The following is a 60948-nucleotide window of genomic DNA, read 5'->3' on the forward strand; positions in this document are numbered from 1 at the left end:
GGTCATAGGTCCGATTATGATGACATGGCGTGCATGCCTTCTTTGTTACATGGGTAACGATTAAATGAAATGATTGCACTAGGTACCAAGGCCAAGGTTGTGGCCGATTTTACGATGAGCGATAACATTTAAATTGCGCTTAAGGATTATAGAGGCAGCAGTTAGACTCAGACGCGGTGCGGCTCATGTAGTGGGTCTGTATATGGCCCTTAAAATTTATTTCTGGAGTTCCATACAGAGGGACAGATGGGTAATCAATGAGGCGCTTTTGGTTGGTGTAGTCGAAAAATATTTTTTTTCTAGGAATATGAGTGTTGTAATAGTAAAGGCAAATTAATGTAGATCTACAAATTAGTGACACCAGAACTAGTTGGTAATTTTATTCGGAAGATACACGTTATCCAATGTTCAGGAGTTCAACTCGGCGACCAGTATGCCTGCTATTGAGCAACTGGATTTAACTTCCAATGTAGCTAGTAACAGTTTACTACATACTCCTATACACTTGTTGGAGATTAGAGGCTCAAATCTAATATAGGTTACAAGATAGATTGGATTCAAGTCAGACATGATCAGGATGAAATGTAGCCATATGATCAAATGAAGAATGATGATATAACAATTAGGATTCAAATTATTCATGAATATGCATTTACATTTTCAATTACATAAACCTTGAAAAAATGATCTGAGAAATGGAATACAATAATCTAACAACTTCTGTTGCATCTTATTCCTTCTCCATTATCTCCATTTCATTTTTCTCTCCTCCCACCCAAGGTCACCGATCTTCTCATGGTACCAGAGCCACTTTTCATCCATGTCTAAAGAGGCGTACACCTGGAAAACTATAGCAACAAGATTATATGCAAATTAATCAGCAATGATAACATATGGGCATGTCAAAAGGGTAGTTCTTAAAGGTTGCAGGATGTTTGTGAGGCTGAAAACACAACGAACAGACTTGGAAGCGCTGTATTTTACCAGTTGTGAATGGGAACGATCTAGTTCATTTAATTGAAAAAGTATCGCCGCACCATATCTTAATTTTTAACAATGGGATTTTCAATGAAAACTGAAACTACAAGATGTGGCAGAGAATAAATCGACAGGGTTCTTGGGTTCCTTCATTCCACTATTTCTGAATCTATCACCTTCGACATTAGTAAGGCCAATCTTTAAGGGAGCCACTGGAGGAACTGTAAAATATATATTCTAATAGAAATATATAAATAATTTATGGAATTGCATGGCCACTTTGGTAAGGTTGACTAGTTCGAGTATCATAATATAGAAAATTCCTAGTTTGTTCTTTTAGAATCTTCTAGATGCTTCTAGCACCTTCAAGATTCTTCTAGATCCCTCTAGATGCTTCTAGAATCTTCTGACTCTACATTATTTTAGAAGCTAATGAACCATTCTAGAAGCCTGTGGGTCTTTCCAGATGTGCTAGAAAGTTGTGGAAATCTTCCAGAGAATGAGGTCTTTAGAAGCTTGCACGGAGCGCTGTAAAAGGAGGTGTCTGCCTCATCTCGAGTCTAAATTTTGTGGGAATTCTGAGAGCACTCTACAAAGAATTCTTGAGAGAATCCTATGATGAACCTTGGAGGGTTAGATTTACCTAATTGGAGAGTTGGATAAGTGTTGGGGACAACATAAACTCTTACAAAGAGGCTCTTTATGAGAAGTTGGCACCAAATGTGTTTGTTCTTATTGGTTAGTTTCTTTTGTAAAATTTTTCTCATTTATCATTTTTTTATTTTTTTTTACGACCTCTATTGTGAACATTTATTATCACATTCAAGAAGGTTGTTTTTCTCCTATCAGTTTGTGTGTTATGTTTATTCTGACCCCTATACTCCTAGTGGATTATTGAGCTTGGTTGAAAACATACCACTGTTGGGTTCTTGATGCGCATATCTGGATGAAAAATTCATAAAGAACCGCAACAGAAGACTTTAACAAATAATAAAGACATCACCAAAATCATTAAAATGAAGCACTTGTGCACTGATCTCATCCGTGATTTACTGGATCTTAGAGTGAGATGTGTTAGACTACTCAAGTGTGTAGTCTCTAGACGTATCGATGTGATCATCGGTGCGTCAAATCTCCTCGTTCACCCTTGAGAACTCCATTCACCGTCCATCTTCATCGTTACGTTGTCCTGACTACATCGAGAGTGGAGAGGTGTGGGGAGAAGGGATAAGAAGGGAAAGCCCTTAAAAACTTCTGGCCTTGGTGAACTTTGTTCTGGGCCATCTACGATTGGTATTAAGCGGGTGTTTTTTATAAAAACCTTCAACATCCAAAGAGCATTTGTGTGGGACCTCTAGGCCCATGTATTAGTCTAGTTATAGACTCCAATGGACCATTAACTTTTATTGGCATTACAAACTAATTAACTATATCATCATGTAGATTAATGAATGTTGGGTTGATTTAACCCAATTGATAGATTGACTTTCCAACCTGTAGGGTAACAAGCTACACCTCGTGTTCTAGAATATACAAAGGAGTTTGTATCAACCCACTCATTGCAACTGTTCATCATTGGTTATAGTGTACATTTAGCCTATCATACACTTGACGCTTCTAGGATAACTTAGGGTATGGTCAGCTGCCAAACCCTAATGGGTCGTCCAAGTTAATACTGATGCGTTCAACAATCATCAGATAATTATTCTATGATATTCCACTATTCTAGCCAAAGACTTCATCACATTGTGTTCCTTGAGTTCTCACCTATTATACTAAGGTTGGACAATCTCATCTTGATCACTTCATTTTCTTCGTGAACTTCTTGATGCACCCAAACTAAGAATATTTAGAACCCTATGATTATAAACTCATATGTCACAATTAAAGTACAACTGTCCACCCGCAAGACATCTTCGGTGTCTCAGGTCTAACGACGACTTACACAATCATGAAATGTGAATGAACCTGATTGACAGCCTGGTATAATATCATTCAGGGATTAGTACAGATCAATTAAGTGAACTCTTTCCTCTAAATTGCACCAAATATGTGTCGTTAGTTTCTCTACACTAATGGCTACAGGAATGGCCATACTCATCATTTGAGTGAGGCTAGATAGTGCTTTTCTATAATCATATTTCGATGCCATTCTCGAGTATATTTTGAATATAAATATGTAGAATACATGCTTAAAGGCTAGTGATCTTCGTATAATGAGTTCATCATAATCATTAAGTATGATAATGTATGTGTGGACTTCATTATAAGCATCACACGTGCACTATAATGAATATGTTATATTAATGATATCGAGCGAGATATGGAATGTGGGATTGGTTTGATATCCACATATACGTTTATCATATTCTAGACTTTAGTAAGTTAAGATCACTAACACACTTCCATAACATGACTAGAGGAAGCTCTTCTATTGATGAATACATATTAGATTTTGAATCAATGCTTGAGTCCTTAAAATTGTCTCACCAGAAAATAACTACAAACATAATTCCCTAAATTAAATTTTACCATCAAAACCCACCTGAATCATTTAAAGTTTGATTATATTATGTTGAATTTGAAAGTAAATAAAACCTTTCCATCCTTTTCAAGAAACATAAGCTACACAGTTTTCATACTCAATGCAGTATACAGTGTACCAAAGAAGTGGAAGTCATAATCAACATTATCAACAACTTAATGGAAAAGCAAGAAGCAGGTTCAGCAAGAATTAGAAAGCTTCATATCATGTTTGCCTTGAATTTGATGAATTCAATATTGTTTATTGCCTTATGAAGGATGAGAAAACCAAAGAGACCCTTCAACAAGGATTACTTGCAGATGGGCTTTACTACCTCAAGCCTCAAAATCAGAAACCTACTATATTTTGGAGGACATGCTTTTCTTAAGTGTCACAAACACATATTTCAGATACAAATTATTTTGGCTGTAATAAAAAAAATTTGATTTTCCTTTACTCATATCAATGAAAAATCAACGTTTTAATCATGTAGTACCAAAAAACCAAACATATTATATTTTTATCCCATTCCACACTTCTCAGACACGTTATAAAAAATTAATCCTTCAGCTTTGTTGCTAAACCTATTTATTCTTTAAAATTCAATTTTTATGTATTCATTATTTTTCTTCATGATTTTACAAAATATACCCAGATATGTCATCTTAATTAAAAAAGGGAGATCTTCTATCCATGTTTATAATTTTCCAATGCGTGGGGAAACTAGTGTGTAATAAGATAAAATATTTCTAATATGATCGAGGTGGAGAGTATTCAACGACGCACTCATTATTTAAAACACTAGAAATCATACATTGGTTTTCTTGTCCCCATACACAGAACAAATGGCATGGCAAAAACAATGCAATATATATGTACAATAGGTTTCACCCGGTTATATCAATATATCTAGCCAAATAAATATTTGGTTTAGGCTGAAGGTTTATGGCTTTATTATAAATAAATTTATAACACATGTTCTTAAAAACAAATAGCAGTATCAAATAGCTTTTAATATGCCATCTCACTACATTTATAATAATGCATTTGGTTTTTTATGTCATCCCTAATTGAGGAAATATGGCCATATTACGTTTGATACAAGATCTGAATGGTGTTTCACTCAGAAATTATGTTTTGTGCATCTTTTTAAAATTTGTCTAACTCTACACACTTGTAAATGTTTTGCCTCACATTATCCACTCTTTCGTGAGCGCAATTAATTTTTTCCTGATATTTCAAAAATAAATTAAGTATCGAGACTGCTCACTAATCATCATACCTCAAACATCATCCTACTAGTAACGGCAACAATAAAAATTATGCTCTACATCACACCATCACTCATATATACCCATAAATTAAAACAGTCTGATTCCATTTTTCCAGACTAATCTCCTCATAGGGAGAGAAACCTCAAAATTTTCAAGTGAGACTTGAATACTCATTAGTAGACACTGATTATTTAGCCAAGCACAAGAAAATTCTTCCTAAACAATCTATTCCAACACAAACAATGATGCATGATCTGAAATAATCTCTCACATCTTGGACAGGTCAACTGAAGTAGGTTTTGAGTATAAAATCAAACTATTGAGTGATGTGTATCATCAATGACAGATTGATATTGGAGAACGTTCTAAATAAAATATATGAACACGCATCATATTCTTTTTTGTACATTCAACATCCAATGCTAGTGCCTCTTAGCAACAATCACATGTATTCTTGAACACACATCTTTTACTCTTGCATTCCAGGAAAATAATTAGATGAAGGCCACACATAATGAAGTTGATGCCTTCTATAGAAACATGGTGTTGGGTACCCTAAAACCTGAATTATCGTACCATATATCCCAATTGGCCTAAAAGGCAAAGTATAAAACCACTACATAAATATAAATTAGATTTTTAGCCAAGGGCATCAACCAGCAAGAAGCTTTGACTACACTAGAAGATTTAGTCCCCTTATTAAACATGCAACAAAGTGACTATTTCGGTGAATTGTTATCAGTGAAGAATGAAAGGTTCATTAAGTAGATGTATTTAACGTACTTCTTCATGGGAATCCTATAAAAATATCAAAATAGAGCAACCTACAAGATTTAAAGATATACAGTACCCTGATTCTAATAAGTAAACAAGAATCAGATCCATTTTAGGTTTTGTGACGTAGGACGACAAAGGGAAAGGGCGACTAAGGTGACGGACGGGTTGACGATGGGAATGGGGTTTGTAATGAGGGATAAAACAATCCATAGAATTCCACACCTTTGGTTTCGGACTTTAAAACCGATGAAAAATCTGGTGGTGGAGCTCCGACCCTTATCAAGGGTGGGAGTACTGTCTTCCCCCACCGCGACGATGCCTAAGCACCGAAATCAATACGTCAGATTCGCGTCGCGAGGAAACACTCGAGAAAGAGGTAGAAGAAGCAGAAAATCCAACCCAATTCAGATTCCGATGGCGGTGGAAACTTCCCGAGAAAACACTGGACAGAGAACACGTCGACACCAGAGAGTTCAGGCGTACCTCTGCACTGTAGTGCGTGAAGAGGGAGCGAGAAATTCTGTTCGTGATGCGACTGGATGAATCCGGGCGTTGGAAGCCCACTAGACAAAGGGGTCTGGAAGTATCCAGGCGTTGCGTGGCCCTGGCCAAGAATGAGTGGCCTAGCTCTGTTCTGGGACGGTCCAATGACGGCGGAAGTGGGCAGCCAAGGAGCAGCCAACGGAGGCGGCCAAAGGGCAACCGTGGGCGCTCTTGGACGGCCTGAAGAAGCGGCCCTAGACGGCCAGTGAGGGTGAGTCCAAGGGGCGACCAAGGGGCGCCTTCGGGTGTTCTTGGGCGGCTCTGGCAAGGGTTGCCAAGGGCGGCCTGGGCAGCCCTGTTGGGGCGACCTTTGGCATCTTGGGGCGGCCCTGATAGGGGCTGTTTTGGGCTGGCCTAGGGCTGCCCCGTTGGGCATCCTTGGTAGGGCTGCCTGAGGGCATTCCGGGGAGCTCTTGGGCGGCCCTAGCGGGGCTACCAGGGGCGGCCTGGGGTTGCCCTATAGGGGGCGTCCTGGGGCGGCCTAGGCGGGGCTGCCTAAGGGCGGCCTTGGGGGCGTTCTTGGGCGGCCCTGGCGGGGCTGCCTGAGGGTGTCCTGGGGGAGTGCTTGGGCGGCCCTTGGCGGGGCTGCTTGAGGGCGGCCTTGGGCGGGGCTGCCTGGGGCGACCTGGGGACGTCCTGGGGCAGCCTTGGAGGGGCTGCCTGAGGGCGGCCTGGGGGCGTCCTTGGGCAGCCCTTGGCGGGGCTGCCTGAAGGCGGCCTGGGGCGGCCCTGGGCGGGGCTGCCTGGGCATCTTGGGGCATCCTTTGGCGGCCTAGGCAGGGCTGCCTAAGGGCGGCCTGGGGGTGGGCGTTTTTGGGTGGCCCTGGCGGGGCTGCCTAAGGGCGTCCTGGGGGCGTCCTTGGGCGGCCCTGGGCGGGGCTGCCTGGGGCGACCTGGGGACGTCTTGGGGCAGCTTTGGCGGGGCTGCCTGAGGATGGCCTGGGGGCGTCCTTGAGCGGCCTTGGCGGGGCTGCCTGGGGCGACCTGGGGACGTCCTTGGGCGGCTGGTAGCGGCTGTGGTAGTCAAGCGAGAGAGAGAAGGAAGGTGGGAGAGGGAGAGGGAGGAGAGAAGAAGATAGAGGGGAAGAAGTGGAGGCCGGCGACACGAGGGTGGCGGCGGCGAAGGTGGCGGCGGCAGCGACGACGGCTAGGGTTGGAGAAGGATTGGGGAGGTTGGGCAATCCTCCAAGAAGAGTTAAACGAAAAACTCGATTCTTGGATTATGGTTGCCTAAGAGTTTCTTGAAAACAATGGCCTTTATATAGGCCTTGGAGGAAAGAGAAATTGTCGAGAAAGTAAAGACGAGAAAGTAAAGACGTGCGCCGTGTCACGGCAAAGGGCAGTTGTGGATCTGCCTTTGGCGCCGTGTCATGACGCACGTAGAGACATCCGCGGGTGGAGACGTGCTAGTTGGCGGTTGTGGCGTGTCGGCTTTAGTGTTGACTCCGGTTGACGGTGGTGAGTTGACTTTGGTTGACTCCAGTTGACCATGGTCCAAAGCATGCCTGTTGACTCCGGTTGACCGTGGGGACGCGTTCGTTGAAGATATGTTGGCGTCCTTGCCATCATTTTGACATGAGCTCCTTGAGCCTGGCTTAATAAATGAACAAGATATATCGTGTGTCTTTGCTTCATAAGGTTCATAAAAGACACCTCTTTATTTTATTAGACCTCACTCGGGTAACCCAGTCTTTATATTAATATATATTTGGAGATATACTAATCATTTCTCCAAATTCTCATGACATCGAGCAACTCTTACATTATTTTCCACTTGCATTCACTACTCAAGTTGTTGGTCCACCTAATATTGTTAGACATTCAGTGCTTTCTCAAGAAAAATTATTATAATTGGCTCAATCAAAGAGCATACCATAGCTGTTGAAGTGAGAACAGGTGGAGCATAGTAATGTGATAAAAAAGAGTCTAGTCCATTTAAACCTTCCTATTTGATCAGGTTGAATTCATTTCATGGACCAGACCTTGAATAGTAAGGGTCCTTGATAACATCACAAGGGATTTCACCAGACTATTTAAAACTAGAGAACTGGTTCCTTGTGGTGACGTCATAGTTAGCCACCAAAGGTATACAGTTGGAGTTTTTTCTCACTTCTTGAACTAAATAGCACTAGATGTTGCGTCTTGGTTACCTGTTGATACAATTTTAGTTCATTCTTGAGTGTACTACATAATTTAATACACTTTATTAGATAAAAAATCTCATTGAAAACTCCTTTCTAGAAATAAAATTAAATTTTAAACTTCTTTTAAGACATTATTAAATATTATAATCAATATCTTAACTTTAATTGTCTGATTGAATTGTATTTCTTGATTAGAAAGTAAAATTGGAAGTTAATAATAATGTGAGTTATAAATCTCAATATCGAAAGAACAAACAAACTTTCGGTTATCAATTACAAAACCTTTTCATGTAACTTGTATTCTATATTCTTCCTGACGAGGAAGAAACGGTACATCGATTATTACGGTCAAAATGTTAGGACAAATCCGTGGTGGTAAATAGAGTTGATTGCATAGATCAGACATACCTAGGCCCTACTTATTTAGTCTTCCTGTCACCTGTGGGCAGTCAGTGGGCATGTTGAGTGCAGCTGTCTGAAAATGAAGAGAAACTGGTAAATCCAAATATGCATATAAGCGAGACATGTTGTGGATGTTATATTTAATGAACAATGACATCTTTCAACTGTTTGACTTGACAGGTATTATTAACTATCAAGATAATAAAAAAAAGAGAAAAAACAGAACACCCGCATAATTAGGGTTTGAACGAAATTAGTTGGTGTGTAAGTTTCTGTCATTATTTGACAATTACGTTGGCGCATAAGATATTTTCCTCCGAAACAATTATTAGAAAGGGAGAGAAGAAAAAACAGAACTCGGGATTGAAAGGAAAAGGTAGGACAAGGTCGATAAATAAAATGTGAAACTATGGGAAGTTTCCATACAGATATTAAAAGCGGCGTAGTAAGCAAATTCGACGACCAAATTACGTATAAATGGTACGGCAATCTCAGATAACAAGATAATTTCTTGATTACGACGAGTAAGATGAAAAGCAGTTAATGGGAAATAAGAGATATTAAGAGAAAATGAAACAACACTAAAGTCTGAATTAAAAGACCCTGGTAAATATGTTTTGGTTCATATCCTTGCCTTCATCTCACGAAGGGCTTCGTCGACGTATAGGCACAACCGATCAGGATCGGGAATGATTTCAGAGGCAACAAGAAATTGCAGATATGCTTTTTGATTATACGATATCATGTGTACCTGAAGACCCTGGAGGACGAAAGGAGGAAGAAGACATCAAAAAATTAACCCATTTTTTCCAAGTAAAATGAGACAAAGAGGTACTTACCGTTGACAACTTGCTAATCGTGACGCCGATCTTTGTCACTTGGTTCCCCTTTAGAGAGATGGGGTTTGATGGAGCCATGATGTTTGAAAGCCCCACAGTTGTATGAGCAACCATCCTGTTGTAGAACCGTTCTGGTAGCTGTATCGAGGAAAGACAAGCAAGGCGGAGGTTTTATTCCAAATGAAGGTTCTGAAAAACTTTGGAGAAGCTGCGTTATTCTTTTTAATTAGTTGAAAAAAGAAATGGTGCGAGTACTGTGCAAGCTTCTTAGAATTACCTTTCCTCCGCTTACGGGCAAAAAATGATGCAACTTAAATGAAAATAGAGCTTCGTTCGACTTTTTCTTCCTGTTAAATTTGTCTCTAACATCACGTACATATTGAAGTGGATCCTTTGCCTGGCTCGTTAGCTTCATTTGTATGAAGAGATTTGTGACCATGTTTCCCCACTCAACCCTGTGCCCTTCTTTTATAGAACTCGGTAATTCCTATCGATGGGTCCATTAGAGTATCTTTAGTCAGAAAAATGTTGAAAAGGTACCTTTTATAAAAAGCAAGAAGCAAATACATATCAATGAAAACTTTGATTGTCTTGTAAGTATGACCTTTGCCCCTTGTTTTCGTACACTCGATACGCTTCCAAAAAATATTACTGGATCCTTAAGGAGATCTGCGGTCAACAAAAATGGACAGAGAAAATTGAAGTATCTGCCACATCGAATAATATAATTCTAATTTCATGGAATAAGGACGATCGTACCCTTGGGGGATTTGAAACGCAGATATTTCTCAACTCCGTAGGTCACAATACCAGCGAACACGTCATTAACTTTGATGCGGTCAGTGGCTCGGAGCGTGTAGTCCAACCTCCGAAAGTCGTAGGACTGAAAGCGGGGGATGGAGATAAGACGAGTAGAATGGCGGCGGCGGCGATGGAAATACCTCGCCCTGCCTTCGCGGCGAGCCCGACTCCAACACCGCCGCTAAGCGACCGGTGAGTCTTCACGACGGGAGCCCGTTACCTCTGGCTTCTCACCAACAAGATAAATAAAAGAAACTACTTTCAAAATAGGAGAAAATGTTCGATACCGTCCCACACTATGGGAGCTCCCTATTTATCGACCGTCGGAGGGAATAAAAAAAAAGGAAAACAGAACGCCTAGAAGTAGAAATATTCCGATGGTCGGGCCGTTGGCTTCACAGGGCGCCGCGGACGCTCCGCTCGTCCTTCGGCCTTGGACAGGATGATCCCCTCAGGTCCCGTACGAGCATTGTCGCCCCCCTCGAATTCGTGTTTTGGCCCTGTCAGGTCTGTTGGAATTCAATTTTTGATGTGGGCTACAACCGTTGGTTTTCTTAACGGTTGCAACCTTTGGCACCCTTTGGAATCCCTTGGGATCCTATTTAAGGGGTTTCGGGTCCCCTTGATCCCCCCATCGAGAGAGTCCTCGAGGTGCCATCGTCCTAAGGAAGAAACTCATCGGTGAAGGATCAAGAAGGACCCTCCACCCTCAAGAAGAAAAGAAGAAGGAGATTCATCAATTGAAGGTATGTTTTAAGTTATTGATCTATCAAGTGGTATCAGAGCATGCCGATATAAACTCTAGTGGGCCACTATTATAAGACCATCCCAAAACAATTTTTTTTTTCTTTTCTTTGGAAATATATATGACATTTTTTTTAATGCTCATATTGGCCTTATAATAGTGGCCCACTAGAGTTTATATCGGCATAGAAAAGGTTGAATGCAACATTGAAATATTTCCAAAATAATATTTTGTTTTAATTCTTTTATGTTAAAATGACATCCTTGTTATTTTTAAAAGTCTCTTCTTTTTTTTAATTCATGCAAATATATCCTAACCCAAAGGAGAGGAAATATTTGGCAGAATTTATTGCACACTAGGTCACTAAAATTTGAAATGGATCTAGTATTTTCGCATGCAATGTGTTGGCTATATCAACCTTAGTTATTTCTTAAAATACTAAGATAAAGAAATGATTTTGTTCATGCAAGCACTTATTGGCCCAAAGGAAAATGAGTGCTTGGCCGAATGTAAGCCATGTTCATGATAGAAAATTTAACGATCATTATGTGTAAATGATCAGGATAAGTCATCCCAAAGGAGATCTTACCAATGATTATTTAAGATTGTTTGAATTTAACTATCTTACGAAGTGGATCGCTCGCAAGTTGATTATCATCCAAAGATGAAATTGATGTTTCATTTGATCGCTTGTGCCAAATTTCACTATTTGGTGTTGACGTAAATTTTGATTACGTTCTTATGTGAGTTTATTTATTCTTTGTATTTAGGCTCAAAATCTTCTGATATTTGCACGAATTTGAATTCCATTCCTATGTTAAGTGGTGCAAACTTTAAGAAATGGAAGGAATTCTTATCATTGTACTTGGGTGCTTCGGATCTTGATTATGCCCTCCGGAATGCACAACCACCGGCCATAAAGGAATCTTCTTCTCCTGAAGAAAAGAAGGCCCATGAAACATGGGAAAGGTCCAATAGGATGTGCTTAATGGTAATCAAGTGCACCATTCCTGAATCCCTAAGGGACACCTTAGCGGAAGAGGCAACAGATGCCAAAATTCTCATTCAAGAAATTGAGAAACGGTATCATAAAGAAGATAGAGTTGAGATTAGTACTCTCATGAATCGCCTTACGAATATGAAGTATACAGGAAAAGGCAATACACGAGAGTACATTATGGAAATGTCTCACATACGTTCCAAATTAAAGCGATTAAACTTGGAACTTCCGGAGGAATCCATTGTTTACATGGCTTTAAACTCTCTCCCACATCAATTCAGTCAATTCAAGGTGAGCTATAATTGTCAAAAGGATCCATGGTCCTTGAATGAGCTCATCTCGCATCGTGTGCAAGAGGAAGAGAGACTGAAGTCAGAACAATGTGAAAGTGCTCATCTTACAGTTGCTTCTTCTGACAAATCTAAGGATAAGGGAAAAAGGAAGGGCAAACAAATTGCTGGCGTTCCACCTAAAAAGAAGCTGCATAAGGAGATGCGTTGCTTCTTCTGCAAGAAAGGTGGACACATGAAGAAAGACTGTGCCAAGCGCATAGAATGGTTCAAGAAGAAAGGTATTTTTCTTTCTTATGTTTGTTCGGAAGTTAACTTAGCTTCTGTACCAAGGTACACTTGGTGGGTAGTTTCTGGAGCCACTACTCATGTGAGTGTATCCTTGCAGGGCTGCCTCAGCCATCGCAAACCGAATAACGGTGAAAAGTTCATCTATCAAGGTGACGGGAAAGCGAAGAAGGTTGAAGCCGTTGGAGTCTTTAAAGTCGTTTTTAAAACTGGTTATCATTTGCTTTTAAATCAGACCTTTGTTGTGCCATCTTTTGGATGTAACTTAATATCCGTTTCAGTATTGGACAAATCTGTTTACAATTGTTCATTTGGGGATGGAAAATTTGGTCTTTATAAGGATTCTGTACCTCTAGGTACAGGAAATTTAGGAGCTTATGATAATTTGTATTTGGTTGACACTAAAGTCTCTTCGGAATATTCCTTTCAATTAGGTACAGTTGGTACAAAGCGAAAATTGGGTGATGAGATTTCATCATTTTTGTGGCACAAAAGGTTAGGCCACATTTCTCAAAAGAGAATTGAAAGGCTTGTGTCAGATGGAATTCTTAACTACATAGATTTTAAGGATTTTGGTACCTGTGTCAAATGCATTAAGGGAAAACGGACAAATATTAGAAAATATGGTTCATATCGAGCTTCAGACGTCTTGGAATTGATTCATACTGATATTTGTGGTCCATTTCCTATACCCTCTTGGAATGGCCAACAGTATTTTATCACTTTCATTGATGATTATTCTCGATATGGTTACTTGTATCTTATTCATGAGTAATCTCAAGCCATTGACGTGTTCAAAAACTTTAAGGTTGAAGTTGAAAATCAACTCAACAAAAGGATTAAGGCAATTAGATCTGACCGTGGTGGAGAATATTACGGCAGAAATGATGGATCGGGAGAACAACGTCTAGGACCTTTCGCTAAATATTTGGAAGAGTGTGGGATAGTCCCTCAATACACGATGCCAGGATCTCCTAGCATGAATGGTGTTGCCGAGAGACGAAATCGTACACTCAAGGATATGGTAAGAAGCATGATGAGCCAGACTTCTTTACCTGAACCATTATGGGGTGAAGTGCTAAAGTCAGCAGTTTATTTGACTAATAGAGTACCAACAAATGCAATAGAAAAAACCCCTTATGAGCTTTGGACGGGCAAAAGACCTAGTCTAAGACATTTACGTGTTTGGGGTTGTCTTGCTGAGGCAAGACCTTATAAGCCTAATGAAAGGAAACTTGATTCTAGGACATTAAGCTGCCATTTCGTTGGATACTCCGAACGATCTAGGGGATACAAATTTTATGATCCTACAACTCGAACTATTTTTGAGACGGGGAATGCTATATTCTTTGAGGATGATGAGTTTGTGGGGGGAGATAAGGTTAAAACTATCATCTTTGAAGAGGATTGTTTAACAATGCCTCCTATTGTTCACAACAATGCTCAAGATAAAGAAAAATCACTTGACATTGGTGAAACAATAATTCAAGTACAAGATAATAATCAAGAATCCTCCAACCCTGAAATTCAAACTCAACAACCTCAAGAATCAATACCATTAAGGAGATCCACTAGAGAGAAAAAGAGAGCTATTCCAGATGACTAATTTGTGTATCTTCAAGAGCATGAAGTAGACATGAGCATCGAGGAAGATGACCCAATCAACTTCCGTCAAGCCATGGAAAGCTCAGATTCTCAAAAGTGGATTGATGCCATGAAGGAAGAGATCAAATCCATGCATGATAATGGCGTTTGGGAACTTGTTCCACTACCTGATGGTGCAAAATCCATAGATTGTAAATGGATATTCAAGACCAAGAGGGATTCAAGAGGTAACAAGGAGAGACATAAAGCACGTCTCGTAGCCAAAGGATTTACTCAAATGGAAGGTATTGATTACAAAGAGACTTTTGCTCCAGTTTCTTTAAAAGACTCTTTTAGAATAATAATGGCACTAGTTGCACATTACAATCTTGAGCTTCATCAAATGGATGTAAAGACCGCCTTTCTCAATGGAGACATTGAGGAGACGATATACATGAAGCAAACAGAGTATTTTGAGTCCAAAGATTCAAATAATTTGGTTTGCAAATTAAGGAAATCCATTTATGGACTCAAGCAAGCTTCTCGTCAATGGTATCACAAATTCCATAAGGTTATCATTTCATATGGTTTTGAGATGAATAAAGTTGATAATTGTGTATATCATAAGTTCAGTGGGAGTCGGTACATATTTTTAGTTTTGTATGTGGATGATATTTTGCTTACATGTAACGATATGGGATTATTGAGTGAAACCAAATCATTCCTGTCAAGGAATTTTGAGATGAAAGATCTCGGTGAAGCCTCATTTGTCTTAGGCATAGAGATATACCGAGATCGGACTCAAAATATTATGGGGTTATCACAAAAGACCTATATCGATAAAATCCTTAAGAGGTTTAACATGCAAAATTGCAAACCAGGAAATACCCCTGTATCAAGAGGAGAGAAATTTTGTCTTAGTCAATGCCCTAAAAATAATCATGAGGCAAAAGCAATGCATACTATTCCTTATGCATCAGCTATTGGAAGTATGATGTATGCCCAAGTTTGTACGCGTCCGGATATTGCATATATACTTGGAGTGCTTGGAAGATATTTGAGCAATCCAGGAATGGATCACTGGATAGCGGCCAAGAGAGTCATGCGCTATTTACAGAGAACTAAGGATTTCATGCTCACATATAAAAGGTCAGATCAATTGGAGATCATTGGATATTCTGATTCTGACTTTGCTGGATGCCAAGATTCAAGAAGATCCACGTCAGGTTATATATTTCTGTTGGCTGGAGGAGCCATTTCATGGAGGAGTGCAAAGCAACCACTTGTAGCTTCATCCACTATGGCATGAATATATTGCTATGTATGAGGCATCTAATCATGGAGTATGGTTGAGGAATTTTGTCACGGGGCTTCGAATTCTAGATCGTGTCGAAAGACTGTTGAAGATATATTGTGACAATAAGTCAGCCGTTCTGTTCTCCAACAACAATAGGAGCTTGACAAAGTCTAAGCATATAGACATCAAGTACTTAATTGTCAAGGAAAGGATACAAAATGGAGAATTGTCTACACAGCATATTGGAACAAACTCAATGATTGCGGATCCGCTACGAAGGTGTATTGCCTAAAGTATTTATGGAGCATACTACTCACATGGGCATTCTTCATTGGGAAGAATAGTGAGTTTAAGTGGGAGTTTGTATGAAGGGTTCTTAATGTGGACATGTATACATTTTCTGCAGAATTAAAGTTTTTTTATTGTCCATTTTGTTTATAAGATCTCCATAAAGTGGGACTCGTATAAAATTTAATCTATGTCATTCTACATTATAGCATTAGTGATTGTGATGGCTGAATTGCGCGATAATGTGATGAAAGCTGTTCAGTCCTATGCTAAATATGTTGATGGACGAGATGAACATTTGTACTTTGACAAGTAGTAACCGTTTGAGCTCATTAAAGGTGGAAAGTCATGGTGTGTAGCCCAAGTGGGAGATTGTTGGGATTCAATTTTTGATGTGGGCTACAACTGTTGGTTTTCTTAACGGTTGCAACCTTTGGCATTCAGCAGTTGTAAGCTCTTGATGGAGGGGCTTGCAACTGCCACACTTTGGAATCCCTTGGGATCCTATTTAAGGGGTTTCGGGTCCCCTTGATCCCCCATCGAGAGAGTCCTCGAGGTGCCATCTTCCTAAGGAAGAAACTCGTCGGTGAAGGATCAAGAAGGAGATTCATCAATGGAAGAAGGAGATTCATCAATGGAAGGTATGTTTTAAGTTATTGATCTATCAAGGTCTCCCCTCTCAGCGACCGGCTCTGGATCATAGGCCGTTGCTTCCTTTTCCAGCGCGCGGGATCCGTCAAACATTGTGTGACAAAACAAATCGCAGTGCGAGTCGGTCAACGTCAACGAAGTGTTCAAAATTTTATCTCAAAGTGAGAAAAAATGAAAACCACTCGTGCTAACCCATCAACTACACGATCCATGGTCCATTCTAGAAAGTTCTATTGTAGACTTCACAGGAGTTCCTCGTACCCCTCTTACAATCCAACTCTATCAGAAGAATCGAGGTGTGAATGAAAAACAAGAATCAAAAGAAAATGTCTGGAAGTGACGATACATCGAGCACCTGGATCGCGTCCTTTTATATCAAGTAGTCAACACGAAAAAGGAAAGAAAAGAAACAGTTACGACCGTCCCACGTGCCAATCAAGGTTTGTTGCGGTGACGTGTAAACGTTTGACGTGGAAGCAGGATCGCCGTTATAACTCTCGGCATCGGACGATCACGATCACACCTGGAAAACGGAAATAACGAACTGTGAAAGGAGGTCGAACAACCTTCCTTATTCTAGAATTAAAAACTTGGGCGTCCACAGGAAAGACTGGATCATAGTCTTCAATCTCCCCCATGATTCAGATTCTCATTGTGCACATCTACAATTCCTACACGTCTTCTCATGTCCAAAAACTTCACTCGCTTGAGTCCTTTGGTGAGCATGTCGGCAAGCTAGTCATCAGTCTTCACATACTCCACCAGAATCAGCTTTTCTTCAACACATTCCCTGATAAAATGATATCTGGTATCAATATGTTTTGTTCGACTGTGCTGCACAGGATTTTTACTTAGGACAATAGCTGATTTATTGTCCAGGTAAAGTTTCACTGCTTCTATTTCTTCTCCACATAGCTCTCCAATGATTCTTTTCAACCAGACGCCTTGGCATGCAGCCGAAGTAGCAGCCATGTACTCTGCCTCACAGGACGAAAGTGAGACAGTCTTCTGTTTATGTGAAGACCAGCTGATTAGAGCAGAGTTGTAGAAGAAGACTTCTCCTGATGTGTTCTTTCGATCAGACTCATCCCCAGCAAAGTCACTGTCGCTATATCCCACCAGATTCTCTTTCCTGTCGCCTCTTTTATACATTAGTCCATATCGAAGAGTACCCTTTAGGTATCTCAGAATTCGCTTAAGAGCTGAAAAATGTTCTGAGGTAGGTCTGTCCATGAAACGACTCAAGTATCCAACAGCATAAGCTAAGTCTGGTCTTGTGTGCGTCCCATACCTCAGGCTACCTATGACACTTCGGAAGTAGGTTGAATCCGTGCTAGGAGTACTTGTGTCATCAAACTTGAGTCTTGCTTCTATAGGAGTGTGTGCGCTATTGCAATACAGCATCTTGGCACGTCTGAGGATATTTTCTGAATATGCTTTTTGGGATAGAGATATGTACTCCTTCTCTTGTCTTATTCTGATCCCCAGGTAGCAGCTCAAGTGACCAAGGTCACTCATGTCAAAATGCTCTTTCATTTGACCTTTGAATCTGATAATATCTCCTTCTTCTTTCCCAGTAAGCAAAAGGTCATCGACATAGACTCCAATTATCAGATGAGTTTCTGCGGTAATTTTGAAATAAATAGCCTGTTCATGCTTGCTTCTTTCAAAACCCAAAGATATCAGACAATTATGGAGCTTGAAGTACCATGCTCGTGGAGCCTGTTTGAGTCCATACAGCGCTTTCTTGAGTTTGAGAACATAGCCTTCCTTCCCTTGAACCACAAAACCTTCTGGTTGCTTTACATACAGTTCTTCGTTCACATCTCCATTCAAGAAGGCTGATTTCACATCAAGGTGGTGGAGAGTCCAGCCTTTTCGTGCAGCTATAGCTATCATAACTCTTATGGATTCAAGTCTGACAACTGGTGCAAACACTTCACCATAATCTATTCCGGGTTTTTGAGAATAGCCTTTCACCACTAATCTTGCTTTGTATCTCAGGATACTTCCACTTGCGTCCTTTTTGATCTTGAAGACCCATTTTAGCCCAATTGGTCTGCAACCTTCTGGCAGTGCCATCAAGTTCCACGTAGAGTTTTTTGAAATGGCCTCCATTTCTTCCTCCATGGCCTGTCTCCAGACTTCTTCTTGTGAAGCTTCAAGATATGTCATAGGTTCTTCAGTACAAACGAGGCAGTCTTCTTCCGCACTCTGTGGACTAGTTTCTTCATATAACTGAGAGAGAGATTTGTATCTCTGATTTTCCAACATCTCAGAGCTAGAGCTTTGCTCCGAGATAACTTCAGCCGGTTGCAGGTTGTCTCCTTCATCCTCATTCTCCACACGGTGCTCTTCTTCTTCTGTCTCGTTTCTAAATTCACCAGGACGGAAGGTGAGTGTCGAAAGCTGATCATTTGTATGTTTCCACTCCCACTTGGCGTCCTCTTCAAACACGACATCTCGACTGATGTGTAGGGATCCACTGATTGGATCGTAGCACCTGTAGGCTTTGGAGCCCAGTTCATATCCTACAAGAATCATTGGAGTGCTTCGGTCTTCCAGTTTCTTCTGAGGCATTTTAGTGCTCTTAACATGTGCTATGGACCAAAAAATCCGCAAATGAGTTACTGATGGAACTCTCCCCGTCCATTTTTATAAGGTGTAATGCCCTGCAAGGATGATGTAGATGACCTGTTCAGCAGATAAACCGCAGTATTCACTGCTTCACCCCACAACTCTTGAGGTAGATTTTTCTCCTTGAGCATGCTTCTTACTAAAGCCATTATAGTTCGATTCTTCCTTTCAACAACCCCATTCTGCTGCGGGGAGTATGGGGCTGTCAACTGATGCTTGATGCCATGAGAGCTGCAGAAAGAGAGAAACTTTGTTGAATTGAATTCTCCTCCTCTGTCACTTCTTATGCATTTTATTTTTTCCCCTTTCTCAACCTCTGCTAGATTCTTAAATTTCTTGAAATGATCCAAAACATCCGATTTCTGCTTCAGAAAAGCCACCCACATCAGCCGTGAAAAGTCATCCACAATCAGATAGAAATACCTGCTACCTCCCAACGTGGCTGGACTGATAGGTCCACAGATATCCATGTGCAGCAGCTCCAGTGGCTTTTGAGTCTTGAATTCTGATTTCTTTGGGAAAGAGGTTCGAATTTGTTTCCCTGCCAGACAACTTCGACAGACATGGCTTGGGAGTTTGATTTTTGGAAGTCCCTTTACTGCATCATTATCACCCATAATCTTCAGGGAATGAAAATTAAGATGACCATACCTGGTATGCCAAAGACGACTGGTTCGGTCTTCTTCACTTGAAAACATACAATCTCCAGCCACTTGCAGCTTCAGCTGATACAGTCTCCCACCGGTGCGATTTACTTTGATGAGAAGATTGCCTTCACGGTCGTACATAGTGAGCCATCCATCTTGCATGAGCACCTTATAGCCTTCTTCATCCAGTCGTCCCAAGCTGAGAATATTTGCACGGAGTTTTGGAACATAGAGAACGTTCTTTAGAACCAAGATTTGTCCATCCTTCCAGGAAACAGAAATATTTCCCTTCCCTTCTATGTTGACTCGTGAGTTGTCCCCAAACTTCACGAATCCCTCAGTCGCTTCATCAAGCTTGGTAAACAGTTCACGATTGCCAGTCATATGATTTGTGGCTACAGTATCTAGATACCACAATTCGGAATTTGAATGCTCAAGTTCTGCTCCTTGGAGTAGAAGATCACTCCTTTCCTCTTCAAACGCCATCAACAATGCTGATGTTTCTTCGTCTTCTGTTGTCGCCTGAGTGTGAGAGCTTTCAGCAAGATAGGCTTGATCGCTTCTTTCCCTTCTCTCATTCTGACATTCATAGGAGAAATGCCCGTACCTCTGACAATTGTAACACTGGATTTTTGACTTGTCAAAGAGCCTCCTCTCCCTGCCATCAGCAGACGCATTTCTTCCTCGACCTCTGCTTCGACCTCGGCCTCTTCCTCTGCCGGCCGATGAAAAACCTTCTTCATTATCTATTCTGGCCTTACTCATTGCATTTGCCAGTAAAGCTTGCTCTTCTTCTCGAGATTCCCTGTCCCTGAGCCGCATTTCATGCACCGTGAGCGAACCTATCACCTCATCCAAGCTTACTTTGTCCAACTCCCCAAACTGCTCTAAAGACAAAGTGAGCGCATCAAATTTGGAAGGCATTGCTCTCAAAAAACGCCTTACCACCTCCTTTTCTGCCATCTCCTCCCCAAGATTTCTCAGATCAGAGATAATCCGAGTGAACTTCGCCGCAAATTCATCGACCAAGTCGGTTTTGGACATGTTGAGCAACTCATACTCCCGCTTCAGAGCCTGAATACGAGACTGAATTACTCTTTCCACGCCGAGATTCCTCTGCCTGAGAATCTCCCAATTCTCCTTCGCCGTCTTCTTGGCGTCCAGCAATAGTAGCTGCTCCTCAGAAACAGCACTCATGATCGCCGACAACGCCATACGATCCTTTTTCTTGGTCACATTTTCACCAGCTACAGCCTGCCACAAATCATGAGAATCCAGATATACCTCCATCGTCATAGACCAGATCCGATAGTTCGTGCGCGATAGCTTGAGAGTTGGCAGCGACGATGATGGTTCTCCTCCAGAGATCGCTTCCCCATTCTTCCTCGCCATTGACAGAACTCCTTGATGTCGACCTGCTCTGATACCACTTGTAGACTTCACAGGAGCTCCTCGTACCCCTCTTACAATCCAACTCTATCAGAAGAATCGAGGCGTGAATGAAAAACAAGAATCAAAAGAAAATGTCTGGAAGTGACGATACATCGAGCACCTGGATCGCGTCCTTTTATATCAAGTAGTCAACACGAAAAAGGAAAGAAAAGAAACAGTTACGACCGTCCCACGTGCCAATCAAGGTTTGTTGCAGTGACGTGTAAACGTCTGACGTGGAAGCAGGATCGCCGTTATAACTCTCGGCATCGGACAATCACGATCACACCTGGAAAACGGAAATAACGAACTGTGAAAGGAGGTCGAACAACCTTCCTTATTCTGGAATTAAAAACTTGGGCGTCCACAGGAAAGACTGGATCATAGTCTTCATCTATGCGGTTAACGTTGACGCTTACGATAATGGATGAAGTTTACGAGACAGTTTGTGTTGTACGGAACCCTAAATAGAAAAGTAATATCCATTCGACGATAATTCCGAGGCATATAGGTTGACGGTGCAGAGGGAATCATTACCGCGCTCAGCTTGTTCTTGACGATGATCATGTCATCCATAGGTAGCGAAAGAGTTGCCAGCTTCCTTGGCATGAGGTGGACTCTCAGACTTCCTGCGATTGAAGTCTTATCCTCCATCCTGTACAACGTATACTTCGCTTCGAAGACTGAAATGAGAAGCATGCGCCACGCAAGCTCAAGAAGCCTACAAACTCCCAAAGGAGCACGCGCCACACTGCTTAATAAGCCCTCCTCATTCTTCCCCCCTACGATGCTTGGAATAACTGCACTTAAGTCCCCGCCTAAGTCGCAGCTGGCCAGGAAAAGGGCCAGGAGAGAGACACAGTCGCCGAGAGCATGGTGCAGTCTCAACACGATGCACCGCCGCCTCTGAGAGAGGATGTGTATCTCCCAAAGAGGTTTATCTCTTGACATGGCCGGCCATGATGCCAACGCTGCCACGTATGCATTGATATATGTCTCGCTGTTCTCACCTTCCTTGTTTCCGATGTCCCGCTCATCGGGCAGCATGATCATGTGGTCCTCGATATTGATCTGAGGCAGTTCCTTCCAGCTTTTTAGTCCACTGCGGCGGGTCACCTGCGGTAGTTTTATAGACGTATGCTCCGCTTAGATTCGTGGGCGGACAACAGACGACGGAATAAGGAAGAAACGTGCGTCACATGGTGTGTAGTTTCCTTCAGTTTCTGTGCAAGGGGCTGGAGGAACGGATGATGGAAAGGACAGTGGACGGTTGTCAACTTACCGGGACAGAGCGTAACCAATTATCACATTCTCCCGCTTCGGCTCGCTGAGAAAGATATGTGCCAAAGGCGAGAGCGGCGCATCGTACAACCTGCGTACTGCTCGTTGTTCCATGCTAATGGAGTTCTCTCTCTCTCTCTCTCTCTCTCTCTCTCTCTCTCTCTCTCTCTCTCTCTCTCTCGCTCGCTCGCTCGCTTTCTCTGACGCTATCGATCTATATATGTGGGCAATATGGGTTAGGCCACTTTACGTTGTAAGACCTCTGGAGCCTATCCCTTGTTTTTAAATTATTGAGTCGATATGAGTGTTGCATGGCCTGACCGGAACCGCGACTATAAAAGAGCCTCGCCTTTATATTTCATGAATGGTGTTCTGATTTCTGTTGTGATGGTAGGCCCGGAAAGGGTGTCGGTTGACTCAGACGTATGCACACGGCCTCTAAAGTTTATTGGTATCCATATTTGTTGGTAGATGGGTAATCAATGAAACGCTTCCCGTCGCGGAAAACAGTAAATGGACGCATTAAAATTAGTTGGACCAAAGGTATTATACATTTTTCAAAGATTTTAGACAAGTAAACTATTAGAGTTAGATTGGGTTTTCTGGTATCTAGAATAGGGAACGGCACATCCGGGACGTGACGTCCCAGACGTGACGGGACGGATGACGAATGGTGACGTGATGAACTGTTCGTCATGTCACCATCTCGTCACGCGTCTGAGGGTTTTTAAAGTTTTCGTCACGTTCCCGTCACGCATCATGTGTTCCTCGTTCCGTCACGTCACCGTCACCGTGACGCTGTCACCGTCACCGGTGATGGAAATAATGTTATGTATTTTACTATGTTTAGTAATACTAAACATAGTAAAAACATTCGTAATCTCTGCGTTAAACGGTTGATTGCCGGAAACAGATCAGTCTCAGAAAGCACGCGATTGCTCCGCAGATCAATCTCAGAAAACGCTTGATCGGCCGACCACGACACACTCGATCCCTCTACAGATAGATATCACAAAGCTCTTGATTCCTGGAAACATATAAATCGTGGAAACCGCTCGATCACTCCACAAATCAATCTCAGAATGATCGGCCGACCTCGACACACTTGATTCTTCAGATCGATTGCAGAAAGATCTCGATTCCTGGAAACATATAAATCGCGGAAAGTGCTCTATCGCTGCACAAATCAATCTCAGACAACGCTCGATCGACCGACCGGACTCGACACACTCGATTCCTCCTCAGATCAATATCAAAAGGTGCTCAATTCCTGCAAACAGATCAATCTCGGAAAGCGCTCCGACGGCTAAACAAGATAGATCGATTCCTGCGAACACATCAGTCTAAAAAACTGCTCGATCGACCGACCTCTACAAGAAAGAACGATCTCGGAAGAAGCTCTACTCCGGCAAAACATACGTCAAAAAATGGTTCATGTTTTACACAAATCCCGGGAACAAATTAATTATTAACATCTATTTAATAAAAAAATAAAATTGTATTAAAATTCCATCACGGTCGTCATCTGTCACTGATCTTTCATCACGTCACGCGTCCGGACTACCCCGTCACCGTATGGACAACCCGTCACGCGTCACCATCACTGTCACGCCTCATCCAATTCCTCACCGTCACCATCATGTCATCCGTCACGTGGCCGTCACGGTGACGTGTGACGTGACAGATGACATAATGTATGGTCTTCATTCAATGCTTCTGTTTTTATTGCGCGACAGCTTCTTTGTTCCTCGAGCTCTGCATCTCCCAAGGTATAGTCCTCCTAAGGAGAATATTATTTTATCAATGACTTTCTGTGCACAAGCGTAGAGGAAAAATGGTTGGACCTCATTGGGAACTGTTGTAATAAAGTTGTAATAAGCAATCCTCTCCATTCGCATTTGGTCAACGTCATGGTTGCAAAGTTAGCTGTGGAATCTCTTAATGATTGCAAAAACTATTTGTAGTATGCTCGCTAAAGAGGATGCTTTTGGGAGCATAAAGAAATATGAGAAGGCTCAAGGTGCTATCTTTGTTAGTGGAGCGGAGACGTGCGTCACACGCAAGAGAGTGAGTTAATTCAGAGTGATGATATCTAGAAATATCTCAAGAGAGGGTTAGCGAAAGGACATATCAGCTAGGGAACGGCATGTCCGGGACATGACGAAACGGATGAGAGAATGGGACAGACGGTGACGTGATGAAAGATTCATCACGTCACCGTGCTATCACGCGTCCCAGCATATTCCAAAAAAACCATCACATTTTGTGACACGTCCCCACGTTGGGTGTCCCATCAAGTCCACGCCACCGTGACGGCGTCACCGTCACTGGTGATGTGAAAAACCCCTAAGTTGGTTGGTCTTTCTCCTTCACTTTTTCTTTCTGTTCATCTTCCTCTCATGCCCCTTCTCTCTAGCTCTCTCGGTTGGTCTTTTTCCCCTCTCTCTTTCTCTCGTTCGCTCTGTGTGAGATTTTTTTTCTTTTCTCTGGTTCGCCCTCTGTGCCTCCCTCTCTCTCTGTTTATCTGTTTTCGCTCTCTATCAGACTCTCTCTCTCACTTGCTCGTTCGTTCTCTCTCTCTCTTTATCTCTCTTTATGTCTCACTTGCTCTCCCTCTCGCTATTTCTATCACTCTCTCCAACAAAATCTCTCTGGTTGTGGCCCATTCGCTCTCTCTCATCAATTTATCAAGAAAATAGGATATTATGGTTAGTACTATAATTGTTAAATTCCCTATTGTTTTACTATGGACAATTTAGAGGGCAGACAATTTAAGTGATGCATCCCCAATTATTTGTACGCGGCGTCGATTTGTGTGGGCAGAAAAAAACATAGACTTATGTGGAAAATGACAGAAAATTAAAACATTTAAAAATAGCATTTTTAAATATATTTAGAAATAATTTCATGGCCGTCATCCATGAAGGCCATTCCGTTACGTCACGCGTCCTGAGCACCCGTCACCGTCACATCCCCATCATGCCCCCGTCATCATCCGTCACCGTCACCATCACGTACCCGTAAAACCGTCACCGTCACATCATCCGTCACTGTGACGTGTGACATGACAGGTGACGCTTGCCGAAGCCTAATATCAGCAATGTCTATCCACTTTTGAACATTATAGGCTCATGGTATTCAAAATCTGTCAACTTAAGAACATAAGTAGACAATACGAAACAACATGTCATACAGCAACCAATCAACACACAAATATCATGTCTAATCACAAAATAACTCGTACAGTCATGGTTTTAACTGAAAAGTAACAGAACAGACGGTCCAGATAATGTCACTAAAACAGGAAATAACTTCTTTGTAATATGAAGACAAATCTCTCAATAGATGTCTCACAAATTTTGCCCAAAACATTAACCAGACTTTTAATAGCACCCATTAACGACATATTTAGCCCTACATATATTTGTGACCAAGTCAGACTGCGGATTACTGTCAATAAAATTATATGCCACTCTTTTGGATCCCTCTTTCTGCTTCTATTCTTGATGGAGTCTTCCATGCTTAACAGAGAGGGCCTTCGATTTTGTTACCAAGGTATATAAGGCTAACCCAGAGTTATTTGTAATATTTGTAATATTGCAAAAAATTTTAAATCATATTTGCAATATCATTTTAATCGAGAGTTTTAAGAGAGATGGGCGCATGGGGGCCTATTCTATAAGGGCCCCTAATGGATCAGACTCCCCCCCCCCCCCTTGTTGACTCACTTAGGGGGCCCAATTGACCTGTTCCTCCTTTATAAGGGAAGAGGACGCACCCGAGGTCATTAGACCAGGAAGAAGAAGAAAATTACTGTTGTTTCTCTTGGTCTCACCACTTAGAAAAAAGAAGAAAAAAGAAGAAAAAGGAAGAACGGAGAGGGAGAATTGGCCAAGAGACAGAGGAAGACGAAGGAGATCTGGCGGAGAGCACCTTCCCGTTGCCAGACTAGAAAGATTCCTCGCTGTCCTCCTCGTCCACTGAGAACCAGAGTCGACGACCCTGCAGCGTCCATCCAGTTGCTTCCGTGAAAGGGAAAGAAACACAATCGCACTCCCCTGCTGGCTCGCGATTGAGGCGTATGATCGATCACGGCTTCATCCCTGGAGCACCGTGACAGTTCGCGTGAGATAGAAGACCCCAAGTAATGGTCGATTGGCAACGATTGCAGCCGCAACGAATTTGCAATGGACTCGCCCAATCTGCCGGCGACCCGGACCCTATGGCCGTCGTCAAATTCCCGAGCCGTGAGATTTCACTTGCTCTGCTGCTTCTAAGAGGCTCCGGACGATCCAGAAAGGGTCCTGGTTGATATCCTGTGGACATCCGTTGGCGATCCAGAATTCGGCACACCATCGTTAGGCAAACTCAGCCACTCCCCTCAGCCGCCTTGGCATTCATGGATATCTCATTCTCCTTGGGGGCCAAGAAAGGGTAGCGCCCGTGGACCATCTGATCGGCGCCAACCGTGCTTCCCGAAGTATAACCAATCAACTGATGGCGGTTGCTACTGAAACATACTGGCCATGCCTTCCCCTGTCACCATCGCACGGAGTCGTCTCATCTGCTCGTTGTGGTCTGAGGGATCCTGTGGTTCCCACAATCACTTCGTTGCCGACCCCTGCCCCGCAATTTGATGCGGGAGGTTCCAGTTGCCACCAGAAGAATCCGACGGACTGTCAACTCCCTCCCGAACCTTGGCATTGACCGTGACCGCCGTCGATCGCTGATCTTCGCTCGCACTTGCTGAATTGATTCTGCTCGCACCGATCCTCGCCAACGATCGCCCCACCGGAGCCAGCAAGACTGCTCAAGCTTTTCACCTACACGGTCCACCCGCCTCATCCTCAGCATTGTCCCTCTCCCTTCAACCTTCACTCTCTGGCGCGTGTCCATCACACCCGGTCTGACTGCCACGTCTGTCGACGAATTCTGCACCATGAGCCCTACGACGAGGTACACCATCCTCTCCCGACGCTCGTTTATTTATCTCTTGCAGTATAATTTCAATTTGACTCCACCGCGCTCGGGCTACGTAGGTGAGAGAGGTATTTGAGAGAAACTACGACAACTTTGACCGTCTTACTGGTACGGACAAGTGTGTTTGTTACGTGCGAGGCCTACGGATTGATTGCGTTTGGCGGTAGACGCCTTCATCACTCTGACGAGGTTCTAGAGGCCTCCGTCGCCGTCACCTGGCGACCCAGTCCAAGCTTGGAGTTCGGCGCCTCCCTCGAGTCAGAGCCTGCATGTATGACATGTAGGACGTCTCTTCATCATGTAGTAGTTACCCTTAGCCATTAGGTTTTACCCGTCGAACGACGACACTGTCGATGTTCGATATCACTATCTATCTTCGGTACCGATCCATCATACTCGGTGCCGACCGGACGACATCCCCGATGATGTCTGCCATCAATACAGATTGATTATGTTCGAAAGGTCACCACTACCGTCACCCAGTGACTTCATCGAGCTTGGAATTCGGCACCTCCTGCGAGTCGGCACCTGCACATATGACACCTAGGCGCATCACGCATTGCATCATAGTTACATTACCCACTTGGGGTTTCACTCTCCAGACGATGACCCCGCTGACGTTCGATACCACTATCTATTATTGGTACCGAGCCATCATAATTGATACCGACCGGATGACGTCCACGACGAGGTCCACCATCACATAATGTGGCTAAGAATATGGAGGCAGAATGTTGAGCCCTTCTTGATGGATTAGACCTATGCACACAATTATTAATACCAAATTTGTACACTGAATTAGACTCATCAGCATTATGTCAAATCATTAACATACGAACACGTAACCTATGGACGGTACAAAATTGGTGGGAAAAAATAACCACACATTTGCCTTAAATTATTAAATTGTCTCATATTTATCGTGATGGAAATGCATTTGCAGATGCTATAGCTAACCATGCATCGTTACAAAAAAAAACAATAAGATTTTTTGCAGGAACGAGGCGTTACCGGACCAAGAAAGAGGCAATTACAACGCCAAAAAATTGGGCTTACCATGTATAAGATGTGTAAGCACATGGGAAAGCAATGGTAAATGAAGAGGAGCATTAAAGTCTATCAACCAGCAAATGTTATGATGTAAAAAGGCAACTCCCGCATGGAATAGATGGGGATAACCAACATCAAGCAACTAGCACAAGGAAAGTTGACAGACCAGGAATTAGAAGATCTACCACAACTGACAAGAGGAGGATGCAGAGATATCGATGACATGCAAAGAAGAGAGAAAATCAGTAGCCTCCCGGAATACTAGGTGAAATCTATCTTTTTATGTATTGCTTTAAGGTTATGAGCCGATCTATAACACATTTGATGCATGCTCGTATTAATTACATCTATTTCAACATTTAAATATATCTATCGAACCTAGAATATTTTATTCAACATTAAAGTTTTCAAAAGTGTCATATACTATTCCTTCACACTACATCATGGTTATATGATATCACCATATTAGTTAGTCAGCGATAAATTGCATATGAAATAAGATAGAAGCTACGGTATACTGTGTTCAATCTGGAAGTGGCAGGTACGCGTCAATCAAGAAACTAGAGCATGGTCTGAACCAAAGATCACTCATGGTGTAAGCTTGCACCAATCACTGATGTAACCAGAACAATAGTCAATGAACGAGGGAACCAAAATCAGAGATAGAAAACTTGGAGGAGCTCAACGGAGGTAAATGAGGGACCCTCAAAAGGTATGGCACATAAAGGAGGATAAAAAGAAAGAAAGTGATAAATATATTTCCGCGAAGAAGAGCACAGAAGTATGGCGCTAAGGAGGAAAAAAATAAAAATAAAAATCCAAAGAGCAAAAGAAACGCCATATGAACAAGGAGAAGAAGCTTACAAGGACAAGGGAGGAACCAAATACCATAGGTGCCAAGGGTCTTTAATCAGTACCACCAAGATTCCTAGTTTTTTCATCAAAGATCTAAGATAATCTTCTTCAAAGAAGTTTGATTTTGGAGCTGAAGTTGGGGGAACAGGAGTACAAAATGAGTTTTCTTTTGTTCAAATCATGCTCTGGCAACTGGTTGACAAAATACCGGCTTCTACCAGACATTTGCAAATGTCTGGCAGAATAACAACTTCTACAAGACATTTGCAAAATCAAACTGTGTTTATGATATTAGTTCCTACCCTAAAGCAGGTTGTGGTATCTTTTATCCAGATAACTGCCTAGAGTGGAATATCACATAAAGAATGCATAACGGACATCCACGCTGATTTCAAATTGTAAAATGAAGCAAATGAGATGGAAAAAGAGTTAAATTCAAATGAAGAGATATCCATGAAGAAGATATGGAGCAGGAGCAAATGCAACATAAGAACATTACAGACAGCAAACAAAACCGACATGATATGACAAATACAGGTAGAAAGGATAAACGCACGACCATTAAACTGCAGTTTTGGGGAAAAAAAAGTGCAGAATGCTCAAGTCAATGCACATCAGCACAAGGAATCTAATACCTATGGTGGTTATGCCTAAAGGGCACTGGTATGCAACGTATTGTCATGTTCATATCAATTAAAATGTTAGTTATAAAAAAGGATAGATAAATAGATAGATCGATAAGTAGTTAAATAGATAGATCGATAAGTAGATAGATAGATAGCTAGATAGATAGATAGATAGATAGATAGATAGGTAGATAGGTAGATAGGTAGATAGGTAGATAGGTAGATAGGTAGATAGGTAGATAGGTAGATAGATAGATAGATAGATAGATAGATAGATAGATAGATAGATAGATAGATAGATAGATAGATAGATAGATAGATAGATAGATAGATAGATAGATTGATAGATCGATAGATAGATAGATAGATAGATAGATAGATAGATAGATGGATAGATAGATATCTTGCTTGGAAAGTACAACAGAAACAAAAAAAAAACTAAATAGCATATCAAACATCTAACCTTAAATATCTGACTCACACCTCCACCAGTTTAATCCTATTTTCAACTCAAACTCTGGACTACACCACTGTACCCAAATTACATGACCCTCTCTAGAAACACTGCTAAAACCTGACAAGAGCCTAACCATATCCTTTAAAGATGTAATCCTGGTGCAACTATCGACACATGGGACAAGAAAATGCTGACAAGTTAAGAGAATGTGGACATATAAATGTTTATTTCAAATTTCATCCAGTCAATATTTGCGAGAAATTATTCCTCGTGTGATGGAGTTAAATCATTACATTTTGAGATGAGGCAATCATGCTGATGGCCCAACCTTTTCAAAACACACTTGGAGGGAAATTCACATACGGAAGGCCAAAAGTTGATTTTATCATTACAAAACTAGAACAGCTAAATTTTTTTTGAAAGGAATTCATAGTTACTGCTTTGGATGAGAGACACGTCATCATACAATTTGACACTCAAAATGATTTTTAAAATGTATGGAAAATGGACCAGGAGATTATGAGAAAGATGGACGTCGGACTTCTCATCTGAGAAAGAATTCACTTTCTATCCTCTATGGATAGACTTTCCAGGCCTTCCTCACCATATCTTTAATCCATAACCCTTGAAAGTCTCTATGATTGGAACAATTATTGAGGCTGATGCAAGAGTTAGTCACTTAACCAGCCCGCGATATGCTAGAGCATATGTCGAAGTAGACATATCACATCAGATTTCTGAGTACATTCTCATTCAGAATGGAGCTAAGGATATCATTAAACACAAAGTCATTATTGAGAAGCATCCTATATTTTGTACACAATGTAAATTGTTGGACACAAAAAGGATACCTGCGGAAAGAAATTTAAATCTCGCTATCAGTACATACAACAAAGCCTCATTACTACCATAATCTACAGAAAAACACATCATCAGTCCATATGGTCTGATAACTTAAAACATCTGATATTGTCCACAAAATTCCAACTGAGACAAAAATGTATACTGAAGTCGTCGAAACCAGATAAAGATACACCCATAGAAACTTATTGTCTCCCTTGATAACCATCATCAAATCTCAGTTACAATATGGTCTCTATCAATCATTTTGATATCCCGACCCCCGATGGCAGCCCACCATCATCACTCCTAACCCAATTAGAAGCTGTACCAATATGCACAATATAAAAGCATCATATCCCGATATTCAGATCACTAATTCCAAAAGAAGTATTCCAAAAATCTATGAGGTATCAAATAAGAAAAAGCATGGACAGATTTACCTTTGTTGGCCCCTTCTGTCATCAAAAATGCGCATCTCACCAGACTGATGATGCATGGAATGCCTAGAGCCTTGACAATGGAAACACTCTTTACAATCACAGTAAATCAATACGAATCGATACTCACACATCACTTACAAAATAAAATTCCTTAAATGTTGTACCTCATCCTCCCACAACAACCATAGATGAGTTTCCAGGAAATCTAACTTCAGACGATGAATCTGGGGGCAATCATAAACTTCATATTTGTCCCGATCACTTGAATCCAATTGGAAAGGTTGATAACCCTAGCAAAGTTTCTAGTTACCCATCTCATTGCGATAACCCCTTACCCACAACACTTATTAATGATAAATACAGTGATATGGAATTGTAGGGGCATTTCAAAAGCCAAAAAAGGAATGAGGATTAAGGAATTAATAAGGGAGAATAAACTTAACACTCTGGGTATATTAGAACCTGTGACTGTCCAAAACAATATTGGTCAATATAGAATGAAATTGGGTTTCCAAAGATGCAACGCATAATATCGACAAAAAAATAATGATTTTCGGGACAACAATATCACCGTTAAATGTATTCATGAATGCTCTCAGAGCATAACTGAAATTGTCTTTGAGGAGACAACTTTCTTGATATCCTTCATCTATGCATCTTGTTTTGAAGAGCAAATGAATGAATTATGGGACAGTTTATATCTAGTTTGCCAAGGATTATGAGAGTAGATTTCAATGTGATTAGGAATTGCTCTAGAAGGAAAGGGTTTCAAGATCCAACTATGAATGATATCGATGGAACTAATACAGCCATTATGCTGGTAGGGCTATCAAAACCTAAAAATGAAACAAATCAGTTATCATGGTGCAATGGTCGAAGAAGACCAAAATGAATTTATGAGATTAGATAAAGTCTTAATGAATGGCAGGGCCATACTTCACCGTTAGTATGTTATCAATTATTTGCCTTGTACTTTATCAGATCACTTCCTAATGATCCTTTCCTTTCCAGAAGTTGCTAGAAAACTAAGAAAACCACCTTTCAGATTCCAAGAAATGTGGACCAAACACTCAAAATTCATTGGCTTAGTTAAAAAATATTGGGTTCTAACTCACAACAATGACCCCAAGATAAATCTTAGAAACAAACTAGGAAATCTTAAGGTAGTACCTAAAACTTAGAATCATAAGGTGTTTGGAAATATCTATGCTGAACGGGAAAAACTGAACAAAATATTGATACACTATAAAAGAAATGGGATGGTTTTCAAGAATAATAACTATCCTTTCTAAAACAAGAGTTAATCCTAAAGGAAGAACAATATTTAATGAACCTTAAAAAAAAAAAACTAAAATAAATTGATGCAAGAAGGTAAAAAACACAAAATATTTTCATTGGATTATAAACCAATGCTCAAAACTAGATTTCAATACCACCGTGAGACCCAAACAAATAACAACTGGCAAACTATGGAATTAGAGGCAGTGCAGCATGACGAAACATTATTAACACAACAATATTCTCCATTTAATAAAATACTCCTGAAGAAACATTATTAACATAACAATATTCTCCATTTAATAAAATACTCCCGGAGGTTCTACCAAAAGGAGTACATAAGTAGATAACCTCAGCCTGTGTAGACAGCCCAACAATATACAAGAAATTAAACTCGCTCAAAAATCCATGCATTCTGACAGTGCACCAGGATCAGATGGATTTACCCCCTAATTCTTTACATGTTGTTTGGAGATAATCAAACAAGAGGTCTACGATGCCATCCAAAATGTTTTTGAAAAAAAGGATTGCACCTAAAGTTTGACAGCAACATTCATAGAGTTGAAACCTAAAATACAAACACCACCAACATTCTTTGAAATGAACCTACAAAATAGTATCTAAAATACTAAATGAACGGTTAAGTTCAGTACTACTAAAATTAATTTCCAATGAAAAAATTGGTTATGTTCTAGGGTAAACTATCCATGAGAGTATTTACCTGGTACATAAAGTAACGCAGTCCCTAAATCATAAAGTTGATGGCCAAAATGTTATTATCAAACTTTATGTGGAGAAGGCGTACAATAGGGTTGAATGGTCATTTCTCATTTCAGTTTTAGAACATTTTTTTTAAACTTAGAATGGATAGATCTGATAAACTTATGTGATGAAATGAATAAGTTTTTAGTTTTAGTAGGTGGAAACTCCACCTCTTTTTTCCAAGGAACAAGGGTCCTTAGACAACGTGATCCAATATCACTAAGCTTATTTGTATTAGCACAAGAAGTTTTGAGTCGAAACCTCTACTCTAAGAGTACACCATATGCTATTGGAACTTACTATACCAAGCACGAAGCACCTATTATCTCACATTGCATGTTTGCAGATGATTCAATTTTTTAAAAATGGAAAGAAACAATCATTCAAAAATCTTATGAAATTAGTAGAAGAAAATGAAATATTTTCAGGAGAAAAAGTCAATAAAGTGAAGAGTGCTTTCTCTATCGCTGACAAAACCCCTTTAGTACAGAAAAGTCATGTTGCAAATTTTTTAAATTTTCATGCTGGAACACTTCATTTTTATGTATCTAGGATGCCCTATATTCATTGGACAAAAAACAGCTATGTATTTTGATCATATGTTATACAAAGTTTGTATGAAACTAGATGGATGGAAAGGTAAACTTTTATCCGCACGTCGGAAAGTTATTTTGATAAATCATGTATTGAACAGCTACCCATGCATACTCTATCTGTATTTGATGCATCCATGAAAATCATACACTTTATTCATAAGAGCATGGCAAATTTTCTGGGGTCTAACAAGGACTGAAGCAATAAGGGTCATTGAACATTCTGGAAAAACTTATGCTACCCTCTAGATGAGAGCAAACTAGGCTTAGATTTCTGGCAGAAATCATAAAAATTATTCGTATGAAAAGGGCATTTTTTTTCATACAAAATATACCATATGGGCATCACTAATTAGGTCCAAGTTTGGAAATATAGATCCAACCATAAGTAGTCAAACTGTACCCAAAAAGGATCCAGAACCTCAAACTTTGCTTCAACCAATGAATGAATTTATACGATGGTCAAAGGGAGATTCTGGTCTGCCATAAAAATTGGACAGGACTTGGTTTTCTGGGAACCCTTAAAAGCATCTAAATTTAAGACCAAAATATAATGGTTAAGTATCTGATAAATCAGCAATGGGATCGATGTCTCACGCATGATGGAGTTGATGACACCACAATATCACAAATTAGGAGTTAAAATATTAATCTTTCCAATATTAGTTGTAAACCCATCTGGATACTGATTTCACATTGGGATTTCACTATTAAATCTGCTTGGGAAAATTTTCTGGTTAAACGTCCAAAAAATCAAAGTTTTCTGCTATTTGGCAAACATAAATTCCTTCTAAGATACTACCGTGTATGTGGCCATTGCCTAAAAACATTTACGATTGGATAGGGATGTAAAAGATGTTGGAGAACAAATTTCATCTTTATGCAAATGTTATCTTAGAAATCTGCAAATTAAAGACAAGGAGCACTTATTCCCACACAATGAATGGCCAACATCATCATGGAACTGGTTCCATGATAAATTAGATATACCCCTGGGTATAACTCATCAATGAAAGGTAAAAATTCTTCCAAAAGACAAAAATTAAAAAAAAGCAAAGCATTCTGTCAAAAAAATCATGTGTGTTCATGTTGTTTGAAATCTGGAAACACAGAAATACGAGGTGGGAAGGTATGAATGTTATTGAAAAATCTGTTATGTTGTAACCAACATGATCAAATTGGCAGAGAATACTATCAATACTACAAAAATAACCTCTCGCAATGGACCTAGATGACTTTTTAATTGGAACTTTACATTAGAGGACCAAGTTCTATAGACTGGATTACTATTTTACATATTATCTGTTTATTTTTATAATTGGAAGTAAAACATAGTCCAGAAGATGAACATGCCATTAACTTTCAATAAACTCCATGAAACAGTTTAAGTAGTTTATTCAGTTCATAAAGGACAAAAGACGACAAAATATTAACAACAGTGTTAAATATAATTTATTTTTTTAGACATTTTTTAATCTGAAGTGAAGTTTCATTTATTTAATTTTTTAATGTAAAACTGTATAAACAATATAATGTCAAAAACCTATCTTGCAGTACACATCTATAATGTGATTTTCATGAAATAGTACTCTCTTTGCATGTTTGATAGTCAAGTATTAAATGGCGTCGAATGAATTTATATTGGATGTAGAAACACAGGAAACATTAGCAGCAATAGGCAGTAATTTAAAGCTTAACAATAACATCAATAATTCACAATAAAACTGTAAAACCTTAATTCACCGGCTTTGCCAAGATTATTTTATTATTTTCTGATCATCATCATTGGGCCTCATAACGAAGACAGTATTATGATGCTTCGGAGAAGGCATTGCATGTAAAGAGTGTAGAAAGTCATATTTGGAATATCAAATGTAGATAATGCAATTATAAAAACAAAAACCATAAGCAGATTATTTTGAGATTTCTATTTCTTGGCTAGGAACCCTTGTCCTTTATTGAGTGATAATTTGAGCCCTAATCGAATGGAAGAAGAGGCAAACAACGGCAAATTATGAGAACTTCTGAACCTTCTCTTGGAATGAAAAATTATGAATTTAATTGACCATATCACGTCCTACAATTTAGAGCCATGTCAAATGAATGTGAAAAAATCCTTCCCAAATTGCGAGTTGAAGGAGAAAGCGTAAATGGAGCAATACATAGGTTTTGAGTTTGATGAAAAAAAAGAAATCCATTAGGACAACAATATATATTTTCTAAACTGGGCTTCTCGTAAAAATAATTCAAATTATATCAAGTTGTTAACACTCCGCTTTAAAGGAAAATACTATAAGAAATGAAAAAATCTTAATGAAAGTGACAGTAGCTTGATTCTTCTGATGCTCTATGTCGATGAAATATTACCTTAAACCTAAAAATTTAGTATGTTAAAAGATAGAGGATATTTTTATTCAACCTTTTTCATGTGAAGGATATGGATGAAAGCCACTGGGATACTAGAAAAGAAAGATGAAATGCATGGAGCTATATCCTTAAGCCATCCACATGAAAATCACTAATTTCCTTTATATCACAAAAAAAATCACTAGAAAAAAACTTTGCGGACCTTTTTTATGGTTAAATGTTCTATTGCTAAACTAAGAAAATTAAAAGGCCCTCGTTTTGGACGAGGAAATACATTTCATGAGGGAAAAATCATATGATGAAATATCTTGATCTCTCTACTATTCCAAAATTAGTATAGGATTTAAACTTATTTGGTTATTAGATGTGCATTGCGATACAATTAGAACCTCATACACATGGACTGCCAAGCTGTCCACAGGTTTCTGGTTAGATTTATGTACTTGCTTAGGCAGCTCTCTTACAGAGTGAAAATTATAGGAGAAACCAAACATCTGGAACGGAAGCTGAATATGTGGCTTGTCTCAATGCGTCTCAGTAAACCATATGCCTGTGGAACTTCATGTCACATATTGTACTACTTTTCCCCAAAAATAAGATCGTGTGAATAAATCATGATTATGAAGCTTTCATATGGTTTTCTAACACCAACAGCATCAGAAGTAATTCTAAAAACATGTATGTAAAGTTCATGGAGGTAGAGGAGAGAATGAGGGAGGGATTAATATCTAGGAAGGTATTGGTTTAAATTTAATAGACCCTCTTCCTAAGATGTTCATGTGCTAATATTGATTTGATAGGCTTAAACATTAGGGTTTTTTTTAATCAATGTATTATTTAGATTGTTCAAAAAAATATAAATGTGTACCTTTTATATTTAGCTACTGATGAGTACATATTATCTCTACAAGGAACTCTGATTAAGGTTTCAATATTCCTAAAATAGTGAACATTGTGCTGAGATGAGATGTATATAAAATATGGAGTCAAGTGACGAGAAAGTTCAAGGGGAGATAGTGATAACTAGTACCATAATAAAGACGATGATAGTAATTAGTAGATAGTAATATTAGGATTTGAGAAGATGGAACTAGTGCAAGAATTAGGATTTGAGAAGATGGAACAAGTGCAAGAATGAAATGATGACCATGTGTGGACCAAGGAAAAGAGGGAATCGTATAAGGTTAATAAAGCATGAGTTAAAGATGGGGCAATGACGTGAAGGTTGTAATATTTGATTAGAGAGTGTACAGAGGCAATATGACGGCAATACATGAAATAGAAATAAATCTAAGCTAACTACAAGGTCGAGAAACAACAGCATAAGGCGAGGATACTTAACATAGATCCTTACGTTCCACCAGGGTCATTGTGGTTTGGTTGACGGTAAGCTCCCCTATTCTCAGTTACCTCAATTCATACACCTAGGACACCAAGAATAGGGTTGATGAATCTCAGAAACTCACTATCTTTTAATTAATCCACATCAGTAGGAAGCAAGTTTAAGAATTACTTTGGCAAGGAGACATGCTCTAATTATAGATGAGGGTATGTGGATTGAAAGAGAGGTGAAATGAAGCATCCCTGAAAATTGAAACTCAATCGGTCATCTCTATGATTAAATAGCAAGCTTTGAAGATGGAGCCCTCTTTAATGGCCATTTTTCTCTATCCTCATCATCAGCATTGATGCTTTATCATTTTTTGTTGACGGGTGAAATGTCCAATTGTCAGTCATTTAATGATTGCCAGGATTGCCTCCTCGCATACCATCATGCACTCAGCGAGTGTCACATGTACATGCAATAAAGAAAAATAAACAATTATAACAAAGATATTTAATTATTGTGATGTGGTAATGCGTTGGCTCTTTCCACATCACAAGATTCTCACTTCATATATTTTTCTAGTAAACACGCCGATGCATGTCATTCATGTCAGAAAGGGAGAATAGTCTTGGCATTTTGACTTACTTCATCATCTTATATGACAATATTGAATGCATTATGTAAATGTTTGGTGCATAATGCATTACTGATATGAATGGTAATTTTCAGTTATATCATGGTTAAATGATGAGCATCACTGAATTTTGTGTTTATAACATACACTTCGGTGGTATGTCAATCAGAGCCATTAAACTACATTCAATGACAATTATATGAATGATGAAGCATGTTTTTGGTGTTAAAGAACTGACCACATGCTCCTAATTCATCACGGGCATCATACCCCTTTTTTTGTTTAGAAACAGAATAGTTTGTTGATTATTATGTGGGTACCTCACTTAATTTCATGCATGAAAAGAAATGTCAATCTATATTAAAACTCCAAGTGAATTACATAGCCTGTGGGGTTATTAAGCCCATATGAGCAGTGTGTTCAATTGACAATCTCAAATTTTGGTCATAATTTTTCATTTGTATTCTTGAGATTATTCGATAAGCTATAAAATTTTCCTCACTTAGAAATTTAAGCTAGTGATGAGTAAGGATAATCCCCACAGTGAACGATGATTAAGGATTTAATTCGTAATATGGTTAATATTTGATATCAGAAACAATATGCACTAAATACAAAATCAAGTGACAAGAACATACAAATCGAGATAGTGATATAAAATTTAGGAGAGTAATTAGTAGGTAGTGAGAAAAAGTTTGAGGAGAGTAGTAAGTACATAGTAATAACTCGTATTTCTGAAGAGTGTAGTGAAATGAAGCCGGTAAGATGTGTGAATGCAGAATGTGTGGAGGAGATGAAATGGAGAGATATGTAGTAAAGCGACAACCTTACTAATGATTTCGAGAAAGAACCATGAAAGACAAAGATGCTAACCAAAGAACCTTACATTCTACCAAGATCATGATGATTTGTGAGTGCAGGTAAGCTCCCTCTCTTTTCTTTTGCTTCTTCCCATCCATATAGGGCACCAAGAACACAGTTGATGGATCTTCAAAATAATGGAAATATATGTGGCCGGCAAGCCAATCACACATTCCACATCTCGTTCCATATTCATTAATAGAACATATTCATTATAGTGCACGTGTGATGCATATAATGAAGTCCATGAATACATGATCGGACTTAGTGAATTACGATGAGATCGTAATATGGAGATCACTAGTCTTTAAGCATGTGTTCTAAATATTCCTATTCGGAGGATACACGAGAAGGACATTGAAGTATCCGGATAGAATAGCACTATCTAGCCTCACTCATATGATGAGTATGGCTGGTCCCGTAGCCATTAGTGTGGCGACACTAAGGATAGATAGTGGGTGCTCTTTAGTGGAAAGAGTTCACTGAATTGATCCGTACGAATCCCTGAATGGTATTATACCTAACTGTCAATCAAGTTGATTCACGTCATGGTTGTGTAAGTGGTCCTTAGACCTGAGACACCAAAGACGTCTTGTGGACGGACGGTTGTACTTTGGCTATGGCTAACGAGTCTCTAATCATGGGATTCTAAACGGTCTTAGTTTAGGTGCATCAAGAAGTACACGAAGGCGATTGAGTGGTCAACATGGGATCGTCCACCCTCGGTATAAGAGGTGACAGCTCAAGGAAGATGATGCAACGAAGTCCTTGGCCAAGGCAGTGAAATATCAGAGAAGAGTTCTCCGATGATTTCCGAATGCATCAGTACTAACTCGGATGACCGATTAGGGTTTGACAGTTGACCATACCCTAAGTCGTCCAAGGAGCATCAAGTGGATGAAGGATTATACATACACGGTAATTGATGATGAACAGGTTCCATGAGTGAGTCAATACACACTCCTTTGTATCTTCTAGGACGCGAGGTGTAGCTTGGCACCCCACGTGTCGGAGTCTCGACCTATCGATTCGGTTAAATCGATTCGACATTAATTAATCTATATGATGATATGGTTAATTATGTTGGTAGGCCAATAAAGGTTATTGGGCCGTTGGAGTCATTAACTAGACTGATACATGGGCCTAGAGGGTCACACGCAAATGGTCTTTTGGACGTTGGAAGATATACTTAAGTTTTGGGGGTTTTTATGAAAAATACCCACTTAGTATAAATAGGGGAAGGCCCTGAACGAAATTCACCCAGGCCAGAATTGTTCAGGGGCCTTTCTCCTTCTTCTCCACTCTCCCCACACCCCCTCTCCATCCCTGATGTGATCGGGACGACGTAACGACGCCGACGGAGAAAGAACGGGGCTCGTCAACGAGAAGGAGGAGATCCGACGCGCTGAGGACCGCGTGGATACGTCTAGAGGCTGCACACTTGAGCAGCTCGACTCGTCTCGCTCCGGGATCGAAGAAATCACGAATGAGATTCGTGCAAAGGTAACTCGTTTCAATGTTTTTGTTGATGCCGTTCGATTCGCAAAAGACTTCCGCTGCGCATCATTTTAGATTTATTCATCCAAGTCAAGGCCCTAGAACCCAACACAAAACTCCCTATATTTCAATCATCCCACATGAGTAGGAAGAAAGTTGAAGGATTGATTTGATAAGGATGCACGCCTCTATTTATAGATCATAGGATGAGGATGAAAAGATAAGGAGGACAAACATCCTTCAAAATTGAAGCTCAATTGGAACTCTAGATCATCAAATATCGCACTTTGAACCTGGAGGAATCCTAGCCCTCCATTTTTTTCTCTCCTCGTCATCAGCATTGACACTTCCTTTTTATATTTTCAGTTTAATAGCCCAATTGTTAGATATCTAGTGATTTCATGGTCACCTCATCTTTTGTGATTGCATGCTTTGAGAATGTCACGTGAACCTACTGGAGAAAAAGACAAAGAAGGAGATCAATTATTCAATTACCAAGTAAAGTGGCACCGTGTTGCGGCGTGTCACATCACAAGATTCCCCCCCCCCTTCCTTTCCCTAACGGATGACATGCTGATGTCTGTCATTCACATCAGAAAAATGGGAATATTCCTTTATCATTGCCTAACATAGCATATATTTTTGTGTGTTGTGTCCACAACTTTTCGCTTTTTTTATCAATTACAAGGGCACACGTGTTTGCCATATGTACCATGTCAATTGTTGACTTCTCTTTTCCCTTTTTTATTATCTTCTGCTTCATTCTTGTACCACAATTATCACAATTTAAATAATTTTTTCTCATTGGTCCACGCTGCCTTCTGCATAAAAGTGCCAATTGTCAGATAAGTATTAGCGCATTATGGCATCGTGATATACAATGCCCTAATGGCGCCCTTTCGCGATGATTAGCTCATCTAATCATTGCTGATACTTGTGATTAGTTGTCATTTGACAAGTCAACTGGTGATACATGATGAACGCATATTAATGCCAAAACAATAGACCAATAAATCATTATGAAATATATACAAAGTCATGGAAATTCAATAAATATATATTTTGACTTAGCAAATTCATATCTTTCTGAATATGAGTTCAAAATATTTCATAAGAAATATTTTGAACTCATATTAAGTAGTTTAAGGATACAATGTAAACAAATTCTTTAAAAATCTGATTAAGTACATACAAATCAGAATATCAATCTAAAAATAGGTTTAATTATTTAATAGTTGATAACCCCCATTTATATTCATTTTAATGGAGAAACATGTGTAACGCTTCCATGATTGAACCCATAATTTACGTGTTACTATTTATTAAATACCTTCCTGTTTTGTCCTTTTATAAGGGGGGTTATGTTACATTAGAGTTTGTCCAATTATGCCATAAAGACAACTTCCCATTATGAACTATTTCATCACGAATGGGGAACTTGATGTCAATGAGTGTGAACAATGTAAATATAGCTTATTCTTGCTGGAAAACAAACAGAAGACTGATTTTCATAATATTGCTTTAATACTAGTGTAATTTGGTGAAAAGCTATAAAGTTTGTATATAAGTTCTTCTGCCGGATACCATGATTTGATGGTTCACATTATCCTATCTAGTCTGCGGCCATATTGGAATAGACTATGAGTGCTTATACATATCTATGATATATCTCCTAGTGCTGATAAAGAAATATTATCTTGACGTGGAATTTCTACTACAAATGCATCATGAGAAAAGAGAGTCAAAAAACCCAATGATCTCCAAATGGTCTGATTTCTCACATGTGATAATATTTCTCTATGTCCATCAATTTTATTTCATAGCTCTCTTTGCTCCTTTAAAGTGCTCCTCGCCTAGATGACTCAAAAATCATCCATGTATCCCAACAATATGAGAATTATATAGCTGTGTAGAAACATATGCATCTGTAAGACTTCACATTACTGATGCATGAAAGATCTCTCAAATGTCTTAACTTTTAAATGTATTGTTAGGGCATTGGTTTAGGTTAAACTTGTCTCCTTTACCAATAAGTATTTAAAGGTTTATGACTTTCAGGATCAATTTTTTTTTAAGACCTTTTTAATCGACTCACTCTGGGAAAAAAGTTACTTCTATGAGAACAATCACGACCTGACTGAATCTATAGTGTATACAATACCTAACTACTATCCTCACATCAAAATTACTTGATAATACTTTCTTGGTGTCACGATGTTTGTATCACTTTTGGTAAAAAATATATCATCAACATATTGCAAACTTAACAAAACTAACCTTATTGTACACACATTCATCAGTCAAATGTTCTTAAAAACAGACGATTTGTGTAAATTTTTCATATCAACGAAAAGAAATTTGCTTGTCATACATGGATTAATTTAACTCTCATACCAGATCTTTTGATTGTCCAATCACCATAGTTAACTTGCACCATATATTGTCTCATCGATGTCTCTGTTAAAAATATAATTATGAACATCCGTCTCATCTTTCTCAAGATTAAAATTTCTAAAATTATCATTATACTGTTAAAGTCTCTTGATGATACTGGAGAGACACTCTCATGGTAATCGATGCATTATTGTTGAGTAAGTTATTCAAGAGCAAGGCATGCTTCAAGATCCATATTACCCTTCAAATCCATTTTAATTCCAAATATCACTGAATGTTATAGATTTCATTCCTTTGTTCAAAAAATATTTCCACATTTGACAATTAAAATTCCACATACATTCTCTCGAATTCAGAGAGTTATCTTTCTTGATCTCAAAATCAGCCTCACGTTATTGCAGAAATATAAACATATGGAATTGTAAATTCTGTTTGTGTATGTGGATCTTCCAAGGGCCACCTCCACAGTCTTATTTAATGGACTTTACCCATTTGCTGAGTTAATTTTCCAACTTGGAATTGACACCTCTTAATCATATAAAAAAAATTCTGCTTTTTTTATAAATATGATCTGGTTAGTTGTATTGAGACTAATCATTAGTGAAACTGATATAGTAGCCTTGACAGTTTCTGGTTGTCGCATGGAATGGTCCACCAATATCAATCCTCAATGTCTGATCCTCAGATGACCCCTCTTCTCCTGGCTTTGTCTTTTCATCATGTGGTACATTTGAGTGGTGCGCCCAAATTGTTGTCATCAAAGAGATGTAAAATGCCATCTGACACGAGTCAATCATCTTTTGTGCCTTAGGAAAAGTTATTTATTATTGGTTAATTTCCTCCTTCCACCTTTTTTACATCTCTGAAAAACTTATTATGTTGGATTCCTACATCAAAAAAATATAGAGGTTTCTATCACTCAATAGAGAGCATAAGTCTTTCACATTCCCCGTTTCTTGACTTATATATTGATTAAGTTTCCCATTTCTAAATAAAATAACATAACTGAATTTTTTAAAATAGAAAAAATACAACTCCATCTTAAATATCTACAACAAAAGTCTCTATCAAGTCTAAACAATGTCAGTACTTTAAGTACAGCCTAAACACCAATATTGTATCGACTTCAAACTGAAATATTGTTCATGCTGGTGAATTTTTCAGTACCAAACAGTTTTTGACAATGGATCCAACTCCGCATAGAAATGCTATCATAAATAGTAGCCTGAGAGTTGACAAGTAGGTATCTATACACACATATGAATGTTTGACGTAAGCACAAACAACAGAAATCATGTCATATTTCAGTAGAAGTTCTTGTTAACATGTGCATTTTTTCCCGGAATGCAAATGTGTCATACGTATATGGTGCTTCTCTTGTTTCATATGATGTTGCCCATTGGCAGCTTGCTCCAGTTGTGGCGGCTTATACATGGTACATTTTCCCCTGGCAGGTTATTGTAGATTTTGTGGTCTCATGATGTTCAAGAAGAGATGGAAGTGGAATTATTAGTATTTATTTAATCCTGTTGAAACCTGTGTGCCAACCGAAACTGATTGTATAACACAAATTGTTTAAGCAACTTTCCAGACACATGCATGCCCAAATTTCCTGATTTTAGTTGCACTAGATGTCTCGCCCTAACATATTCTCTAACTCGAGCCTAGTCTTGAAACTTCGTGGAATTGAAGTTTTATTGAAGCTCATAGATTTCAGATTCTTCATGACTTGTAAAATTCTTTTCAACTTCTTGGAGAAACTTTGTTGGCTGCTTATCTTGGGCTTCAGGTTTAACATGCTCCAATATTAACAAACTCAAGCTTTTTACCATTTCCTGTTTTTTCTATATATACTTCATGTGTTTGATTTGTTTTTTTCCAATCTCATGGCACAACCAGAATTAAAATAGGCAAATGTGAGCATCAGATGTTTCTTTTATGTCTAAGGCTCCAGTATTATGATGTACTCTTGTTCAGTTGCTGCATAGTAAGAGAAATAGCTCACTTAAGGAACTGAATTGCAACTGAAGTAGATATCCATCACGAGTAATTTAGTGTACGACTAATGTATCATCTTTGAATGATCTCATTAAGAACAAGTACTATCTCAGTGTGTATAACGAAAGAAACAAACTGCAGACTGAACAAAGAACACCATTATTGAAGAGCTTTACGAATTCCTCACGATGTATGCGTCATTTAAGCATATCCATTCACTCGGCGGAAGCAAATCATCCAATAAGAGTATCAAAAACGTTTCACTAACTTAGTACTTGTGGAACTAGTGCATCTGTTGAACACCTGTTCTCTATTAAAAGAGGAGTCTCCACTTTTAAGAGGGCGAGATTAGTTGATACAATATCCATGCAAAGGCAATGTTGCCGTAGGAAGCGAGGGAGGAGGGTCAATGTCTGACACTTGTTTCCCTGCTTTTAAGCTATTTTTCTGTCGCTTGATTCGTATTTTGTGCGTCAACAGGTTCCTACAAAGAAAACGATTATATATCAACATAAAATTATATAACTCGAGAATACGACAAAAACAAAATCTTTCCAGATTCACTTCGATATATGCACGGCTCTCAGAATCCGAGGACTGACTGAGGTTCGCTGCCAGATATGTTCTCCTCCCAATCGAGCATGCATTCATCATCCAGCGTCGTCCAAGTCCTATCCGAGAACATCGTCATGCCGGCCACCGTCGCAGCCACGCACCCTCGCCGCTGCGAGCTATCTCTCTGGGACGTGTCCATGTTCTCCATTCACTACATCCAGAAAGGCCATCTCTTCTCTCTTCCCACCATCTCTCAAGAACTCGACGCAGTCGTAAACCGTCTCAAATCTTCTCTCTCCGTCGCTCTCTCTCTCTTCTACCCTCTCGCCGGCCGCCTTGCCGTGGAATTGGACGGTAACGGCGACGGACTGTACGCCCACATCGACTGTAATGATCAAGGGGCGGGGTTTATTCTCGCCGCCGCGCCCGACGTCGCCGTCGCGGACGTTCTTTCGGAAGCCCAAGACGTTCCCGGCTTCGTCTGCGACTTGTTTCCTTGCGGTGGCGCCGTTAGCTACGACGGACGACTTCTTCCTTTGGTCTCCGTGCAGGTTAGGGTTCTGTACGTTTTGATGTTGGTGGTGTTCAAAGATGACGACCCCAACGTCGTCGTCGACTCCAGAATTACGATCACTTTGATTGAGTTTTGCGTCAATGGCGGTTTTCGTCAACCGTCTATCCTTTTTCATGTTTATTTGACACGGCATAGGCCGTTTGAACGTGGGTCTATTACGTTGGCGCCGGTCATCGTTTATCTCAAAAATTATCGATAACGGTTAACGATGACGGAAATTGGAGCCATCCGTCACTCGTTTGTCATCCAACTTCAGCAACGGTGGTCATTTTTCATCAACGGTGTCGTCAACCGGCGGTTGTTGATGTTTTAACACAATGTTAGCAAAATGAATGTCGGTAAGGAGAGATATATCACTCGTCATCCGAACCTCAAGTTTGCCCCAAATAATGATGATGACGTTGACGGTGGTTGTCGATTTTTAACCCAAATTTACCAAAAAGAATGATGGTTGACGATGAAGTAAAGTTATCATTAAACGCCAACGGGTCTTCATCAATTTAAATGTTGGTCGATTACTTTGATGAAGTGGTTGACTTGTACTGAACTGTGCAGGTGACGACACTGGATGACGGTTTCTTCCTTGGCTGCGCCTTCAACCATGCCGTCGGCGATGGCACCTCTTTCTGGGCCTTCTTCAATGCCTGGGCTAAGATCTCACGCTCTAGCAATAACCTTCCCATCTCCTTGCACCCGGTGCTAGACAGATGGTCTACTGAAGGCGTCGTGCCGCCCATCAAGTTGCCCTTCACAGAGGAAGCCCAATTCATAGAGAGGTTCTCACCACCGCCGCTAAGGGAGAAGTTTTTCCACTTCCCCGGAGCCATCATGGCCCAGCTGAAGTCCAAGGCCAATGAAGAAACAGGCCTGGGAAAGATCTCATCTTTCCAGGCTCTTTCAGCCTTGATGTGGAGATGCATCACAAGGGTTAGACATTTCCACGATGATCAGGAAGTGGGTTGCCGGCTGGCAGCAGAGAACAGGCAGCGGCTTCGGCCACCATTGCCGGCCGAATACTTCGGCAATTCCATCTACGCCATTGCCACTGTTGCCACAGCAGGTATCCCCACTTCCTCGCTGTCATCATCATGCATCCAACTATCTATGAATTTTCCTTATCATCATCATCATTTTTGTCGTCATCGTCGTCGTCCAAGGGTTATGAATGGCTGATGGGGATTAAAAAATTCAGCCAAAATTGGGGAAAAATGACGGTTGATGGTTAAAGAAAATTTAAAGCAATGGGCAATCGCTCCTCATCCTAATTCCTCAAGGGAACATCATTTTCTTTCCATTATTCATTTTGGCTTGAAATAGTTAACGTTGACTTGGCAGTTGAGGCAATCATCTACTTTCATCATCCAAATTTGGTCTTTGCCATGGTTGACGATGCCGGATGATAACGTCCAAAGTTGACTATCCGTCCAAATTCATTAGGGACACCTTTAATTTCAACGTCAACACACTTTGTCAGACATTCTCAATGGCATCTTCATTCTCAACCAGGGTCAAATTAGTTGACTTGATGGTTGACGTCAATCATCAACTTTTCGTCATCTAGATTTGGCCTTCGCAAAGGTTGACGATGCAGGACGATTGACGTCCAAAGTCAACTATTCGTTCAAATTCATCAACGACACCTTCAATTCCAACGTCATCCCACCTCTTTAATGGCATCTTCATTTTCAACCCGGGTCAAATTAGTTGCGCTGACGGATGACGTCAATCATCAACATTTCGTTATCTAACTTTGGGCTCCGCCAAGGTGGACGATGGAGGACGATTGACGCCCACAGCCAACTATCCCTTCAAATTCATCAATGTAACGTCAGCTTTTGATCAAGCCATTTTTTCAATAGCATCGTTATTTTCAACGAGGCCTAAAATAATTAAACTTGACTAGACGGTTGACGTGAATCATCAACTTTTACGTCATCCAACTTCGGGCATGCACATGGTTGACGATGCCAATTCACCGTCGGAACTTTCAATTTTCCCCGTGGTTCGATGACGTTGACGAGACGACGAGTGCAGGAGAGCTTCTGGGTAACAATTTGGGATGGGCTGCGGGGTTGCTGAACAAGACCGTGGCTGCCCACAACGACGTTACTATCCGAGACTCAGTCGCTCGCTGGGCGAAGCAGCCGAGGATTTACAGAGTGTCGGACTTCGACAGATTTACGGTGATGATGGGAAGCTCGCCGAGATTCGACATGTATGGCTGTGACTTTGGCTGGGGGAAGGCGAAGGCGTTGCGCAGCGGCGCGGCTAACAAGTTTGACGGGAAGGTGTCGGCGTATCCAGCGCGGAACGGCGCTGGCGGGGTTGATTTGGAGGTCTGTCTGCTGGATAAGGCCATGGTCGAGTTGGAAGCAGACGAAGAGTTTGTACAGTTTGTTGGCGAGGCATGGTGAGATGGGATGGGAGGTCAGTGCGTTCTTTTGCGTGTCGACAAGTGGATACTGTCTTATCTTTGGGTGTGCTCGGTGGATGCGCCGTGTGTGGATAAGACGGGGCAGGTGATCACATGCCGCTTCTCTCTCTCTCTCTCTCTCTCTCTCTCTCTCTCTCTCTCAATGTCCCGCTCTCTCCCTCGATGTATCGTTCTCTTTTACTCTCTCTCTCTCTCTCTCTATCTCTCTCTCTCTCTCTAGCTCTATCTATCTATCTATATATCTATCAATCTGTCTATCTCTCTATCTATCTATCTATATATCTATCAATCTGTCTATCTCTCTATCTATCTATCTATATATCTATCAATCTGTCTATCTGTCTATCCCTCTATCTGTCTATCTGTCTATCTATCTGTCTGTCTATCTATCTCTCTATCTATCTATCTATCTATCTATCTATCTATCTATCTATCTATCCATCTATCTATCGATCTGTCTATCTGTCTATCTGTCTATCTGTCTATCTGTCCATCTGTCTGTCTATCTATCTCTCTATCTATCGAACTATCTATCTATCAATCTATCTATCTATCTATCTATCTATCTATCTATATATCTAATAATCTATCTATATATCTATCTATCTATCTATCTATATCTTTGTCTTTCTCTCTCTCTCTCTCTCGCTCTATGTCTCGCTCTCTCTATCTCTGTTTTGCTCTCTTACTCTCTCCCTCGTTCTGTCTCTGTGTATCTCTGTCTATGTGTCTCTCTCTCTCTCACCCGCTCTGTTGCTCTCTTTCTCTGTCTCCCTCTTAAGAGCTACTTACCTCTTTCTTTCTCTCTCCCTATTTATGTAAAAACCTGCTGACCTCTCTGTCTCTCTCTCTCACTCGCCCGCTCTGTTGCTCTCTTTCTTTGTGTCTCCCTTTCAAAACCTACCTACCTATCTCTCTCGTTCAATTAATGTATACACCTACTGACCTCTCTTTCTCTCTTTATTTATATAGAAACCTACCTACCTCTCTCTACATAAGTCGGTCTACCTACTTATTTCAAAACTAAAAAACAGGCAAATAGTCCCATATATCCTGGGTTTTTTAAATTGTCCACGATCTATCCCAGGTTTTTTTTTTCACGCGATCTATCCCCAGTTTTTTAAAAGTTCCGCAATCTATCCCCAATTTTTTAAAAGATCCGTGATTGATCCCAGGTTTTTTCCAACGCTGACATGGCGTCCGACGCGAACGGTGAAGTGGGCAGCTGGGCTGACCGTAATAGACGTGGCATCCAAGTTTCCGGGTGTGTATTTTCTCTCTCCTCAATTTTTCCTCTTTCTCTCTCTATCTATGGTATGACAGAGAGATGGTGGCGGATGCTGTAAAATTGTCGCATATGGGTTTTTTGGTGCCTCTCTTTCTCTAGGTTCCTGGAGGAAATTTTCAGACACGTAGTTTCTCTCTCCTTGTTTTTCTCTCATTCTCTCTCCAAGTCTCGCGGAAAGAGAGAGAGAAAGAGGGGAAGAGAGACCGCGGACAGAGAGAGAGACTGATCGCGGAGAGAGAGAGAGAGGGAGAGAGAGAGACCGCTGAGAGAGAGAGAAGGAGAGAGAGAGAGAGATCACGGAAGAGATAGAAAGAGGGGAAGAGAGATCGCGGAAGAGAGAGAGAGACTGATCGCGGAGAGAAAGAGGGAGGGAGAGAGGGAGACCGTGGAGAGAGAGAGAGAGATCGCGGAGAGAGTGAGAGAGGGGAGAGAGAGAGAGAGAGGGAGACTCGGAGAGAATTAGAGAGAGATCGCGGGAGAGAGAGTGAGAAGGTGATCGCGGAAGAGAGAGAGAGAGAGAGAGAGAGATCGCGGAGGGAGAGAGAGAGAATGGGGTTTTTCCCCTACGATGACGTGGCGTCCGACTTGGATGCCACGTCTATTACGGTCAGCCCAGTTGCCCACTTGGGCGTCCGCGTCGGACGCCACGTCATCGTCAGGAAAACCTGAGATAGATCGCGGAACTTTTAGAAAACCTGGGATAGATCGCGGAATAAAATAAACATGGGATAGATGGCGGAACTTTTAAAAAACCCGGGATAGATCGCGGACCTTTTTAAAAACCCGGGATATATGGGAATATTTGCCCTTAAAAAAAAGAGACGGAAAGTTATGATAAAAGAAATAGAGGTTAGATGCATTGTTGTAATGGGTGGTTGAGGAGACGTGCATTCTGATGTAATTCCACAGTAAGATGAGCATTTTCATTTTGGGATCATGATTTTGTGATTTTTACACCTCAATATTATCAGTTATAGTGGAGAATATTCAGCTAATGAAACATAGTTTTTCTCTTTCATTGGAAGGACACAGTTTTGTGTATTTCAGTACCACTACCTTCTGTTTCTGATGAATATCAAAAAAATAAACTTTGACACTGACAAAAAAATTTATCTTACTGAAATTTAATTAGATGATTTATCTTCAGGCTTAACAACAACACGAGTTTTGTCTTCAGGCTTAAGGCCTTAATCCTTGCTTAATTACTTTGTGATGCTGACTTGAACAACGATTATTGGGACATCAATATGTTTCCCAAGACTCTGAGTGACTTTAAACTATTTATCAATTTATTTAGCTTCATGTGTGCTATTCCTACAACATACTGCACAACGATGATTTTTTTCCAACAGTGACTTTTATAGTTATTTGATAATTAAATATTATATTAATTGCTGATTTGACCTGAATGCATAACATAAAAGTCACTGGAAAGTTATTTATTTTCTTCTTTGTAGAAGCTACATTAAATGGCTTTACGCGGAACTTTCATTCAACATATTAACATATTATTTTTCATGTTTGATTTGTATTATAAATTAAAGTCTTGGTCTAGAAATATCATAGCGCGCAAACTAACGAAACATAATTATATAAACATGAAGCTGGAGAATCTTACATGGCATGCAATATAGTGATCAAAAGTAGGGAAGTCAATAAAACATCTAACCCTTTTAAAAAGTTATCTTCATCTGATGGTTAAATATGATGTTTAGAATATTTTATTCATCTATACTGCAACCTATTTGTTAGAGATTAATCTTTTACACCATACTATCCAGAAATATTTTTCTAATCAAAGGAAAATAAATATGATTTTATCTAGTCGAGGTGTTAGTGTTCACATCCATGCCGTGAGATAGAAATCTTGATGATGGTCTTAATTTTTTTCTTCGTGTACCATTATGAAACAATTCAATTTGTATTCTCTCCCATACAAGTTTTTCCTTATTCATTACATTCAATTCTCCAGATAGTGCAGCCAATCACATGCACATCATTTATCTCCCTGATGGAAGAATTATCCTCACTTTACAATGATTGCCTGTAATCGAACATACCTTTACTCATACTTGTGATACTTTTACCAAAATATCACTACATTGTGATTTACAGTAATTATGAACTATACTAATGGAGAAAACACAACTTTATCACAGCAGATAACACATAGTGGGTTGAAGTATATAGGAAGGAAAGCTAAAGGTGTGATTAACTGCATCAAAGAAGTCATTGTAAATACTTAGGAAATACATAAGTGATTGGATAAGGTTCTGCATCAAAGAATGTCATTGTATAGTGGATAATTATGTATATGTTGATTGGACAATCCGAATCAGCCAGATGCATGACTGAACAACAGTGTGGAGCAGACTGTTGTTATACATCAAATTACGGGGAAACTAATGGAGGAAAACAACTGCGCAACTTTTATCCACCATAAACCTCCTCGTACACAGAGTAGTGAAAACTACACCCTCACTCATTAGAACTCTAAAGTGTAACACAGATGGGTTCGCAGTTAATAAAAAGATAAAAAAAAATAACTCTATATAATGGCAGATGATCTTGTTTAATTTTTTTGCGAATCATGGTATACATCTGTTATATGACAAAAATATGGTATTAAATACCAATAATAAAATTTTAATATTGAAAATTCTTGCATAAAATGTCAAATTTCATCCCAGAACATTATCACATTTTTTTCCTTGTGAATAAAGTATTGGCATCATGAAAAAGACACCAACCTGGAAAGTAAAACGGGTTTTTGGTGTACTCTCCTAGATGCCAACTCTGATAGGCGATATTCATTTTTTTACGGATTATATCTTCTGTTATTCAAATTAAGATCAATAATAAAACTGATTGGGGGAAATAAGAGTACTGATAACAGTGTAAGCATAAACGACAACTTTGAAAAAACTCCACAGGTATATTATATCTAGCAACTAAAAGGTTTATTGAATATGGTGTTCTTCTAAGATTTTCTTCAGCTCCTCTACAAGATACAACCAAGAATCAAGAGGAATAAATATATGAACAGAAGAAATTAAATTTATTAGATCACTAAATTCGATGGCATATTAGTCAAAAAATTCCACAAAAGATAAAATAGAGATATTAGAGAAATGTTTGTATTTATTTGGATTAAATCAACCTCATGCAATTATTATATATTTTTACTTAAGATGGAGTCCTAATACAGTACACATTATGGGTCAAATCCTCGAGGAACTACTCTATTATGTGATAAACATTTGGTATAGAAGATGAAAAGGAATGGGATAGAAATATGAGTAAATACTGAATGCATTTATGGTCATTGTGCATTGGTAAAATAATAGTTTTATTATCACAGGGGAGACGAGGTTAAACCAAGGGAGGTTCTTTAACCACGTTTTGAAGCTTGTGTAAAGTCATGGCATAAATAAAAATTAATCTATTGAAACACTTTATATATATCTTTTCAACTTTAACAGGATTAGATAACCCTAATAGAGTTGTATTAAAGTGAGATATTCCTCATGCATTAGAGAAAATTAGTTTTTTAATAAAACAATATGTCATTTAAGATTCATCAATGCAGTATTTGAGTGGTTCTTTATGTGTAACTCCAAAAATGGATCTGTAACACTAATCTTGGACACAGTCAAATTCCCCCCATGGTAAACAAGCACATATTATACTTGATTCAGTCATTTATGTATTTTTATGCATACAAAAAAACTATTATTTTCTGCATGGGCTCATAAATATTAAGGCTGGAATCAAAAAGTAGAAAGTGTTGAAAAATACAACTTTTGTTGTTAGGATTTTCATATAATTTTAGGTAAACTAAATCTAACTCATTTAATGCCAACTAGAAATCGCAATGTGAGAAATTATTGATTCTATCCAATCTAACTTATCTTCAAGTTATACATTATTTTTAGGATTTTAAATATTATTCCATTGATAAATAATCCATTAATTGGAATTAAAATACCTCAGTCAGCACTTTAGTATGCTTGTTGACAAGAAGGTCGTGGTGTCTGGAGTCGGTGGAATAATGGTTTACAGCCTCAGATTGGAGAGTAGATGGTTATGGATACGTGCTGCCATGGGGCAGAGTGGTGCAACAATTATGAGTAGCAATGAAGATGGAGGCAGATGTGTGCATGTGAGCAATAGACTTGAGGGTTGTGTGTGGGATGGTGAAAACCTGGGAAATAGTGTAGATCTGAATCAAAGAAGATTAAATTTTCATAAACCTCTTCCTCACCTGCCCAACCAACCAAAGTAGTGTATTCTCTTCATGAGGCTTAATCAGAATGTGGTTGTTCAATCATTTCATCTCAAGACTCAAGTATGGACCCAAAAAAAAATTTGAATGAGAAATCAGTCTGATAATATTTATTAGGAGCAAAGTCCAGATGTGACTTTTTACAAATATGAGCACAGTGTTTATATACCACAGATATGGAGCTAATAGACAATATCAAATCTTTTTTAAGGGAAGGAAGACTAGGAACCTTCAAACTTTTATCCAAGAATTCCTTCTTATCATCATATGACGCAATTTTAAGACGAAACATTCGTCACAGTGTAATTATTCTATGCTGCATCATCCACGTAAAAACCCAAAAACTTAAAAAAATCCTTAAATATATTTAAAGAAATCAAACTTTTATATTTTATTAGGAATATAAGGTCTGAAACAGTATATATACCTTAAAATGGGAAAAACTATAATATCGTTCTAAAACCCTAAAATTATTAAAAATAAAATTTCATATAGATATATATATATATATATTCCATATTATGAATCTGTTTGATTAAGGAATTTAGTGTCATAAAAGTTATGCACAGAATCCATAATACAGGAGAAATTTAATTGTTTTTGTAAAATATAATTAATCATTGTAAGTTTAAATATTCTTCATCTATGGTCATTTTAACAAAAAAAATATAATTCATTAAATTAATAATAATAATGGAATACTAGCAGTGATTATTATCCATTCATCACTTTAACTTCGAATAATATCTATGGAGATGAGCATTAACTTTTTAGATGCCCAGAATTTTAAATTTCATTTGGATATTTTCTTCATTGTGACCATTTATTATGCCTTGTGAATCCTATAAATTATTTAACTATGCACTGGGCATCATTTGTTGAACGATTGTGCCTAAGCCTTAACTATAACTGTGGTTGTGCCATCAATTATCCTCTGATATGTATCCCTCAAAGATGTCAGACAGTATTATACCAAGTATCCATCAATTAGGAATCTATAGTGTCCCTGTTTAAAGACGGGTGATCATGGAACTACGAGTTCGTCATAATTAACCATGGATTTTCACGAATAAGTGGACTTGATTATTGACTTGACACAAGATACGCATCAGCTATGCCTCAAAGTTTGAAAGCAAACACTTTTAGAGTTTAGGATTTATGTCCTTACTTTTATTTATTGGTCTAATGCTATATTTACATATATTATTTTAGAACTTAAAATGTGGTAAACATCTGATTTATCCAGTGAAATAAATTTGAGATTAGTACCAATAAAATAATTCCTGATTCATTGATGACCTCGTATATATATCTTTGATACCTTTAATATGTAGATTTCATTATTCGTTTATCAAACGATGAGGTTCTTAAAATACCAACTACTTGGGATAAACCATATGAAATACATATATATTTCAAATATGAATGCAAATAATTTATTCAGAAATATAAATATAAGGACATCTAACACACGATGGTATCCGATCCAATGAAGCATAATCGACTCATTGGTTGTTAATTTTTTTTCGTTGGCCTTAAAAATTTATGTTGTTAACCAAATCAAGATGTCTCAATTTATGTACATCAAGATGCATATCAATATCCAAATATCATTCATATTAAATGACTTAATTTATAACATGTCCACATTTGCATATTATCATGGTTCAAACTGATTAATGATGAATTTCGAAATCTTATGATTTATTCCAGAATTGTTGGTAGTTTTGTAAATTTTTGAGACATTAAATTCATTAACAAAATATTTTTGTGCGTCCGGAAAATGTTTTTTCAATTAATAAAGGATTTATTTATATTTTTTGAGTTTAATACATTTTTCAATAATTTAATGATGACAAAAATCCTTGATTAATTAAATTCAGAAGCCAGAGATCTATTTTAGATTCATTTAAGGCATTTAATTTGTAACTTTTTTTTAAGTTTAGTCTCTGCTCGACACATGGCACCTTCTTACATACCAAACTACAGCCCTTGAGGTGCTGACAACAGTGCCAAAAGGGTATTAAATAATACCCTATTATTTTATTTATTTATTCTTTTCTTTTTCTCTTTATGACCTTTATGTTAGTGCTGAGGACCCATGGCATCCAATCATTGTTTGAAATAACAAACAAACATAATTGGAAAATAAAATTGTAGCTCCTGCATGAATAAGAGAAAGAAGATCCAACAATATAGATTAAGCAAACTAAAAATGGCAATAATAGAGATTTGAGGGAAGTTTTGTTTTCTGACATTCTATCCATCCATATATTTTGAATATAAAATTGATGCTTAGAAGGCAAAAAAAATCAGGAAGGAAGCTCGCCCCAACCTAGTTGGCCAGGATGAACACAAGTGTTTCTTTTAGAGTCAAGACTCCTGCATTCTTGATTAAGTCTATAAGTCCCTTCTTGATTATAAAAACCTCAAGATAGGTGCAACATCTTCATGCCCAAAGAGGATTTTGGATAGTTGAGGGTACTTATTTGCATCCAGAATCAATATCCAAGAATATAAAAGTTAAAAAATATGTTTCTCATCTCCATTGCCACTCTTGATTCGTAGGTCTTTATCAAAAATCCTTAAAATCCAATTATCCCCAATTTTTCTCCACTTTCTCTCTATTTTCTCCATTCATATTTGGAATTTTATTGCTCTACAGTTCAACTGAATAACTACAATATATGTCCCTCAAAATTCATAAAACAATTGATTGATCATCATCCCCCACTTAAAGTTCTGGCTTTCTTTTTCAAAATCTTAATAAATTTAATACTAAAATTAAAGTTTAGTGGAATTGATACCTGAAAATTAATATAAGTTTTTGCTGAAAACTTTACGTTTAAGTTGTAATTCTGTGGTTCTATAACTGAAAATTGAAGTCCATAATATTGTGAAAATCCTTAAAAATAGAATCATATGAGGAGTACCTTATCTATATATATATTCAATCATTATAATCAAGATGTAAAATTATATTTTTGTTGATAGTTTTCATTCTGTGGATCAATCCCTTCTATATCCTATACATATTATATTTTTAAGAAAAATAAAATTTTTAAATATTATTACATAAGTCTAAACTCTAGAGATAAGATAAATTTACCTTAATTACATACAAATTTTAGTTCTATAATATAAAATTTTGGAATAGTTGTGTGTACATTTTTAGAATATATTTTGATCATGTAAAATATTATTTAACATCATTTTATGTTTTTTTGTTAATTTTAAAAATATGAATGTATCAAAAACTTAGCTCAAAAAATAAAAACTTTTAACCTATAACAAAAATTAGTGAAGATATAAAAAGGCAAATGTATCAATAACCAAATTCTAGAAATATAAAAATATTTCACTTCCATTGCCATTTAACTCAATGCCTTAAAATTCAAGTAAATGTTATTTAGAAAGGTCTTTAAAAATGTAAGTCGAAACAGAAATGTCAAACTTACAATGAAAATCAGTGAAGGAAAAAATGTGATGAGCCAAAACCCAAAATTTTTAAAATATAAGAAAATTATAGTGGCATTAACTTTTAACCAAGAGAATTAAAAAGAATATAACATTTTTTACCATTACGTTTCTTTAGTCAAGTAAATGTTATATAATGTTATTTGGTTTAAAATGCTGACATCGTCGCTATCATAAACGTTTTCGGTATATATTCAATATTATATTATACCTTCAAATTACATGAAGTCTGTAGGAGGAAATTCCTTTCAATTGAGGATGAATTTTCATTTATCAAAGACTAGATACTATTCATATTTTTTTATGACCCTATGTTTCTTGAATAGCATCCTTCGTATGATTGTGTTATCATATTCTTTCACATTCATATTCCAACTTTTCCTGGACTTTTTTATATTTATATCAGCTCACTCTGCAATGAATTACATTTACCCCTCCAATGAAATTGTGCATGGAATTCCCCAAAAAGGTAACTTCTTCTCATTATTTTTAGGAATCATGTGGAATCATGAGCATTAATATGTTTATTTCTCGTGTTGGAAATATATGTCCACAAAGCCAATCAGATATTCCACATCTAGTTTGTTATTCATCATTAGGATGCTTATAATGAATTTCATGAATATCTGATCCCAGATAGTGAATTATCATGAGATCATAACACAGAGATCATTAATCATAATCAGAAAAATATTTTGCGATGAATTATGGATGCATCAGCACAGACTCGGATGATGGATTATGTTTTGGAAATTATTATCTTGCTTTAATTTGGCAACGGAACATCAATTAGACGAGAGAGTATACATGCATGACAACTGATTACTAACAAGTTAAATGAGTGAAACAGTAGTTCAATGGAAATATATGTGCCCACAAAAGCAAATCAAATATTCCTCATTTTGTTCGTCGCATCATCGTCTGTTTTCATGTCTTTTTGCTTCGTTGAATTTTCATTTTTTTGTCTTTGATTCTATGAGGGGGTCCAATGTATATGGAACCTCCCTTAATGGACTTCCCTAGGGCCCATCTTGAACTCCCTATATAAGGGAAGAAGAGGCACCCTAGGTCGGGAGACCAGCAAAATTATTGAATTGTGTTGTGTAGTTTTTTTTTCTTGGTCTCACAGAAGAAGGAGAGGTGCAAGAGAAGGAAGTGGGCACAGGGGAAAAGGAAGAGGGAAAGGAGAAGATCGGGAAGGGACAAGAGATACCAGGGAAAGAAGAGGAGATTGCCGCCACCCCTAGCCCACCGTCCAGTCAAACTCCTCCGATGACGGCCGCTGGAATAGTGGGTCCTTGCCCGATAGACTCACATTGAGCTCGGCCCCCAGCAGACTGATAGAGAGAAATCATCACCCCTCATGGGCACTGTCAACTCTGTTCAGTCGGGCAGTCATCGCCTGCCCTTGGAACCCTACCAGGCATGTCAATGCAACGACCCGCAAAGCGATTCCTCTCGCCAGATTGGTACCTCTCGCCATCAACACTATTTAGTTGGGCTACTGTCGCCTGCCCTTGGAGCCCGGCTAGAAGCGTCCATGTGACGACTGATAACACCCTAATTTCCGTCTTTATTTCATGTTATTAGCATGATTTATGCATTTAAAAGGCTTAAATTTGGGTTGTTATCATATATTTACACAAAAATAATGCTTCCAAGTAATTTCTGATTTTTCCCTAATTTTCTGTTAATTATATGAATTTTTAAGGATTTATTGAAGCTCGAAATAATTATTTTTGGATGAAAATGGCACATTAAAAAGTTTATTTTGACATTTATCAACATGGGAATTAATCAGGGAATTTTCTAGAATTTTTTAGAATTTTTTACGAATTTTAAGGAATTTTCTGGGATTTATTTCAAGAAGAAATGCATTTATTCTATGAAAAAAGGGCATATTTATAGGAGAAAAAAATGTATTTATGCAATTTCTAGACTTTTCGGGGCCTTTTTGCAACGTTTCGTTGCAAAAAGACCCTGAAAACAGCTCTCGGTCGCCACGGCAGGCGTAAAGATCCTATTTAAAATCATTCAGGGTTTTATTGCAATTTTTAATATATATTTTTAATGTTTTAGGAGAAATCGGAGGAGAGAGAGTGCGCCAGGGGCATATACGCAATTACTTTTGGGCGGCGTCCAAAAGCAATTCCAGGCTTTTTAAGGACTTTTCTGCAAAAAGGAGGATTCAAAATGCGCCAGCCAATGAGAGAGCGACACGTCATTGCGTGTTTAAAAACGAAACTAATAAATAAATCAATTTTAATTCCAATGGATTAAATTGGTTTAAAATTGATTTATTAATAACTTTTGATCCTGAAGTCCGATTGAGATGATTTTTTATGGATTTGTTCGTCTTGATCCCCTCTTTCTATCTGTATGGTTAGATCATTCAGATCTAGCCTACATTGATAGATAAATATTAAGTACTAAACGGGGGTAAAATGGTGATTTTTACCCTATAACCTAAGTATAAAAGCTGAATTTTGAGAGGGGGAGCTCATTCTGGAGGGTGCTTCATCACAGCTGCAAGACAGAGAGGAGTCCCAGCCTGGATCAACAGTTTTGGTGCATTTTGAATGAAATAGGTTAAGTTGTTTGTTTCTTCATCTCCATTCTAGTCTGAACTTCTAAATCGCTTGGCTTGAGCGGCATGTACAAGCCCTGATTAGGATTGAGAGGAGAAATTGAGGAATTTTACTTGGGCATTCAATTGCATTACAAAAGAAAATTATAAAAAAATTTAGTTTTAATTTTTAGAAGTCTCAATTTACCCCATTTTAGTTCTGAATTATCAATCTGAAAAATCAACCCAACTCATTTTAAGAACCCTCTTTCAACCTCTCTAAATGATTTCTTGGATCCTTTAATTAGGATCAAAGAAGGAAATTTAGAGCTCTTAATTCTTCTAATCGTCCCATCTCTCCTACCCCCCTCTCTAAATTCTCACCT

At 38.9% G+C, this 60948-nt stretch overlaps 3 protein-coding genes and 2 long non-coding RNA genes across 5 annotated transcripts; 3 read left to right on the forward strand and 2 right to left on the reverse strand.

The window, feature by feature from the left end:
* Positions 1-8416: 8416 nt before the first annotated feature.
* Positions 8417-10462, reverse strand: LOC144713327 (wax ester synthase/diacylglycerol acyltransferase 1-like). The gene is made up of 6 exons (XM_078587913.1): positions 10241-10462; positions 10086-10150; positions 9759-9968; positions 9482-9619; positions 9277-9402; positions 8417-8715 (listed from the first exon to the last, which is right to left on the reverse strand). The coding sequence occupies exons 3-6, from the start codon at positions 9918-9920 to the stop codon at positions 8656-8658; spliced, it is 486 nt and encodes a 161-aa protein (XP_078444039.1). The 5' UTR covers positions 9921-9968; positions 10086-10150; positions 10241-10462; the 3' UTR covers positions 8417-8655.
* Positions 10463-11233: 771 nt separating this feature from the next.
* LOC144713328 (uncharacterized) lies at positions 11234-12913 on the forward strand. Its single transcript, XR_013584017.1, has 2 exons — positions 11234-12598; positions 12706-12913. It is a non-coding gene; the product is annotated as an uncharacterized LOC144713328 (long non-coding RNA).
* An 8510-nt stretch (positions 12914-21423) lies between these two features.
* LOC144713143 (wax ester synthase/diacylglycerol acyltransferase 7-like) lies at positions 21424-22535 on the reverse strand. The gene is made up of 3 exons (XM_078587645.1): positions 22449-22535; positions 21678-22256; positions 21424-21429 (listed from the first exon to the last, which is right to left on the reverse strand). Exons 1-3 carry the CDS (start codon positions 22533-22535, stop codon positions 21424-21426), a joined length of 672 nt encoding a protein of 223 aa, XP_078443771.1.
* A 3687-nt stretch (positions 22536-26222) lies between these two features.
* Positions 26223-28847, forward strand: LOC144713195 (uncharacterized). The gene is made up of 2 exons (XR_013583974.1): positions 26223-27377; positions 28388-28847. It is a non-coding gene; the product is annotated as an uncharacterized LOC144713195 (long non-coding RNA).
* Positions 28848-45980: 17133 nt separating this feature from the next.
* LOC144713044 (putative acetyltransferase At3g50280) lies at positions 45981-50353 on the forward strand. Its single transcript, XM_078587524.1, has 4 exons — positions 45981-46489; positions 47068-47572; positions 48547-49031; positions 50122-50353. The coding sequence occupies exons 1-3, from the start codon at positions 46004-46006 to the stop codon at positions 48924-48926; spliced, it is 1371 nt and encodes a 456-aa protein (XP_078443650.1). The 5' UTR covers positions 45981-46003; the 3' UTR covers positions 48927-49031; positions 50122-50353.
* The last annotated feature ends 10595 nt before the right edge of the window (positions 50354-60948 follow it).

This window comes from Wolffia australiana, chromosome 15 (assembly GCF_029677425.1).
Source record: "Wolffia australiana isolate 7733 chromosome 15, ASM2967742v1".
NCBI lineage: Eukaryota > Viridiplantae > Streptophyta > Magnoliopsida > Alismatales > Araceae > Wolffia > Wolffia australiana.

Bases quoted from the DNA above. Each gene is read 5' to 3' on its own strand.
- LOC144713327 (XM_078587913.1), bottom strand. From the start codon at position 9,920: ATGGTCACAAATCTCTTCATACAAATGAAGCTAACGAGCCAGGCAAAG. The intron at 9,620-9,758 runs GTAATTCTAAGA...TCCTCGATACAG, and splicing joins TGCCCGTAAGCGGAGGAAAG to CTACCAGAACGGTTCTACAA. The intron at 9,403-9,481 runs GTAAGTACCTCT...TTCGTCCTCCAG, and splicing joins CGATTAGCAAGTTGTCAACG to GGTCTTCAGGTACACATGAT.
- LOC144713044 (XM_078587524.1), top strand. From the start codon at position 46,004: ATGTTCTCCTCCCAATCGAGCATGCATTCATCATCCAGCGTCGTCCAA. The intron at 46,490-47,067 runs GTTAGGGTTCTG...TGAACTGTGCAG, and splicing joins TTCCTTTGGTCTCCGTGCAG to GTGACGACACTGGATGACGG. The intron at 47,573-48,546 runs GTATCCCCACTT...CGACGAGTGCAG, and splicing joins TGCCACTGTTGCCACAGCAG to GAGAGCTTCTGGGTAACAAT.
- LOC144713143 (XM_078587645.1), bottom strand. From the start codon at position 22,535: ATGGAACAACGAGCAGTACGCAGGTTGTACGATGCGCCGCTCTCGCCT. The intron at 22,257-22,448 runs GTGATAATTGGT...AAACTACCGCAG, and splicing joins GCGAGCCGAAGCGGGAGAAT to GTGACCCGCCGCAGTGGACT.